Raw genomic sequence first — 72,089 nt, forward strand, 5'->3', positions numbered from 1 at the left:
TTGACAGGGATATTCGTTTTCACAAATTTCTTCGGAAATGGAACATGATTAGCACAACCAATGTCCATAACTACAAGACCAGCCACCACTGAGGCCGTCACAATGTCAAAACCATACATCGTGCGAAGCTTTAATGTTGTCTGTGTTGATGGAGCACCAATCTGACATTGGAGATCTCCAGTCATGAAACACCCTGAGCTCCCATTATCCAGGAGGGCATATGTCTTTATGTTCACACCACTGTCTTCACGATGCACTGTAACTGGAAGAATCGACTGGAGAACTGTTTCCATGGAATCTGATGTTGCTGCACTGCAGGACGAGGTTACACCATCGCGTGACCTTGATACTTGTTTGGCTTGAGTGTCTGTTCACTGTGATGTTGATTTCTCTGATGAGTCTTTTCTTCAAACATCCTTTAACAGTGTGGTTGTAAGCGAAACATTCAAAGCACATTTTCTTCTCGACCAGTAAGCTTCGTTTCTCAGTGAGTGTCTTTTTGGCAAATTCTAAACAGTCATCAATATCATGCGGCTTTGAACAGAAGTAGCATGACAGTCGTCTTCTTGGTTTATCAGTTGAGGAACTGGAATTAGCTGAAGTAGCAAATACAATTGATTTAGACGTTGATGATGGTTGTGTGCCCTCTACGCTGCATGGCTTCTTTTCTAAACACTGGTTCGTTAGTTGATATGGCAGCAAAGTCAATAAACTTGGCGAGATCTTTAAAATCCATTGACCTGAAACTGATGTATAACGATCTCTCCATCTGTTCTGAAGATGAGATGGCAATTTGCGGACAATTGCTTGAAGATCAGCTCTGACATGTGGGATATGTTCTTCAATGCATGGAGACACTTTGTCAAGAACACGAAGAACTTCTTCAGTTTCTGGCTGCGATCATGCTTGATATCAGGCCATGACAGAACCTGGTGGATGTAGGACATTGACACCTTGTATGGATCACCATTCTCCTTGTCCAACAGCTCCTTTGCTTCTGTATATCAATCAAACTGAGACATATACAGACATCCAGCGATCAAGTCTTTCGGTTCACCTTCCAGTTGCTGATCTAGGTACAACCTGTCTCTGTCACAGTTAGTATGAGGCACTATATATTCTAGCATCAAATGTCATCATGAAGGATCCATATTCAATTAGGTCGGTTACCTTTGAACTTCAGGTTGAGGGAGAAACATGGCAGTCAACATCTGTTGCTGAGCTTGGACAATACTCTCTGTTGCAGGTTGAGTAGACGTTGAGCTGAATGCAGGAGGACTTAAGAAGGGAGTCTGTTGACAAGGAGAGGTGAAGTTCTGCCTCTCAGGAGTCTGATGATATGACTCTATAGTACTCTGTTGACTGGAGGAAACAGGATATGTAATGTCTTTAGCATCATGTTGCAGTTCTGAGTTAGCATACAGATGATCACCTTGTGGCTTTGTGGCAGTTACAGGATTTGTTTAACCGTCAACTAACCAGTAATATACCAGTAGTATATAGTGTATATAATACATAGTGTAGTTAGTATTAGTATTAATGTTAGCATTAGTTATTTGTGTCAGTATTAGTATATAGTGTAAATAATAGATACTGTAGTTAGTATTAGCATTAGTATTATTATTATTAATATTAGTATTTAGTATTAGTACTTAATATTAGTATTTAGTATTAGTATTTAGTATTAGTTTGCAGTATGGGTTTTAGGGATTTTAATGAAGATTTGATACAATTCCTTTTAACTTAGTTATGCTTGGGTCAGTCACTACCCTATCAGCTCCTTTGTGTCAGTCAGGGCAAATGTTCTGGTTGAGTGGTTGACCCTATTGTTTTCCTTAGGGTCAGCTTTGCATGCTTTTTAACCCTCACTTGCACCTCAGTCACTACACTGACAAGTCACTGACAGACAACAGCAAGTGGACACATTTTAAAGATCTTGTAAAGTCAAGGTATGTTTCCAATTTAATACTCAAATATATATAAATCTCATAAATAAGATTATATAAATAGGTGTACGTTAAATAAGGTATTTGTTATGATGTGTGTGACATTTAGTCAATGTCTGATTCTCCTGGACAGAGTGTTGTTTGAATATGTTTATGAGGCTATTATCATATATGTGTTACATGTATTGTAAGTGTGTGGACATTTATGATAGTTTGGGATGTTTAGTAATTTATTGTGTTTTATAGTAGTGCTGTGTTCAGATCTGTAAATATGTATAAACAATAGCACTGATTTGATAATAATGTCCACACGTGCAAGAGCATTGTGTAAGGAAGCTAGTTTTATTGTACATTTAGAATAACTTCCATATTTATAGGTACTTTGATGTCACTGTAGCCCTGACCATGTAGTCGTGACAGGCTAAAGTGTAACCTACACCTAGAGGCCATACTTCTGGTATGTTTACTTATCTCCACATGTAAATATATTATTATTATTATGTTTATCTATTGATCACGTTTTACACGACCTAAGAAGTATTTTGATTTGATGTATGCATATACTATATGTATGTATAATGTAATTGTAATGATGCATCATGTTCTGACGTATACATATCCTCTATAATATGTATAAGGTAATTCTAATGATGTATCATGTCCTCATTTTAATTGTCATAATTTACAAGATTCTTATTGAGTGTTATTGTGCATTTCAGGGTGTGAAAGAAAGGGTATACCACTCGTCATCTAATAAACGAATCACACCCGTAGCTGTGTTTTTGACATCATTTATCGATGCACACACATAATTCTGCTACAGCTTTACAATTGGTGACACAGTTCTTTTAAGCGATGGAGACTCCATTTCTGCATAAACTCTCTCCCTTGCCCCAGCCTTTGCAATTTCAATATCAAGTTGTATTTCTTCTAACTTGCGAATATCTTCAAACTTGACTTTTTCCGTACACAATTCTGCAAGGCAAGCTATCTCCTTGGCTCTTGCTGATCGTGTTGAACTTGTTGACTTTAATGAAGATCTTGAAGCAGAGTCAATGTTGTCTCTAAGTTCAACTTCTGTTTTGGAGTTCCATTGGGAAACGTGATCTCTGTATTTGATGAAGTCTTGTCCCTTTTCTGTATTCGACTTGCTCTCAATACTCTGAGGTCTGCGCGCAAGTATACAGTTCACACAAAGCTTAGATCGTAACCAGATCGGTAGTTACTTGGTGGTCACAGTGAGTGATTACTGGGCTCTTTTGATCTAGTACTGACCTTCTCTGGTTGTTTTGAGCTGAACTTAGTAACTATGGTTTTCAATACTCTGCTTTTCTAGTGATCCGTGGATAACCAACATTCCTGTGATTGTCTATCTTTTGGGGAATATTGGTATTTCCTTGCTCAGTGTTTAGTTTATTAGATTAGTTTCATATTAATATGTTCCCGTCTATTTTATTGTCCAAGGGTCTCATCATAGGGATAGGTTACGTATTCGATCATTAGAATGTAGGTGTTAATTGGTCGCAAGATTTAGGCTCTATTTTTGCTAAAGGTCCTCATTTGGTGTACTATTTTAAGTAATAAGTTCAATCTATTGAACGAATTTGCTGTGTTCATGCACGTATAACTTGTCCACAGTTGTAACACGTAGTCAACATAAAATCGAGGTGATCTTCACGTGGTTTGCTGTTTATCAATCGTCATTGTTAGAGTATATGTGCACAGCTGGTACATGAGGCACAGTTAATACAAAAGTATTAAGCCGGATCATTATTTTTGACAAAAAATTAATAAAAACTATCAAGAAACGTAAAATGTATGGATCAAGAATCTGTAGGTTTATCAACACTTTGACAACATATTAACAAGATGCGTAGACAGCTAACGTAATTGACAACATATTAACAAGATGCGTAGAGAGTCAACTTAATATGTTGTCAAAGTGTTGATAAACCTACAGATTCTTGCTCCATAACATGCAGAACTTGTCTGCGAAATGACAGAACTGCGAGATGACATCACATAGCTGGACACTGTTCTTGAAAACTTGTTGAAACATATGCAGCAATAACCTGTGTTGTGTCTCCCTTGTCTTCCTTGTGTAATTGTCATCTTCCCAACCATCTGCTAAAGGGTGCTACCCTTAGAGTTGTGGACTGTGAGGCCCCATGCTAGAGTTCCTAGATACTGTTTTCTTTCAACAATGACAGAATATTGTACGGTTTTTCAGTCTGTTGCCATGGAAACTCGAAAAAAATTATTTTTTTTAAATTCCAAACTATCAAAAGTCACCAGTTCATCACTAGACCTATCTATGTGCCAAGTTTGGTGGAGAAATATTGTGCGGTTTTCAAGATCTGCTCCGGAAACGATGACTACTGCCTTTTTCAGTCTAAGTTAAAGTCGTTGCCATGGAAACTCAAAACAATTTATTTTAATCCCAAACTATCAAAAGGCGCCAGTTTACCACTAGACCTACCCATGTGTCAAGTTTGGTGAAAAAATATTGTGCGGTTTTCAAGATCTGCTACGGAAACGAGGACTACCGCCATTTTCAGTCTAAGTCAAAGTCGTTACCATAGAAACTCAAAAAAAATTTTTCTATAAATCCCAAACGACCAAAAGGCACCAGTTCACCACTAGACCTACCTATGTGCCAAGTTTGGTTAAGATATCTCATGTGTTCTCTTTGTGTTCTGCTATGGAAACGAAATGGGCGGTCGGGTAGCCTAGTGGTTAAAGCGTTGGCTCGTCACGCCGAAGACCCGGGTTCGATTCCCGACATGGGTACAATGTGTGAAGCCCATTTCTGGTGTCCCCCGCCGTGATATTGCTGGAATATTGCTAAAAGCGGCGTAAAACCATACTCACTCACTCACTCACGGAAACGAAATGTGACGGACGGAGGGACGGCATTCCCATATCCCCGTTCCACATCGTGGCGGGGGATCACAACCTGATGGCAAGAGATTTGGGCTTTCCTACTCAGCACTTTAGAAACATTTCAAAGTTCAATACATATCTCGAAACACTTGATCAGCAGTTCCACTTTGTTATGGTCTCGGAGATGTTTTACGAGTCACTGGTGCTCTTGCTAAAGTGGTCCATGGAAGATGTGATATTTCTAAAAATGAATGCGTATGAACAAAAAGTTGTCGCAATGAATGCTGTTATTCGGGGCAAATGACTGGCATGGTGATTTTACCATCACGCTGTATGATTGTGACTTGCTTGGTAAACAGATCAAGTTTTTCATTTAGTCCGGCGTGAACAAATTGAACGCGTAAACATATATGTAGCTAATAAAAGTTAGTTCCAATAACAGTTATCTTTTTTGTCTGGTAATTAATTATTAATTTTTAGTATGTGTAAAAATGGTTTATTTCTTGAACAACAGTACCGTTAGTTATTTGCAAGTCAGGGAATAAATAGCTTTTGAAGCCTTGCTGAGGCATCATTGTGTTTATTTAGTTATTTGGTTGGTGTGGTGTTCATATTGAAATGAAACTTAAATTGATATCAAAATTTGATCAACCTACCCAAGTGGAGTGGTTGAATAGCGAAAAGAAAATTGAATACAAGCCTAAACTATCTAATCACCACAGACTGGTTTGAGAAACCTAATCACCGAAAACAATTTATGGACGATTGTGCTTTTGTTTCCATTTATTGTTACCCGTGGATATCCTGGGATAGGATAGGCCCCAGAAACTTATGCTTGTCATACGAAGTGACATACAGGATCGGGTGGTCAAGCTGGGATGGTTGCGTGTTATCGCGCCCAAACGACGTGGGGCATTGCTAAATGGCTGGATTGTCTGTTAATTGACTACATTTATTATGACAGATATTTCTTTACACTAAATTTACATACATTGCTTATCATTGAGGTGAAATGGGGTTTAACGTCGTGTCCCAGATTATTGCACTGAAATAGCAAGGTGCATGCACGTGTGTGTGTGTAGCTGCTTGTACTAGTCCGGACATATGCCGATTAATAGGGCCAGCATAATGAGATACCATGCCGCAGGTTAACATGAATACCCCTGAATCACTATACTGACACCGAGTCCTTGTTTTCGCCCCTTAATGCCGAGCGCCAGATAGGGTAACAACAAGTACCATCTTTGTTTTGTCTTTTGGTATGATGCGGCAAGGGATCGAACCCCGGACTTTCTGCTCTCCGGGAGGACGTCCCGGAGAGCAGAAAGTCCGGGGTTCGTCCCTTTCCGCATCACACCAAAAGACCACGGAAGCGGTCCTTCCTCAGACTAAATATTGTTAATGCCATGATAGGATCAGCCCTCATAGAATTAAACTGTTTAGCATATTGATTGATGCAATGAAACTTGGTTGATGCATGCCATCGTAACCCATTTGCGTAGATCGGTGCTCATGATGTCAATCACGTGACTGTCTAGTCTATATTTTATTTTAGTGCGGCGTTAAGCACCAAACAAACTATGAAAACGAATTTCATGTCCTACTTATTTGCATCCTGTATAGAGATATTAGGCATAAAAATATTGGTAAATATATCTTCAGTGGCATTCAACAACGTCATCTTGTCTAGGGGCGGTCGGGTAGCCTAGTGGTTAAAGCGTTCGCTCGTCACGCCGAAGACCCGGGTTCGATTCCCGACATGGGTACAATGTGTGAAGCCCATTTCTGGTGACCCCCGCCGTGATATTGCTGGAATATTGCTAAAAGCGGCGTAAAACCTCACTCACTCACTCACTCACTCACTCACTCACTCACTCACTCATCTTGTCTAATTTGGAAAGTGTGGCCGAAGTTACAGATTTTACGTTAGCCTCAGCTTGTTTCTTGTCCTGTGCAACCAAATTCTGTTTGTTTGTTACTTCATTCTGCAGTATTCCAGCTGTATGGAGGCAGCCTTAAAATTATTGAGTCTGGACCAGACAAACCAGTGATTGATATTGTGAGCAACGTCCAACGCCGTTAGCTGGAATTCACCATAACACCGAGTCTGTTCAACCCACCAATTAAGTCGCCACGTTCGGCAAGGTTGCTGGTAATCTCTTCTCTTTCGGAATACCATCGGGAGAACCCTACATTAATTAGTATTGTTTTACGCCGCTTTTAGCAATATTCCAGCAATATCACAGCAGGGGTTCACCGGGAATAGGCTTCATGGGCTTTACTCATTGTACCCATGTGGGGAAATCGAACCCGGGCCTTCGGCGTGACCAGCGAACACTTCAACCACTAGGCTTCCCCACCGCCCCGAACCCTACATGTGACTAGTAGACAAGCTCCATTCGGAACTGATTGTCTCATTTATCTGCCAATTACCACAACCGTAACAAATCATCATGGGCATATGTTTCCGAAAATAATGTACCTACTACAAGGGTTGACTGATAATTTCGCAGCCTCACAAAGAAGGAATTGCGTAATAGTGAAAGCTCCTGTTGTGTACCTTACATGATGTCTAGCCACAAAATCTTGCTGTGACAAGTCAGAAAGATCAGCACGGATCTGTGACCTTTGGACAGTGAACAAACTTGAGGAACATGCAGTGATACAATACTTGCAGAAAAAAGGGCTTAACACTAAAAGCCATCAATGAAGATGTGGACCCGTGAAGATCTGGGGTAGAATAGGTCTTCAGCAACCCATGCTTGCCGTAAAAGGCGACTATGCTTGTCGTAAAAAGCGACTAACGGGATCGGGTGGTCAAGCTCGCTGACTTGGTTGATGCATGTCATCGGTGCCAATTGCGTAGATCGATGCTCATGATGTAAATCACTGAATTGTCTGGTCCAGACTAGATTATTTACAGGCCGCCGTCATATAGCTGGAATATTGCTGAGTGCGGCGTTAAACAACAAATAAACAAACAAACAAACAATGAAGATGTGAGTACAACACAAGGGCAGGATGCCCCTTCTGATGCGACCATAAAGAAGAAGGCAGGTGTTGGTTGTAGTACTTTTCACCCACTGTAAGTGCATTCAGTTAAATTTTGCATCCCCTGTGTAATATATTCCGTGTTTTCAAGGGTGTAAGTAAATACATGTTAAGTGTCTTGTCCACGGTCTAAGGGAAATCACTCTGTCAGTCCTCTGAAAGTTGTGCCGCTTAGTGCACTGTCAAATTGAATGCGCTTACGTCATTGGCTGATGTATCTTCGTCAGCCACGTTTTATGAAACATAAACTGACGTGAACCAATTCTTTGTCGTTTTCAGGTATGTATGATAATTAACGGTCGAGATAAGACCACAACATATGTAATTATGTAGATAAGAACATGTAGAGTTGAAATAACCATATTTGGCTATGTAGGTAATGTTGTAATTAGATAATTACTTGCTTAAAGATAACGCTGCGCCCAGTAAGTTTTCACGGACGACATGGTCGCGAAGGACACTCAAGGACATTTGTCGTTTTAGTACTCACACATATATATATATGATGTGTATCGCTGTCAAACATGTACACACACTCCTCAGGCAATGTTTTCAAGCAAAAGTTAGGATAAAAAGCTATATTTGTCCACACCTCGCTGATCGTTCATATTTGAGGTCACGTGACCTCCCACATTTTCATGTACATCGTTTATCATACTTTCGTTGTATATTTTGTAATAACACACTTCAAGCATATAACATAATCATTGTAAATATAACTTTTCGGCGTTAAAACATCATAATTGAGCTGAACCAATATAAGTTACAGCACATCCCATTTCATGGCAAGGCATGTCTCAGTTAAAGGGAGGTAATTCTTGTTGTCTTATTTACACACTGATTTTACGACACTTCACAATGTAATGCGGTTTGACTCAATACTCATTTATAATATAATCTGTGTAATTTCTTAGTTTTCATTTGTAATAACAAACTAATGGGAGTATAATTCATTAAGGTATTATTTTCACACAGAACATGTGCCGAATATATAATAAGTTCACTTTTATAGAGTATTTGATCTTTTATGCAATGTTGTACTACAGTATGGAAATTTAGCATCTTATTGGTGTTATGGTTACCATTAATGCATGGATTTATCTTTTATAGTTTCTTGAAAGTTGATATTAATATCAACTAGTTCCATTGCAAGTCGTGTTGATGGATCTTGTCATCTAATGTTGACACTGAAGATATAAGTAACCAAGAACTAGTTGGGTATTATAATACTTTATTGTATGCCTAGTATAGTTAATGAGTGTTGATATTTTATCCGTTGCGCCACACCAAGTTGAAAACTTGAAGCATAAACATGATGTATCTTGGTCAGCCATGTGTTATGAAACATAAACTGATGTGACCCAAATTCTTTGTTGTTTTCAGTTGTCAATCTGAGCGATTGTGACCTGGGTAACATTTGGCGAGCGTGCCAGGATCAGAAGATTCTACCCAGCACTGAACAACATGGCGGAATGGGAAATCAAGTCCATCATATATGGGTTGAGTCCAACCCGACTGGGTGAGATCCCCGATCGACTAGGAGTAACAGTCAAGTGAAGAACAGTTGTTGACAACATTAGAGAGAGCCTAAAAGAGGAACCCCGTCGTGGAAGGACTGTCCCGCCAGCAACCACCAGAAATGATCCCCATAATCCACGACGTGGTGTTAACCGACTGGCGAATGACTGTGCATGATATTGCTAGTTCAGTCGGCATTGCCAAGGAGAGAGTTCAATCCCTAATTACAGAAGCTTTGACAATGAAGAAAGTATCAGATATTTGTGTTCCAAACGTATTGACATCTGATCAAACACGCACCATATACAACAATGTTATGGCCGTGGGATGCAGAGGGTATCATCATGGAGCTGTGTGGCTTCGAACTCTTTCAGCACCCACCTGGCTCCGTCTGACTTAAATCTGTTCCCAATCATTTAGAAAGCAATATGATTGCGAAAATTATCTGATACAAGAAATTAAACAACGGCGTGTTTCTGAATGGCCAATTACACGGTTCATAAGATTAAAGAAACAAGTAAAACAACAGTTATTAACACCTCACTTACCTAAACTGGATTGACAATTCCATCGACTCAAACTGTCCCATGACCCATGGAGATTCCGGGGTAGAATAGGTCTTCAGTAACCCATGCTTGTCGTAGAAAACGCCTAACGGGATCGGGTGGTCAGGCTCACTGACTTGGTCGATTAATGTCATCGATCCAAATTGCGTGGATCGATGCTCATGATATTAATCACTGGATTGTCTGGTCCAGACTCGATTATTTACAGACCGCCCCCATATAGCTGGAATATTGCTGAGTGCGGCGTTAAACAACAAACCAACCAACCAACCAAACTGTCCCATAAGGATAACAATGGACCAAGAGTATTTGTTACAAATACAAAGATGAAATATTTATTCAATAAAGCATGTTTGTTGTATTTCAGACGTTTCCTTGTGTTGCAGATGCAGTATGTACGAAGTTTGGATTTGAGGTCTTCATTGTAACACCCGTGTTTGGTAGAAAATAATATGTGTGAATTTGGAGCTTTCGAGTGATGGATGTCTTCTTTCGTCTTCGTAGGAGTGACAGATTAACCGTTTCAGCTTGCTTTTGAAGGAGTACTCTTCCACAGTAGGAAGATCTCATCCAGTCGGAACACTTCATTTTTCAGGGGGTTAAAGATGATATGCCCACAAAGTCAAGCATGTTCATAGATATTACTATGTGCCACCTATTGGTCTTGCTTGTAACAGTTTGAATTATGAGACATCTGTTCCGTTCCCCTACTTGTCTTAATGTAGTACAGTACAATTTAAAGCTTTCTCCTCTGAGAATCAATAGTGTTACAGTAAAGTACGGTTATAACGAACTCAAAGGGACTACTAATTTTCGTTTGTTATAACCGTAGTTCGTTATAAGCATATATACAGCATAACTACAGCAAATAGTCGAGACCAAAAAAGTAGTTCGTTATATCCGTCAGTTCGTTATAAGCGTGTTCGTTTAACCGTAGTTTATTGTATATTGGTGCTGGGAAAGAGTTTGAATATACATATATGTTTGTTTGTTTGTTGTTTGTGGCTTGTAAATAATCAAGTTTGGACTAGACAACTCAGTGGTCGATATTGTGTGAGACGATCCACTCCGTCGTCGTACTATGACAACAATCAAGCAAGTCACCGTGCCTGCCCACCCGATCAATTTAGTCGCCTCAGCATATATCTCTGGGGTCATATTCTAACCCTTAATCCCCACTAGGCTTGCCTCATGTACAGTGTGATCTTCACGAATGACTTTTTGATTTGGTTTGGTTTGGTTTGTTGTTTAACGCCGCACTCAGCAATATTCCAGCTATATGACGGCGGTCTGTAAATAATCGAGTCTGGCCCAGACAATCCAGTGATTGATATCATGAGCATGACTGTTTGAAGAAGACCATACATGATATGACGTTCAGGTATACGGGGCATGGTGGCGATGTCATCTATCTATTACCGTTCCTTCCAGTATAAACTGCACGTCCATCACGATCAGAATGTACTTCGACATCTCCAGTATTCATTGATAAATACCGATTGTTCTCAGACTTCGGGTGGTGCAAACTCGCCGCCTGAACCATGAGCTTCAATTAACAGTGGACCGTTGCTGTCACTGTCAACATTAGGTAAATCCTATAGTAACCGAATTGTATTTCTTCTGGTACAAAAAACAAACAATTCAAGAAATGGGTATATTTGGCATCATTTTGTAGAAAAATATGTCCTGAATCAATTACGCAATGAAAAAAACCACGGCATTTTTTCAATAAATGGCGCCATCTAGAGGCACCGGATGATAAAATCATTTTGCCAATAAAATGGTCATTTTTTTAATAACTCTATAAATGAGTGTTTTTAAATAGACATGTTACAGTATTGATATGACACAAAACAGAAAAAATAAAATTCAAGTCAAAACACTTTTAATTTCACACATCATTTGACTTTAAAAAAGCACATTTTCCAAAAAAAATGATTTATCAGTCAAAAATGCATTTTACAAAATCTAGATATTTTTCAAACTGGCTTATTTCTAATGTTTATTCTTTGTAAAATATAATTATAAAAGAAAAACAACATTTAACCAGAGGATATTCAAATTATTTTCAATCAACACAGCATACCCCTAAAATAATGAATCAGGGGAGGTAACCCAAATTTACATTTCTATGAGTTCATTTTGGCAGAAGTACAATTAGCCGCGAGTCAAAGGGACGTAACCGCATTACAAATACTCCCCGTTACATGCGCGTCCGGTATGCCCATGAACAATGGTATCCAACGTCTTTAATATTTGGTTGTGAAATCAAAGGTTTGAGGATTTGGCGTGTTTTGAGTTATTTTAGGAATGCATAGAAATAGTATTCTTTAGATTCAATATTCTCACTTCTCCAGAATTTCGAAAGCCTACCAGACCCCAAAGGGAAGACTGCACAGGGTATATTCATATACTTTAAAAGCCTCCAGTGACGTGATTCTATTGTTCTCTGGTCGGGTTAAATCTCATAAACAGGGACGCTGTAATGTCCCCGGGATTTTATAGGATAATCAAGTCATATTTACTGTATAATGTGTTATAATATCCGATGGATTTTATATAATGTCCTGGGTATTTTATTTATACAACTTCGGCTCAGATTGTAACATGTAATGAAATTTAAAATCAAATGACAAATATTTTCTTTATATTCCCGAGGATCGAACACGCAACCTTCGCATCTGTAGCCCAGTGAGTGTACCACAATGCTATAGAGGCGCTGTGTTTTTAGGATGTTTTTAGGATGTCCTTTTCAAGATCCGTATGCCAGCAACAGATAAAAATCAGAGGATCACTACTTTTACAGAAAGTGTATTTACAATTGTTTCGTTTACACCAAAAGACAGCACTTTAGCACTTACTCGAGGTTTGTGCCAAGTTTCACATGTAATAATAAACAAAATATGTGTTACGCTCAGGAAATTGAACCTTAATCTCATTTGAACATATGCCCGATGTGTTGTCTTAAGCCCCATTCACAGGAACACTTTTACTTAAGTGAGTATATATACTTCCATAAGTAAATTTACTTATGGTGGCATGTGAACACATTTGCTTACGTGAGTAAATATACTCCAGGAGTAAAGAGACATGAGTAAAAGTATATTTGATACACCTGATGAGGTCTAGTAAAAGTATATTTACTCATAAGTATAAATGCTCCTGGAGTATTTCTGGTCATGTGAACAGATTCTCTATTTGCTTACGTAAGCATATTAAATCCAAGATACTGATAATCAGGAAAATACGTCTGTAGTTCCTTGCAAAGAACATAATATGTTCATAAAATGTTTCTCGTGTCATGCGAAAGTTATCGATCGACAGTTTATCATCAAATATTTTTTTAATTTGAAGTTTACACGATATACGGCTTTTCCATTGGACAAGAGGTCGGTCACATGACCGTGCAATTGACGTTCATAAGTGTATGAACGACACAATTTGACGTTCATACGTTTTTCACAAGACCGTGTTCTTTAAATGACGTAAACACTGACGGACTACTTCCACATTCCTGGGGAAACCCCTGGGAATTCCCTAGTACGAAAACACACATAAGCGTTCTTTCTGATCATTTAGAACCTTTATTCTTGGTCTCAGCGTTTCAGTATACATTGAGAAATGTAAGAGAACGTGACTGCATAATTGTTCACGAATATCCTCGCTGCGGCCTATCCTAATGAACAAACGATGAATTGCACATCTAAACTATCGTAGTATCCGTGCCTAGGCTAACATTGACCGTCTCCAGCAATCTATGAATTTACCTTAGTGTCTGTTTGACGCATCTTTATTCACCTTTCAATGATCGGCCAGTTGATCTGGACCAGACAATCCAGTGATGGATATAAATGAGCATCGATCCACGCAATTGGGATCGATGACATGCAACAACCGAGTCAGAGCCTGACCACCCACTCCCGTTAGTCGCCTTTGACGACAAGCATGGTCGCCTTTTAGGGCAAGTATGGCTTGCTGAAGACCTACTCTACCCCGGAATCTTCACGGGTCATCTTTCTATTAATCCCTTAGGCAACGTCAGCTTGACAATAACATTCTAGCATCTCAGTGACTATGCTTGTCGTAAGAGGCAACTAACGGGATCGGGTGGTCAGGCACGCTGACTTGGTTCATGCATGTCATCGTATCCCAATTGCGTGTATCGATGCGCATGATGTTAATCACTGGATTGTCTGGTCCAGACTCGATTATTTCACAGACCGCCGTCATATAGCTGGAATATTGCTGAGTGCGGCGTTAAACAACAAACAAACAAATATTTTACGGACAAGTCAAATATTTTACTGGGTCGTATCTGTATGCATCGGCAGGAACGAAAGTAGACAAATATGCCTAGTGAATCATGAATTTATGCGCCTGAACACCACCAGTGTATACAATATGCGATTGTTTCGGGCAGCTGTTGCGGACACAATGTCATAAATCATGCATCTTTATCAGCCAATGGCCGGTGCTGCTGAAGATGGGAGGAAAACGAGGCGTAAGTATAAAACACTGATGTAACTCCCGACGAAGACATTCAATGGATGATACACAGCAATTGACTGCCATATCAAGAAGTCTCCACTCCTCGGCTGGAAACAGTACGGTATTCAATATATTTCCTTTTCTTTTTGATATGTGTTAAAGCACTATGCCATTGGCTACGATTCATCATATGTAACACAAGAACTTCAAATAAACTTTTCAATTGAAATTTTATTTCAAAATAATAACATGAACTATGAAGCAAATCTAAGATAGTTAACAATTTCCACACGCACATGTAAGTCTATTCGAAAAAGTAAATTTCCATGGCTAGTGATTTAAGCGTTCACTCGTCACGGGGTTCGATTTCCGACATGGGTACAATGGGTGAAGCCAATTTCTGGTGTCCCCCGCCGTGATATTGCTGGAATATTGCTAAAAGCGGTGTAAACTCAAACTCACTCACTCTTCAGACATACATATAATATACATTTCCAATCGCTCGGACAGAAGATGTTATATTATTGTGCTGCCTGGCCACGTCTGATATGGTTGTTCATTTGTAAAGCTATATCATTAAGAAATGTCTTACGTGTACATTAGCAATGGCTATGATAAAATTGGTCCATCATCGAAGTGGATGACGAGCGCTTTATTTGAGTTCTTTATGTTTATTAAAATATGAATAAGATCTTGTGTGCTAACAGATCATTTTACACTACGCGTGGCTGACATGATGTCACAGTATGTGACATAGTAGGACCCGTGAAGATCCGGGGTAGAATAGGTCTTCAGCAACCCATTTTTGCCGTAAAAGGTAACTATGCTTGTCGTTAAAGGCGACTACCGGGATCGGGTGGTCAGGCTCGCTGACTTGGTTGATGCATGTCATCGACCCCAATTGCGCGGATCGATGCTCATGATGTCAATCACTGGATTGTCTGGTCCAGACTCGATTTTTTTTAAAGACCGCCGTAATAAAGCTGGCGTTAAACAACAAACAAACAAACAAACATAGTAGCCGTGTTGAGGTTACTAAATGTTACAATACAGTGTTTCTATACTTACGGGAAAAAATAACCGTGCTTCATGTAAAATGGTGTAAATTCTATGTTGTTAAAATATCACCATGAAATTTGGGCATTTGTCTGATTAATATTTTATCATAACATAACTTAATTATTCACAAAACCCATACCTGGTGATAGGAGACACAGCGACATGCCCTAAAAGAGACACGATGTAATAACAATATCAATATCGGGTGTGACCACCATCTGCGTTCATACAGGGGGACACGGGTGGCCCAGTCGTCTAAGGCGCCGCGATTCGCAGTGCAGAGTTGCGTCCCTTGGGCACGCCAGAAACCTATGATTGTGGGTTCGAATCCCGGTTCGCCCCAATTATCTTTCTAGGTTTGTCAGCACCATACCTCGTGGGTTTCACCGAAGTGGTAAACGTCTGAGACCTGTATCACTTCGGGCTTTCCTCCCACATTAAGCTGACGCGCCGTGATATAACTGGAATACTGTTAACAGTGGCATTAAACCCAATTGACTCACTCACTCATACAGGCGAGGCAGCGGCGGCGCATTGAAATCCCCAGATTAGAAACCGACTGGTGAATGTTGTTCGAAATGTCAACCAAAGATTGGAGCAACTGAGCTGCCATTACCGTCTGGTTCTGGTTCTGTCCTTGGCGTTGTCCCAGACATGTTCTATGGATGCGAGATCTGGGGAAACAGCCGTACATGGCCGTACAGCAATGTTATGCCGTGATATTGCTGGAATATTGCTAAAAGCGGCGTAAAAACTTACTCACTCAGTCACTCGAACGTACATTCGACACCTATGGCGGATCAATCAGAATGCAGAAATCTAAAGTGTCATGGCAGAACATAGCGTGACCGGAGAACACGACTGTGGTCCAGAGAAGGGACACTACAGTTGTCTCAGAGTGCAGAGTGTAGTACATCGATACAGTTTTGGAGAAGTTTTGACATTTCTGCAGCATCGTATGCAACAGCCAAAGTTGATTGTCGACCGTATATCTGTTTATTTTAGAAGTCCTGCCTACCTGGGGTGAAACAGTGACGCATGATTTGGGAGCACTCAATAATCCATTTTCTGCATAAGGTTTCGGGCAGCAAAGCAAGTGATATCGCTTGATGATACTGTAAACAGCATGGCCACCGATCCTTCCACACATAATTATGAATAATAATTTATTTATTTTTTAGAAAAGTAACTAGATTTCACACAACATTCATAAGGGTCAAGACTGCCGCTAAATTATGTTGTGTAATGTGATACGTAAGGTGAATTTGGGAACAAAATTAATCCAGTTCCAATGTGGTTTGGTGCCAATGCTGACTGGCCAATGTGACGTTGACGATTGAGGTGAGACAATTCTCCATGAAAATGATTCGGCTTTCTGTTTTGGCCTGCTGTTGCCCAAGACACCACTAAGGAACCAACTGTTTGATATTCTGGAGGTGAGGTGTGGTGGTGCACTGGGATTTTATCGAAAAAAATAATTGTCCCAGAAAATACATGCTTCAGACCGGTGGAAAAAAGGAAATTGCCTGCCAAACAAAATAGTTTCAGGCTCATAATTATGATTTAAAAAGTAGCTTTTTTTGCAGCTGTCTCCAAACAAAATCCCATGAACGATTTCACAGAGAGACTTACTCTGGGGATTAACCAGCGTGAGCTGTATTTAAGTTCACATATTTGTTTTAATACTATCACATCCAACAGCAGTTTTCTCTTGAAGTGGAGACATCAGTGGGGAGTATTTTCCGAATACCTTCTTGAGTCCAATACAAGCAAACTTGCAAAAGCACGGTCGATTCACCTGTATGCGACACAAGATCTCATGTTTGCTAAGGGTCAAAGGTTTCTCAAACGTCGCCTGTTCAAGATTCGTGTTGAAAAGTTTTGTCACAGTGGAATGTAGTTAAATGGTTGTAGCTCAGTGTGTTTCAGAATATGTATTTGGAATGATGGAGATAACCATGACAACAGGTGAGAAAGAATCGCGTATCTTAATCGACATAGATGTTATTGGAGACTGGAGAATGGACAAAATCCACTCAAATCAGTCAACCCTGTCTTCGGTGATACAACAGGTTCTAAATGCCACTTGGTAATAACACGTCCTAATCGACAATTTATAGATCCATTTTGTGTTTCTTTCAGATCGCGAGATGAATCCTTTCCGTCGCTGTGTATTGCATGTTAACCGAAAGATGATTGTCAGGTAGGACTACAATTTATGTTTTCTCTTTTTGACTTGGGAGAAAATGGGTGAATTAATAGGTATTGACACCGTTTTTATTACTAGTTAAGATATACTATGAGTGTTAACGTGATTTGGGACAACATCCCAGAGTTACACGTGATCTGGTGAAACCAGCGAGCATGGGTATGGATTATGGAAATCAAGGGATTCTGTTCGAAGCACATTGTATTCTTGAACGACAGGGACGGAACTCCCCACAACGAATTGTGGCGCTGGACAAAATGAAATTACTTAGAATTTGAATCTGTTGACAAGTTTCTAGTTTCGCCACATAAAATATTAAATAACAAATGATTGTCACTTTGCTCGTGTTGGAATAACATGTGTAAAATTTCATTATCAATTAATATTCTACATGTACACAAAAAACTTAACCTGATTAATTGCTTAATATTTTATATGAAATTAAGATTGGTTGGTTGTTTTGTTCTTTAATGGCGCACTCAGCAATATTCCTTGCTAAATGACAGCGGTCTGTAAATAATCACGTCTGGACCATACAATCCAGTGATTGATATCACGAGAATCGATCTGCGCAATTGAGACCGATGACCTGCATCAACCAAGTTAGCGAGCCTGACCACCCAATCCCGTTAGTCGCCTTTTACGACAAGCATAGGTACCTTTTACGACAAGCATAGGTTGCTGAAGACCTATTCTACCCCGGAATCTTCACGGATTTAAAGATAAATTGTAACATAATGATGTTATTTTTGCAATAAATGGTGTTTTGAAAAACATGAATGATGGGTGATTGAATACTTTTCCTAAACATAAGTATTTTCTGATCGTGTTATGGTAATTTATTGAATATAGTCCCACTATCACGTGACGTATTGTCTATAATATTGAATATGTATTTACCTTTAACCCCAGCATCTGCCGTTTGACGTTGACAGATGGCCACAGTCATATCTTTAATCACAATTCTATAAATATTATTGCCTTAGCAGGAATTAAATCAATAATAGGGCATAATGCCACATATTAAACGTTCATATTTTCATGATTTCTTGAATGATTAGAGAGCCTGCTTTGTATATCAATATAACACGCAGTCTGTGAAAGGTATAGATTCTGTATTTCTTATCATGAAATCCATTTTCCAAAACAATTTACATAATGCTATATGAACAGATGTGAAAAACAATCATAATTCATATTGATTACAAGTCATTATGACCGCTCAGTTATTTCAGTTACGTTTTGGCTGGATATGGGGGAAAATCTCGAAGTAGTGCAGGTCTTGGACAGAGTTACCTATGGTGGCTGATGAATGCCATTGCGAAGGTGAAGATACGATGCAAAGTCGCAAAATGCGATGCAAAGATGCGATACGAACACCCGGTGTCATTGCTATGCAATGGCGGTTCCATGCTCATGATATGGCCGGAATTGTACAGAACTGGCAAAGATTTCTTATAAATATGGAAAGGGTCGTGTCGCTTCCATTTCAAACTGCAACTTGGTATCACTGCATCGCCTCTTCAGTAGTCAGTCATTGTGATCTTTCCTGTTTTCCTTTTCTCCCCTATACTGGTTTTCGTAAATAGTTAACTCTTCCATCGTTCTGTTTTGTCTACTCTTATTCCTCACAGAGAGGTATATAGTCTTCATTTGTATTCCATATTGATCAGTCAGTTCGTAACACACACTCTGTTGACTGTTTCGTTCTTTTTATGAAGATACATGTAACATTTAATAGTGTGAAACATGAGTAATCAAAGGTAATCTTCAAACCGAAGAGCTAGTTTACGTATAAGTACTACTATGTTCAAGGACGAGAAACAGGTATACGAGGGCTGGCTGAAAAGTTCTAAGCCAAAGTGGGATATCTCAATCGGATTGAAACAAACTTTTGCCACCAACATGTACAATCATTTAATGAATCACAGATATAAGAACTGCAACTGTAGTGTTATTGTTGTCTTTGTACCAGACCATCTTGTGAACCTACCCATTGAAATCACCAGAAATGGACAAAACTGGCTATAGGGCAGTCATCAAGTACCTGCAACTGAAAGGGCTAACTCCAACACAGATACATGCCGACATGGTCCCCACTTTAGGGCATGATGCCCCTTCCCTTTCCACTGTAAAGAAGTGGGATGCGGAATTCAAGCGTGGCAGAGAGAGTCTTGATGATGACCCGCGTCCAGGAAGGCCTTTAACAGCAACCATACCGGAAAAAAATACCCGGGTGCATGACATGGGGATGGCTGATCGACGATTGACCACTCGACATATTGCCAGTGTTGTGGGCACCTCTCATTATCACCAACGAGTTGGGAATGACAAAGGTTTCTGCAAGATGGGTGCCAAAGCTCTTGGCAGCGGATCAGATACGTGTCAGATTCCTGACGTCCCGTGACAATTTATGCCGTTTTGAAGCAGATCCCGATGATTTTTTGGCCCGATTTGTAATCATGGATGCGACCTGGATTCATCACTTTCAATAGAAGCAGCCGGAATCACCAGACCACCCCCCCCCCCCCCCCCCCCCCCCAAAAAAAAAAAAGAAAAGCCAAGTCGGTTCCTTCTGCTGGAAAGGGGATGGTTTCAGTCTTTTGGGATTCCAAGGGTATTCTGCTGATTGACTATCTTGAAAAAGGCCAGACTATCAATGGAAGATATTATGCTGACCTACTGAGACAGTTGCGTGAAGCTATCAAAGCTAAGCGACGGGGAATGCTCACTAAAGGAGTCATGTTCCACCAAGACAATGCTCCTGTTCACAAATCGGTGGTTGCCATGTCAGCGATCCATGATTGTGGCTACGAACTCATTGACCATCCCCCTTATTCACCCGATTTGGCCCCGTCAGAATTCCACCTGTTTCCCCAAATGAAAAAGGAACTAGCCGGTCGCCATTTTCCTAGTAATGATGATGTCATTTCAGCTGTGAATGACTTTCTTAGGGTGGCTGAAGAAATTTTCTTCTTGACCGGCATCCAGGCCTTGCAGCATCGCTGGCAAAAGTGTGTAAGAAAGTGTGTGGAGAAATAAATGAAAACCATCGACTTTGTACGGGTCTTTCACAGTTAGGCTTAGAACTTTTCAGCCAGCCCTCGTACCTAATCTACTGAATATGTTTGTTTCTTTTAAAATATTGAATACATCAGCTTGCAATTCAATGGAATGTATACAATGTAATCCGACAATGTTTTGAGTAGTACAGTATTCCCCGGATTTAACTGGAATAGAACTGAAAGAGACCAGCGATACAACCCCATCTGTTTATATTTAGACATATTCATGAAGCTTCAGACTGACACAAACAATCAATACGATGGTATGACAAAAGGGATTATTTCAACTTTCCAAATGTCAACTCTCCATTTATGCTAAGCAATATTCCAGAAGCTCAAGCTTTTTAAGGTACGACCGAGCATGCTCTTCCCAATAAGATATCAAACAGCGTCATTCGACTCTTACTCAAATGTTGTTTTAACATCATTCATGGCCTCAGTAAAGCTTTTAAAAACTGGACAAGAGAAGGTTCATCTTTATGTTACAATTTATCTTTATTTCCGTGAAGATTCCGGGGTAGAATAGGTCTTCAGCAACCCATGCTTGCCGTAAAAGGTGACTATGCTTGTTGTATAAGGCGACAAACGGGATCGGGTAGTCAGTCTCGCTGACTTGGTTGATACATGTCATCGATCCCAATTGCGTGGATCGATGCTCATGATGTCAATCACTGGATTGTCTGGTCCAGACTCGATTATTTTACAGACCGCCGTCATATAGCTGAAATATTGCTGAGTGCGGCGATAAACAACAAACAAACATAACAAAACTTTTATGGTAGACATGACAAGGTATTGATGCAACAGAGACAAACAATATTTCCGATGCAACTGCCTTCCCTTGGTTATTTTCAAGTTAACCATTGACGTGCCTTTGCATGTCTTTGTGACGGAAGCCACCGATTGGGCCGGATACGCACACCTTTTCGCGAAAACCTGTTATCATCACCAGAGATTATAGAAAGGGTTTTGTCGCTTTTATCTACAGTTTCATAACTTTTTATACTGATGGGTATTTAGTGTATCCATCATTCAGACGTGAGAAAGGCACTCGTACCTACCCTAATTTAGGTAGACCTTTGCTATTGGTCTTCAACTAATGTCACCTACCAGCAGCTATTGAAGGCTGAAAATTATTAGGCCTTGATACTTGTTTCCAAACTTGACTTTCACGTAATTGGTTATGTACAATATAATCCTTATATCCATTGTGGTTTCCGAGAAAAACCTGTCCCCATTTAGGGATCTGTGCACCATGTCCAATAGATCAACCAAGGCCCATATCACTGTTTGTGATCTAGATAAACATGTTTATCCCCTATAATGTACTCCACCATAATAAGGTAATTTGGTTTTCCGTGCCGGGTTTCGAACATGAAATTGACTTAATTTTCAGCCATTGTTTCAGCCATTGTTTCAGCCATTGTTTCAGCCATTGGCGGGTGCTACCGGTAGGGGAGGACATGTTTACCATTTTCGTGAACACCTTGTGACATCACTGATAGTCAGTAATCCATCCATATAATTTTCACCGCTATTTTGCCTTTTACGCCCAATGAAATCTGTTTGGTGGGATAATCGAAACTGGTTATTCTCTGTCATTGATGTTTTATATTTACTGTAAGATAATACGACATTATTAATGTTTCAGGCTGTTCCTCCATGTTTCGTTCGTTGCTGTCGTCGTTGTCCTAGTTACAACTTACAGTAATTTCGGAGGAATCAATGGGAGTATAAACCTCTCAAAGATTCATGACAACCCATGTCGCTGTGACGAAGGATTCTTTAACGTCATACCCAGGGCATCCTCCATCGAAGCCAAACCGAAAAAACTGGTATCTGATTATCTTCAGGCTCATGGTCGATATTCGTCAGAAGTTCGCCATATTGCTTTCTTGAAGGTCCACAAATGTGCCAGTTCCACCATGCTGAATATATTTTATAGGTTCGGTTATAAAAGGGGACTTAACTTTGTACTACCCACTAAAAGTAACTACATATCTATGATTCAACAAAAAGGAGTTATATCACTTGTCCCTCCACCCGCCATGTCCGGGTATGATATTCTTTGCAACCATGTTCGTAGATTCAACAAAGAACAATTCTCTCGTTTCCTTCCACCAGACACCAAGTATATAGCCATAGTTCGAGAACCTTTCCAAAGAATGTACTCGGCGTTTAACTATTATCGGAACCTAGCACGCTTTCCATTCTTGACGATAATTGGGGGTTTGGACCCTTTCAAAACCTACCTCAATAATATCGCATCCTTGGAAACCAAGTGGGGAGATTACTCTGTTACTAACAACAGGATCGCAAGGGATTTCGGTTTTCCTATTGCGGACTACAGAAACATTTCAAAGTTCAAAACATATCTGGAAACACTTGATAAGCAGTTCCACTTTGTTATGGTCTCCGAGATGTTTTACGAATCACTGGTGCTCTTGCGGAGATTGCTAAAATGGTCAGTGGAAGATGTGATATTTCAACCAATAAATGTGCATGAACACGAGACTGTCACAATGAATGGTAGCGCGGAGAATATCGAACCTTTTCTAGCTCTTGATCGTATTCTGTATGACCATTATGTCGAAAGACTTAAAGAACAGATTACTTCAGAAGGGCCAGATTTTCACAAGGAGCTTCAATACTTCAAAGATATAAACTCCAAAGTCACAGAGTTTTGTACTGCAAAGAATACTACGAACAAACCACTGTTATTCCGGGCAAATGATTGGCATGGTGATTTTAACTTCAAGCTTCATGACTGTGACTTGATCGGTAAAGCTGAGATTAGGTTTCTGAATTTAGTACGGGACGAACAAACATATCGTGTTAAGACATATGGAGCTAATATAAGTTACTTCCAATAAAGTCTATCTATTTGTACGGTACAATGATAACTTTACCATGACAGTGGAGAATGACTGCTTTTGATTGGTCCAAATAAGATGAAAATCGGATATCTCATTCCATTCGATACCTCTAAGTTGAAATGCCTTTTCAAACAGAAAACTTCCATATGAATCTATCGATAACGTACGTATTGATTCATAGAACAATAGCCAACGCAAACACATAAGAAATGTATACGTTCTGAATCATGTATAATTTCAGAACACACAATTATGTAAAACACTAACTAACCACTGTGCAAGCTCCAGACATTCATCGGTAATGAAAATGAGCAGTGCCTCAGACTAAAAACGGCGGTATTCAAGGATACTCCAGTGTGGTTCCTTTGGCACACTGTGTTGATGATCACGTTCGGGATGAACATAATAAAAGATCGGCGTTGTCCTTTGGGTTCATACAATTTGTAAATAACACTGGCATCGTGAACAACAATTTTGGCAGCCATGGAGTGAAAAGTAACTGAAGAAGCTAAAGTTGAGCCATGTGGAGTTTCGGGGTGGAGAGACAGTCATTCTGAATATGTCTTGCTGTTACTGTGGATTTATTTCAAGCCAACTGCTACATAAGTACAACTTCAATATCATAAAGCCCAATGATTTAATAAACTTATTGAGAAATACATTAGCTCAGTGGTGTTTTCTGAGACTATTTCTGTAACCTGTCATCCTACACTGGGAGCTTTCATGTTGAATCCAAGCAGTGCAAATATGCAACATGAATACATCTTTGAAGACTGCATAAAACGTTTACTTTTCACTGTAAAGTATCTATAAAGTTGATTCCCCGACAGATTGTTGTCAAAATAAAAGCGATTTCCAGACTATCATGATATAAATGCGACAAAACCATTTCAATCATACGAAATAAGAATTCATTGTACGATTCAGATTATATCACAGACTTGTGGGACCCGTGAAGATCCGGGGTAGAATAGATCTTCATCAACCCATGCTTGCCGTAAAAGGCGACTATGCTTGTCGCCAGTCTCGCTGACTTGGTTGATGCATGTCATCGTGTCCCGATTCCGTGGATCGATGCTCATGATGTCTATCACTGGACTGTCTGGTCCAGACTCGGTTATTTACAGACCGCCGTCATATAGCTTAAATATTGCAGAGTGCGGCGTTAAACAACTTACAAACAAACCATACGTCTCTGTGTAATAGGGTTTACGGGTGGCCAATGAGTTAGAGATGCGTCCTTTAGTCGAGCCAGCACCCTATGAACGTGAATCGAATTTCCGATGCGCTCTTATTATGTTCTTCTTGGTTCGTCAACAGCATACCCATGCTCGCGGCTTCTCCAACCCATATGGAATGCTTGTGCGAAGCGACTTAACAGATTGGTGACCTCGACGATGTTTTGTTTGTGTGTGTTTGTTGTTTAACGCAGCAAACAGCAATATTTCAATTATATGACTGAGTCCCCCGGAAAACCCTGAGGGTTTACCATTATGTCTATGTATGTATGTCATTGGTGTTATTTAAAGGTATGCATAGTTATGTAGAACGGCATTATTAGGTATGTCCGTTTGTGATGCAACGTGTAAGTGTACGCATGTCTCATTGGTTTGCATGTAGACATGGAGACCCGTGACGATCCGGGGTAGAATAGGTCTTCAGCAACCCATGCTTGCCCTAAAAGGCGACTATGCTTGTCGTATGAGGCGACTAACGGGAACGGGTGGTCAGGCTCGCTGACTTGGTTGATGCATATCATCGATCCCAATTGCATGGATCGATGCTCATGTCGTTAGTCACTGGATTGTCCAGACTCGATTATTTACAGACCGCCGCCATAAAGCTGGAATATTGCTGAGTGCGACGTCAAACAACAAACCAACAGCATGTGGACATGGAAGCATGAGTTCTTCCCTCAGCCATGTCAGGATCTGCAGACTGAATGATTCGTCTGATAAAACGTGTAGAGCATGTATGTGTGTCAAACGCGAATATTTACAGAACCCCGTGATATTGGTGGAAAATTAATGCCTGCGGTGTTAAACAACATTCACTCCCTCGTATGTCATACCCCATGTAAATTCATTTATGTGTCGGTGTGCAAGAAAAACTTCAGTTGAATGTATTAACTATACATTCACCCATTTTACATACCTGTATGCAAACACATCTTGTTTTTCCCACGGTTTGTTCCGATGCATCTTGCCCCTTGTAGTAAATTTGCACGGTTGCACGGAGTGCACGGGTGGTCCTGATGTCTAAGGCACTGTAGAGTTGCATCCCATGGGCAAGCCAGAATCCTATGATAACGAGTTTGAATCCCAGGTTCGCCCTGATTATTTATCTTGGTTTGCCAGCACCCGTGCAAATGACATTCACCATGGTTGCAAACGTTTAAGACCATTAGTCTTGCATCTCTTCACGCTTTCCTCACTACAAATCGACGCGCTATAATACAACTGAAATAATGTTCAATGCGGCGTAAAACACAACATATTCATTAACATGACAATGGTCATATATGTGACTGACTACGGATAAGTAATGTCCAATACCCAAGAACACCACACACTTCACTGACAACCAAATGATATAGGTAAGTGAGTGAGTTGAGTTTAACGCCGCTTTTAACATTATTCCAGTTATATCGCGGTGTGTCAGCTTAATGTGGGAGCAAAGCCCAAAGTGATGCAGGTCTCAGACGTTTACCACTTCGGTTAAACCAAAGAGCACGGGGATGGTGCTGACAGAGCTAGAAACACAATCGGGGCGAACCGGGATTCGAACCCGAAATCATAAATTTCTGTCGTGCCCAAGGGACGCAACTCTGCGAATCGCGGCGCCATAGCCCCCCCATTCAAGACGTTTGCTTAACTGCGTGAAAATTGTGCGAGTCGCCATTGCGTGGTGCAGGTGAAATATGTACGCGCGTGCTCCTTGCTGTTTGACTTTGGGTACGAATTTGTTCCATGTTCCGGTGGCATTAGTCTCCATCAGGAAGCTTGCGGTGTGGACTTTGTGGATTCGAATTACACTAGCGTCATACTGTTTTCCTCAAATCATATAATACACATTTGTAAAGTAAGTAACTTTAACTATTCCCTATCGCCAGAGCTGAATTAGCCACATGCAATGACGTAACATATATAGTTTGAGGTGAGGTGAAATGGGGTTTAACGTCGCGTCCAAGATTATTACACTTATATAGCGACGTGCATGTACGTGTGTGTGTGTGTGTGTGTGTGTGTGGCTGCTTGTACTAGTCCGGACTGATGCCGATTTATAGTGCTAGCTCACTGAGATATCATGCCGCAGTTTAACATGAATATCCCACTCAGACACAGTATACTGACTCCGAGCCGACCAGTCCTTGTTTTAGCCCCTTAATGCCGAGCGCCAGACAGGGTAACAACAAGTACCATCTTTTAACGTCTTTTGGTATGACGTGGCCGGGGATCGAACCCCGAACCTTCCGCTCTCCGGGCGGACGCTCTACCACTAGACAACGGAGACGGTCTATATAGTTTGAAGGCAACTAAGGAACATTGTTGGAATGAACTTAAAGAAAGGTTGTTTGAAGTAAAGTAGTCAAAGATAGAATCTCTGGGGTAAGATTTGTACACTGATGAACCAGTCTAACTCTTATGTTAATCGTCCAATTAATTGTCAGGAAAGCTAACAGGTAACAAAACAAAATCCAGGGGAAAATATATCTCCAACTAGAAATATGAAAAAATACCCTATGAAAGTCAGTATTGGTTAATATACAAAGGTATTATTAAAGCTACTTATATATTTGTGTATATATAAATATATATTTACATACATATACATGCAATATTTTAAGTTAGAATACGCTGTGTCAGAAGTAAACGTAGTGTGATAATAAGTGTGACATACACATCGAAATGTAAACAGCAAATGTCAGTCTCAACGTTGTACCGATATGTTTCAATGACAATAAAATACCTTCGCGAACTTCGTCTCACATGAAAGGTTGTTAAAACAAATACACCTGCCCTGTGAATGCCCCCAGACCTGCCCCGAGCGTGTACGGATATCCCTGAGCCACGACCGGTACGGCGTAGTTTAATTATAAGGCTTGAAGTGGTTCAGTGTCACCTCGTCATCTCCTCCATTTAACTTGAAATAGCAAATACTTATGTGTAGGTAGGCACCTTTCTAGTGTGTGTAAGAAAACGAACACGAAGAAATCTTTAACCTTTAAGCAATTTGCCTGAGCGATAAAGTTTTAATGGTGATCACCTGGGACATGGCCAGTTAACTTATTCTAGAGAAAAGAAATAATTGTCCCTTTTCACATACACTCTTCAAAAAGAGAAACGCTTAGATAGATTTTTATTAAATTCATTGTACCTAAAGTCGATATATTTAATTTCATATCATAGATACAAATATGAAATTTTGGAGCTCGATTGTCACATGCTGTCGGTGTACAAAGTCATAGAAAACTGTTCATTGTCATGTCACAAAAAGGCAACAAGGTTGCGCTGAACTCAGTATCTCGTGTAACCGCCCCGGGCAGAAATCACGGCTCTGCATCTCCTCGGCACTGGCTGGATAAGTGTGAGAATTCTGTCCTGCGGAATTCTGCGCCATTCTGCTTGTAGCGCGTTGGACAGTTGTGGGGGGTGTCTGACGTTGACGTACACGTCCATTGAGTTCATCCCAGAGGTGTTCGATTGGGTTGATATCTGGAGACCTCGACGGCCAGGGCAAGACGTTGTTGTTGGCACCGAATTTGTCGACTTCACGTACACAATGTGGGGCAAAACGCTCATTTCGACGACGATAAACACGTTGTCTTCCATCTCGCCGGTGAAGAAGAAATCGTGATTCATCGTTAAACCACATTCGTCTCCAGTTTCTCAAATTCCAAGGCTGTAAGGTATGGCACCAACGCAAGCGTCGCTGTCGATGGATCTGTTGCAAAACAGGGACGATAACTGGTCTTCTGGGTCGGATTCCAGCCTCGCGAGGATGGTTCTGGACTGTCTGGTCCGATATCCTCCTCAAACCAAGGATGCGTCCTGCAGTCTCCGTAGCTGTGGCATTCCGGTGATGTAGATGGAACAGTCGAATGTAGCGATCCTGTGCAAGGGTGGTAACTCTTGGTCGGCCACTTCTCGAACGGTCTGCAGTGGAATTGAACTGTGTGTATCGGTCACAAAGGCGACAAATAGTGCTGTGGTGGACGTTGAAGTGGCGTGCAACAAAAGACTGCGATTCCCCTCTTTGGATACGTCCTATGGCGATGTTCCGATCGGCAGCGCTGAGTCTCGGCAGTTTCGACATTTGACATATGAATGACAAATTATTGGCTTATGCTTGCCTTTCTGTAGCCACTACCACGAGTTACGAATGCCATAACTTGCCCGTGCATTTTGCTTTACAGTTTTCCTCCATGCCATTTTTGAACAAGTGTGAAAACAATGCCGTTTAAGACATTGCAAATCGACAATGGCTGCGTTTTGATGCACCGTTTGTCGAATATTAGGCCACCAACTTTTTGCAATAAAACATATCCTATTTATATACCGGATTTGTTGTGTAGTCAGGTTCAATGAACAACATAGTACCTGTGCGTTTCTATTTTCGAAGAGTGTATATTGTAACCATGCTTCTTTTTGTGGCCATTTTGGGGGCACGGGTATCCCTGTCGTCTAATTAAGCAGCTGCAATTCACTTTGCAGAGTTTCGTCCCTTGAGCAAATCAGAAACCTATGACTGTGAGTTCGAATCCCGGTTCGCCTGATTATGTTTTTAGGTTTCTCAGCACAATACCCGTGCTCATGGGTTTCACCAAAGTGGTGAACGTCAGAGACCAGCATCACTTCGGGCTTTCCCCCACATTATGCCTTGATATAACTGGCATACTTTTCAAAGCGGCGTGTAGCCCAATTCACTTACTCACTCACTAAATCTTGGTCGTTTAATGTAGTCCGGGGGCGGTCGGGTAGCCTCGTAGTTAAAGCGTTCGGTCGTAATGCCGAAGACCCGGGTTCGATTCCCGACATGGGTACACTGTGTGAAGCCCATTTCTGGTGTCCCCCGCGGTGATATTGCTGGAATATTGCTAAAAGCGGCGTAAAACCATACTCACTCATTCACTCACTAATGTAGTCCGCTTTCATAAAGAAAACAATGTGAGAATATTCCTACTTTACCGTGAATTTCGGAAATAGTTCATCGTTGAAGCTAGTATTTATAGAAATTTACCTTCCTATAGCAGTGACGATTCTTTGAAATAATCATGTGTACAATTCACACGAAGACAGACACGTTTATTCCGAATCCAAGGTCCACAGTGCATTTAAGAGATCATATCATTTGTGCACATGCATATATTAATACACTGTATCAGGTAAATTCCTTTTTGATAACATAATTATTTTCAAGACAGAATATAAGACTGAATAACCTTACACTACGAATGATAATACGTGAGAATGTGTTGCTGGCTACTGTCCGTATAATTATATACAAAGTGGTATTCGTCTTCTGTTCACAACGTTTCACGACGGTCAACATCATGTCCGGATTCTGTCACCGACATGGGTACAATTTGTGAAGCCCATTTCTGGTGTTCCCAGCCGTGATATTGCTGGAATATTGCTAAAAGCGGCGTTAAACCATACTCACTAAACTCAGTCTATAACATTCTTATAAGATGTCAATCAGCCTAATCATTCACCTACCTGGTTATAATGCAACATTTTCCACTGGAAACAACGTGGCATTATAAACAGGTTGTATTGTACATATTCCGCCCCCAAAACCCGACAAGGTTATATTGATTTGGGGTGACAATTACGCGCATTAAAAAATTGCAATAATAAAAAAGCACTATCGCGAATCGATTGCATACTACTTATCTTAACCATCAATCAAAACGGTAAAGAGTATACAGATGACTAAGGCTTTACAATTCTTGAAGGGGGCACGGGTGGCCCAGTCGTCTAAGGCGCCGCGATTCGCTGTGCAGAGTTGCGTCCCTTGGGCACGCCAGAAACCTATGATTGTGGGTTCGAATCCCGGTTCGCCCCGATTATGTTTCTAGGTTTGTCAGCACCATACCCGTGCTCGTGGGTTTCACCGAAGTGGTAAACGTCTGAGACCTGCATCACTTCGGGCTTTCCTCCCACATTAAGCTGACACGCCGCGATATAACTGGAATATTGTTAAAAGCGGCGTTAAAACCAACTCACTCACTCACTCACTACAATTCTTGAAGCACGACGGCAGATGGACAGACAGGCATACGCGGCACCTGCCGCAGACATGCTGCAGAATCATCCTTGTATTGATATTTCTAACGATTGTCATGCAACAGCAAGCAAGGTTCAAGTCTGAAGGTGGAGGAAACAATGGGCCTTTTTGCTCTGGATAGTTTCGTTTTACTTAAGAGTGATGCGGTAGCCTGATGGTTATAACTTCGCTCATCACACCAAAGACCCTGGTTTGAGTCCTGATATAAGTGAGGTGAGGTGAAATGGGGTTTAACGTCGCGTCCAAGATTACTGCACTTATAGATATAGCGATGTGCATGCACGTGTGTGTGTGTGTGGCTGCTTGTACTAGTCCGGACTGATGCCGATTTATAGTGCTAGTTCACTGAGATACCACGCGGCAGTTTAACATGAATATTCCACTCAGACACAGTAAACTGACTCCGAGCCGACCAGTCCTTGTATTAGCCCCTTAATGCCGAGCGCCAGACATGGTAGCAACAAGTACCATCTTTTAACGTCTTTTGGTATGACGCGGCCGGAGATCGAACCCCGAACCTTCCGCTCTCCCGGGCGGACGCTCTACCACTAGACCACTAGACCTGATAGAGATACTTTGTGATATGGATGGAAATGTTCTGAAAGTGATAGTAAGCCATACTCACGCACTAATTTGAATTTCATTAATATTTTTATATTAATTGTTTGGGTTCATTAACCTTGCAATTTAAAACAAAATCACACTCGACGTACATGTATACTTCAACTGTATATTATTTTGGTGGTTGAAAGACACATATTACATATTTTCATTAATAAGTCAGATTTCATTTTGTTAAAAGATACGTAAAGATAAAAAAATGTTAATATTAGAAAGAAGCCATTGTTGACAGGAAGCTGCGCTTAGTCAGTTTAAATGTTCAAACTACACTGATCAGAAAAGTGAGTGAGTGAGTTGGGTTTAACGCCGCTTTTAACATTATTCCAGTTATATCACGGCGTTGATCAGAAAAGAAAAGTATTTAGTTACGCATAATATTTGTTAACAGGCAACTGTAGTCGAGCTTGAAGAGCATCAGTTCATCTATATAAAGTACAATCGAGGTTTCAAATAGATGTCAAATAATTAACCGAATCGAATTTATATCACGGCGCATCATATGGTAGGAAAGTCCGAAGTCATGGATGGCTTCGATGTTTTCTACTTTGATGAATCCCATGAGAACGGGTATGGTGCTGACAAAGTTAGAAACATAATATAAGGGTAACGCTATTTCAAGGCATTATCATTTGCAGAAGCCTGAGGTTTTCCATTAGACCGAAGCTTCTGCAAATGATAATGCCCTGAAAAAAGCGTTACCGTCATTATAGCTAAAATGGATGGAATTTATTATCAAATAAAAAGCATTATAGCTAAAATGGATAGAATTATCAGTAAACCGCCCGCATGTTATCAAGAATCTGCGGGCCACTGTAACTTGATAATGCCCTCATATGGCTTGACGACGGGCCATAATCACGCTCGTTGTTAGGTGACGTCATAGGGTAGGCATAGGTGACGTCACGTTAAATAGTGACGTCATTTGCAGAAGCCCTCGGTCTTTTCAACTGCCCTCCTTCGTCGGGCAGTTAATGGAAGACCTCGGGCTTCTGCAAATGATAATGCCCTGAAAAATATCGGTTTTGAAACATTTACTGCAATCAATACGAATGTCACTGACCCACTTTTACAAATACAGAAACGTCATAGAACAAACCAGATAACGTCACTATTGAACGTGACGTCACCTATCCCTATCCTATGACGTCATCTAATGGCCCGTCGTCAAGCAATATGAGGGCATTATCAAGTTACAGTGGCCCGCTCATTTCTGATAACATGCGGCCGGTTTAGTGATAATTCTATCCATTTTAGCTATAATGTGGGTCTACAATGTGGCCTTCGTCGGGCAGTTAATGGAAGACCTCGGGCTTCTGCAAATGATAATGCCCTGAAAAATAGCGTTACCCTTATATTCGAACCCACGATCAGATCGGATAGATTATTGCAATAGTAATGTGTTTGTTGTCTTCAGCAACCCATGCTTGTCGTAAGACGCGATTAACGGGATCGGGTGATCAGGCTAGCTGACTTGGTTGATGCATGCCATCGTGTGCAGTAGATCGATGCGCCTCGTCCAAACTCGAGTTTTTACAGACGGCCCTCATTTAACTCGAATATTGCTGAATGTGTCGTTAAACATAACTATAACTCACTCACTCACTTTATGCAAATATGAAACTGAATGGATATTGTTTTGTTTTAGTAGATTTAATTTTGTTTCACAAACTAATTTCTACATTTACTTCAGGAAGTAACTCAAATTTAAGAAATATTCCTTTAAGACACGACTTTGTGTTATTTTTATTTTCACTGTCAACTCCAATGGGTCAAATTCATTGTGCATAAAGTTCATTATTAAACAGGACCCGGTTGTATCAAACTTTAATGATGCATTAACGTGGCATAAACCTTCATTAACTAATGTATCATTAATCCAGTTGTACTAACGTTTTAATGACGTCGTGGTGTCGTCACTAGAAACTCAGCTAGTTTGAAATAAACATAATTATAGCGCCAAATTTACAGCGGGCAAATTTATAGCGGCAATCTTTACAATGAATGAAACGCACTTCTACGTGCTGGTCTGTGTTGGTAAAGTCATATATGAAGCCTAATGATACCAACCTTGTAAATATATTTCACAATTGAAAGTAATGTAAATTCATGGATGCCTTTCACTTCACTCCAGAAAGGTACGTTTTCAACTTGGCGTTGTCAGCCATGATCAATTTCATAAGGGGGAGTTACTCTAATGACTTAAACTAAATGTGTCGAGCACACTGAAGAGAACAGTTTTGCGTGTTCGATTCCGGCCAAAAGAACCTTTTAATTAATTAAAGCATGCACATCTTATTTCAATCATTGAACCTTTACTTACTGAGACATAATGAAAACGCAGCCAAATAAATAACAAAGTAGATATAAGTATTATGGAAAATTTGAAAATTTGTCAAACCTATCATTAGCCTCTTTATAATCATTTTATCAGGTTCTGGTAGACCTACGTTTCTTTGCAAGTGGATGTTTCCTGCAAATCACACAGGGCGACACAATAGGGATAGACAAATCAACAGCCTCACGAGTTGTGAGGAAAGTTTCCCTTGTCAATGCGTCTCTTGTGCCCAAGTTTGATACCTGGTCGTCCGAGAGGGATTTAGGTGACATTAGAAAGGAATTCTACAATATATCTCGATTTCCTGGAGTCATCGGATGTATCGATGGGACACATGTACGGATACAGGCACCATCAGACAGCGAACCTGCCTTTGTCAATAGGAAAGGCTACCATTCGATCAACGTTCAAGCAGTGTGTGACAGCCAAGGTATGTTTAATAAATTTTTATAATAACAAATCAAATGTCACTGTTTAACCTGTGCATGGAGCATACACGTCCTCCCTTCAAAGTCACAAGGACAATATGTTTACGACCCTGACACCATTCACGTTGTTAAACGAAATAGCTATCAGACAAATCTTTATACTAGTATGATATGATTTCAGCATTTGTTGTTTAACATCGCGATCAGCAATGTTTCAGCTATATGGCAGTGGCTGCTATATGAACCAAGTTCGATGGTAATATTGACTTATATTAACATTGACCCCATTTGTCTCGTTCTGTAGGTAAATTTACTAACTTAGTGGCGAGATAGCCAGGCAGTACGCATGACAGCCACGTGTTCAAGATGAGTAACGTGCGGCAACACCTGGAAACACACCATACGACTCTACAAGACGGCGTTATTCTCGGTGACAGTGGATACGCATGTCGTCCGTATTTGATGACTCCGTATCTAAAGCCATCTAGCCCCGAGCAAGAGCGATTCAACTCTTCCCATAAAAGAACAAGGTCAACCATAGAAAGATCATTTGGGTGGCTCAAACGGCGTTTCCATGTTCTGCACGGTGAAATCAGGATGAGCCCAGAGAGAGTTTGCACCATCATTGGTTAGCTTTCTAAGATAATAATATACATTGTAACTATGAAATAAATTTGAAGCTAACCAATATATAAAATCGCATATATATATAGCTGGAACAGTGCCAACACCAGTGGGAAACACTCCTTCATATAACATAAGAATCGAATGATAACAATACTGTAAACACTTTAAACAATCATACTATATTTCACAAGTGCTTGTGCTGTGTTGCATAATCTGGCGATAATTCTTCGTGAACCCATGCTGGATGTTGATGGAGAGGACGACAGTAACATTGAGGGGCAATATACAGGTCCCGAAGATGGACGGGGCATCCGTGATTATCTCACAAGGCACTATTTCACTAACTGAAATGGTCAAACTGTCTCTGCTTTAATATAACTATACAGAAGAATGCAGCGATACCATCTGTTGTCACTGAAGAAAATAGTTGACAGTGTTCGCTGTATGTATTTGTCAATGCGTGCACTTTTTACCTTTTCGTGTTGAATCAAAGGGATATGGTTTCCCAGCTTTGTTTAACTTTAATTTAGATTACTGCGTAAATATTGTCAAGTGTACAGTGCACATTTCTCTTCAGAAAAAATACAGCTAAACGCTACACGCATACAATGAGTTTGAATTTGTTGCACAACGCCAAGACTTCACGATGAGCATGTAAGGTTCTTTGTGTATCTTTAGCAATGAGTCTATCACGTTAATTTTATTGAATATGGTTTACATGAATTTCGTCGAAATCGTGTATTAACTGATCGGCTTATCTCATCAACTCATCGTTATTGACAGCTACATACGTAAAGAGCACCCAGCAATCTACCGAAGTGATACGTGTTTGGTTACTTGTATATAGTATAAAGTATATAGTAAAAGATTGATAACAATTTATTAGAATTGACATTGATAGTTATCCCCCGTTCGTTCAATTGAAGCTATACAATATAAAACACAACACTGTGTAGCACACTATCAAACTAATTGTATTTTTAATGAACTCTTAGTAACATTTCAAACATGAGGATGTCATTTTCATTCATGGTGCATCAAGCTATCCAACTCCAATCGGAGCTTCTTGTTCATGAGTTCAAAGTAAATAGTTTGCTGAATGACTTTCTTTTTCTGCTCAAGCAAAACCTCATACTGCAGTCGAGTGATGTCATCCTGTCTGATCTTTCTCTTGGTGACACAATTTGATTTCCACACAGTCTGGACCAAAGGCCTGAAAAAATACATTGTTTTGATCTTGATGGTCATGCGAGTCTCCGTATGTATATACAATTAATTCTACGTTGTATGCGCGTATGTTAAAGGCCAAAATTAGTTTGAGTGTTACAATCTAATGGGTGGGCGAGTGCAGATAAGGACTTGGCATTACATGCATGTTAGCACTGCTGCAAGAAGATAGACCCCAGTATTAATTAATACGACATACTCTTCCATGGTATTTGTTGTGTATGTATTATGTTATTTGTCCGACCCGCACATTGGAGGAACATCAAATCTTCAGTACATAACAAAATCGCAGTTGGCTCAATCACTGTTTAATGTGGAACTGGCACTGCCTCACACAGCTGCCCAGGTTACAACAACATAATGACGTCACACCTAAAGTGACGTCACTGCACGTGCGCATTGGCGCACTTACAATGTAAACATACCTAACATGCACAACATTTCTCCCCCTTAAAAGAAATTACTTTCTACTTCTCTAACCAATACATTTACAATATTCAGAACACAGTACTATGAGCTATTTTCTAAAGTTATAATTTAACAATGTTACAACTTTCAACCATAAATGATAAACTCATATATATATATATATATAATATCTGCTACACATTGCTGAATACTTTATTCTACATTGTGTTCTCACAGGGTTAGTCTATCGGGAGGTTTTCTCACTCTTTCTGAACGTCTCACGGTTTGTTTTGCCGGTACATTTGCAATTGTCACCTCACTGTCTTCACACTGGCGTTCATCACATTGCTGTGATGCACTAGGTATTACGATAGGGTCGCCTTTGTTGACCCTGATACTTTCTACAGTCCCTGCACTACAGTCACTTTGAACAATCATGTTCTCGTTACCATGGTTACTAGTTGCATCTCTACACCTCAATTGATCAATATGACGCTTGACAGTTCTATTGCCAATGTCAACATCATAATGTCTTTCACCACATTTTGTCATCACCTTGCCAGCCGTCCATTTGTCTTCTTTGTTGTACTCACGCACCCACACCTTATCATTGTCATTTAGCTGTCTTGTGTCGCCAGGTTGACACAATGAAGAAGACTGTTTTGTAGCAACAACATCAGCATGATTAGGCTTGATTAAGTCAAGTCTACATCTTAGTTCTCTTCCAAGAAAAAGTTTTGCTGGAGTTTCTTGAGTTGTGCAATGGGGACTAGAACGATAGGCTAGCAGAAACCTATCAATCTTCTTCTGTAATGTTGCATCATCCCCTCTAGTTGATTTCATAGCTTGTTTGAAGGATTGAACAGCTCTCTCAGCCAGTCCGTTAGTAGCAGGATGATATGGAGCAGATAAAATGTGTTTTACACCATTACTTCTCAAGAATGTTTCAAACTCATTTGACACAAATTGTGGACCATTATCTGTAACAACTTGCAGTGGTAATCCATATTTCGCGAACAAACCTCTCATCACTTTCACTGTCGCATCAGCAGTAGTTGAATTCATAACAATCACCTCTAACCATTTGGAATGAGAATCTACAACAATCAGGTACATGTGACCCATGAAAGGACCAGCAAAGTCCAAATGAATGCGACACCATGGTTTTGATGGCCATGACCAATGATGAACATGAGCTTTTGTTGGATCATTTTGAACATTCTGGCATGTAATACACATTCTTGCAGTACTTTCAATATCAGCATCTACTCCAGGCCACCACACATAACTTCTAGCAACTGATTTCATTTTCACCATTCCAAAATGACCACCATGTAACTCATTTAGAACACCGTTTCTGAGTTTAGAAGGAATCACTACTCTCATTCCCCATACAATGCATCCTAATTGAATGGAAAGCTCATATTTTCTTGAGTGAAATGGTTTCATTATTTTGTTCTCACTGTGATCTTTATCCCAACCATTCATCACTGCCATGTACACTTGTGAAAGAACAGGATCTCGCCTTGTCTCATTTCTCACATCACCTGCTGTAATAGGCAGATGTTCAAACTGACTTGCATAGAACAATTCTACATCATCACTCACACATTTCGTAGTATCAGGTAGAGGTAAACGAGACAACACATCAGCATTTGCATTGGCAGAGGAAGATTTGTACAGAATTTTGTAATCATATGCACTGAGAATCAATGCCAATCTCTGTAGACGAGCAGCAACTAATGATGGTACTGACCGTCCCTCACCAAACAGGGGAGTGAGAGGTCGATGATCTGTCACGAGAGTGAAATGCCTACCATACACATACTGATGAAATCTTTTCACACCAAATATAATCGCTAGGGCTTCTCTGTCAATTTGTGAATATCCCTTTTCAGCCTTGTTCAGTGTTCTTGAAGCAAATGCAATCGGTCGTTCAGTACCATCAATCATCACATGAGACAACACAGCACCCACGCCATAGGAGGATGCATCACATGCCAATGTTATTGGCAACAATGGATCATAATGACACAACACATCGGAACTTGCAATTTTTGCTTTAGACATTTTGAAAGATTTCTCACATTCAATTGACCATAGCCATTTCTTGTCTTTCTGCAACAGTTCGTTTAACGGGTGAACGATTGTAGAAAGGTTCTGGATGAATCTGCCATAGTAGTTGACTCCACCAAGAAAGGAACGTAGTTGTGTCACATTTTCAGGTCTTGGAGCACTGATGATAGCTTTCACCTTATCTTCTGAAGTATGAAGTCCTTCTTTGTCAATAACATGACCGAGATACTTGACTGAGTCTACAAAGAATTTACACTTACTTTGTTTTACTCTCAAGCCAAATTGTTGTAATCTTGACAAAACTGCATCTAAGTTCTGTAAGTGTTCTTCATCATTTGAACCGGTCACTAGAATATCATCTTGATGACATAATACTTTCTGCAAACCTTGAAGAATTTGGTCCATTGTAGCTTGAAAAATTGCAGGAGCTGAAGCAATGCCGAAAGCAAGTCTTGTGTACCTGTAGAGTCCTTTTGGAGTATTGATGGTGAGTAATTTCTGTGAGTCTTCATCCACCTCCATTTGTTGATAAGCATGAGCAAGATCAATCTTTGAGAATTTCTGACCTCCGGCAAGTTGAGCGAACATGTCTTCAATCTTGTTTTGTGGATACTGGTTCACATTTAAAGCTGGGTTTACAGTAGATTTGAAATCGCCACAAATTCTGACAGATTTGTCAGGTTTGACCACTGGAACTATTGGTGTAGCCCACTCAGAATGTTCTACTTTGATAATCACGCCATTTTTCTCCATTCTTGAAATTTCTTCACTCACTCTATCATGAAGTGCATAAGGAACAGGCCTAGCTTTCATGTATTTAGGAGACATGCCATCTTTCACTTCTAAATGGGCTTTGAATCCATTAATTGTACCCAGTCCATCAGAAAATACATCACAGTATTTCACAAACATTTCACTGAGTTGATCTTCATTTGACATTTTGTGACACGTGTTGACATTATTTCCTAATGATTTCCAGTCAATATTTACGTATGGTAACCACGCCCTTCCCAGTAACGGAGGACCTTTTCCCTGCACGACATGTAGTGGTAACTGGTTGACTCTTTCACCATCACGAACGTCAACATGTATGATACCAAGATTTGTGACAAGCTCACCTGTGTATGTTTTCATTGGGATTGGCGATTCTTGTAAGCTGCATTCTGAAAAGTTCTGACTGTAAACGCCTTCAGTAATGATAGAACTTCTTGAGCCAGTATCTAACTCCATCTTAAGATCACGTCCATTTACATTCACTGTCACCCATATGACATCTGCAGCACCGTGAATAGCGAGCAAATGATTTAGACAGTCACCTAAATCATCTAGAATGTCATCTTCATATTCATGGGTTGAACAAAGTTCTTCATTGATAGCATTTACACGAAAAGTTTGACGCCTACCGTTTCTGTTTACATTGAAGGAGCTAGCACTTCCTGTTTGACGAAACCCGGATGTTGAACTTTGACCTGACCTTTGACTCCATTTCTTCGCTTTGCAAACCTCCTGAATATGGCCTTTCTTTTGACAGAATGAGCAAACTGTATCTTTGAAATTACAAGTATCAGCTAAATGCGAAGGCTTTCCACATCTATAGCAATAACGTTCATACCTTGCATTAGATCTTCTGTTGTTGAAAGAAAACACCTCTGACTGTGATTGTTCCTTCGGTAATCCGTTGCGGCACAATTCTTCTGAATCTTTCGCAGCTAATTCCATTGAATTTGCAATTGAAACTGCACGTTCTAGTGTCAATTCTAATTCTGCAAGCAATTTCCTTTGAACATTTACACTTTTCAGTCCAAGAACTAGTTGATCTCTTAAACGTTCATTCAGTGTAGCGCCGAAGTCACAAAATCTAGCCAGTCCTTTCAAAACAACAACATATTGTGAAACAGTTTCGTTTTCGGTCTGCATTCTCTTGTGAAATCTGTATCTTTCAGCAATAACACTTGGTCTAGGCATAAAATGATCACGTAAAACAGTGAATAATTGTTCCAAAGTACGTGTACGAGGCAAATCAGGAGAAACCAACGATTTGAGAACATTGTAAGTTTTTGCACCAATCATGGAAAGAAACCCGGAAACTCTTCGTTCATTTGGAATGTCATTAGCATCGAAATATAAACTCACTCTTTCAGAATATGACATCCAATCTTCTAAACTTTCATCGAACTGTCCAACATCTCCAATGACGCCTGCCATTATGGAAAAGCACTGACTGTATTCACGTATAGAAAGTTTTATCCTCGTCGCCACTGTTGTGTATGTATTATGTTATTTGTCCGACCCGCACATTGGAGGAACATCAAATCTTCAGTACATAACAAAATCGCAGTTGGCTCAATCACTGTTTAATGTGGAACTGGCACTGCCTCACACAGCTGCCCAGGTTACAACAACATAATGACGTCACACCTAAAGTGACGTCACTGCACGTGCGCATTGGCGCACTTACAATGTAAACATACCTAACATGCAATGCATGTAATGCAGATGGGTCGACAGACAATTCTCCTTCTAGGTAGATCTGTGGTTTAGGTGGATACGATGCCATTTTGACAGACGACCGGAAGTAACGCGTACGTGTTTACGTCAAGGAATTGTGGGAAATATTTAGAGGAAACACCGAATTTAATGACAGGTTACTGAAGACACTTACATTAAGGCATCATTAGATAATGATATGCTAATAAACATTTGATACAACCGATTTTAATGATGCCATTAACTAATGGTGCATTAAGCATTTAATGTATCATTAGGGTATAATGTAGCCATTAGTTAATGAGGCTTTGATACAACCAGGTTCTGAACATAAAAAATTATGTTTTCGTCAGAACTTTGTACCAGCGCTTTAATATAGGAAATATAAATTTATTTTTGTTAAACATATATGTATGTTGAAATTCAATGTAGCTATTAATCTATAATCTCTTTTCTAAAATGTATTTTGTTATAAATGCCCTGGCATTGTGATGTAACGGAAATGATTGAAACGGCTGGGACATGCATCACAATGTATATTCAACAATATGATAAAGTGATAACTATTTACTACATGCCGAAAGTCCTCGTTAGAGAGCGAATGTCTTGATTCTGTGCGTTACAGGTAATGATCTGTGTGGAACAGTCCATATTGATAGGTAGAAGGCAGGGGATTAGTGGTGCAGTCATGTATATCCTTTGTTGTTATAAGCCGTATGACAAATGGCCTGTATGACTCATGGTTATCTCCCAAAACCCCTACATCCCATTTCCCCTACAACCCAGTTCCCCTACAATTAGTTAAAACAACACGCGGCATTTACCTGTCTGGAATTATGAACTCACCTAAAGGAGAGATTAAGGTCTGGAGTAGAGGTAGTAGAAATGAAAGCGGTAGAGCTTTAGGGGATTAAGGGAACTTAAAGGAAAGTTTAAAAAAAAAAAAATTACTGTAAGTGTAATGAAAGATGCCTGTATGATGAGAAGACAATTTTCAGAAATTACAATGTCGTTTGGCAGTCCTTGCAGTCATCTGAGATTCTATACATGGATGGAACGTTCACTGCCTCCCCTGGACTGTGGAATCAAGTGTACATCAACCATACAAGACTCGGAGCCACGACGTATCCCCTCATCTTCGCCTTACTCTCCGACCGTCAGACAGACACCTACTCAAGACTCTTCAGGCTACTCAAGGATGAAGTTCAACAGAGGCTAAACAGACCACTTGCCCCGTCATGCATCCAGACAGACTTTGAGATTGATGCTATTCGTGCCGTCCAAGTCGTGTTTCCTACTGCCGATGTGAAGGGATGTTTCTTCCATTACTGCCAGGCGATATGGAGGAAGGTCCAGGATCTGGGACTAGCTATCAAGAAGATCCTGAACAGCTGAAAACTTCCTAAATAACAACTTGCAAACAAATTTCATCCTTTCGAAATTTAATATCTTTTTTTGGTATTTCCACTCAAAACCATGTAGCAAATCATAATATTATACTAGCAAAGAGATTCATCCAGTAGAGGGTATCCAGGGTATCAAGATTGAGAAATAAACATAGAGGCCTATCCCTGTGCTCCGTGATAAATTGATAAACCTACATATTCTTGATCCATACATTTTACGTTTCTAGATACTTTCAATTGAGTTTTTGTCAAAAATAATGATCCTGCTTAATACTTTGGTATTAACTTTGCCCCATGTGCCAGCTGTGCACATGTACTCTAACAATGACGATTGCTCAACAGCAAACCACGTGAAGATCACCTCGATTTTATGTTGACTGTGTGTTACAGCTGTGGACAAGTTATACGTGCACGAACACAGCACATTCGTTCAAAAGACTGTACTTATTACTTAAAGTAGTACACCAAATAAGGACCCTCAGCAGAAATAGAGCCAAAATGTTCTGTAGCTCACCTGACTTTTGAAGTAACAGTTTGGTGACACTTCAACCTTATTTCGGTACAAATATCTAGTGAATTGAAGAAAGATTGATGCAAATGATTCTGTGAAAAAGAAACAATAAGTAGTTTTGCAGCATCAATGATGTTGAGTGCTAATAGTGTAATTAACACCGTTATGGAAATGGATTGGATTGCCTAAAAGTCGTTAATACTAAAATGGATTGCAGAATATTAAAACGAACGTGCATATCTGAGTAAATGTATCTCAAGTGTCTACAAATGTATAGTTTTGCTCAAAGAATTGAGTTTGAATCACAATGTATATTCAACATTATAATAAAATTATAACTATTACTACATGCGACCCGTGAAGAGAACCCGGGGTAGAATAGGTCTTCAGCAACCCATGCTTGCCGTAAAAGGTGACTATGCTTGTCGTAAAAGGCGTCTAACGGGATCGGGTGGTCAGGCTCGCTGACTTGGTTGATGCATGTCATCGATCCCAACTGCGTGGATCGATGCTCATGACATTAATCACAGGATTGTCTGATCCAGACGTGATCATTTACAGACCACCGTCATATAGCTGGAATATTGCTGAGTGCGGCGTAAAACAACCAACAACTACATGCCGATAGTCCTCGTGATAGAGCTAGTGTATTGTCTTGATTCTATGTGTTTTCTTTGATATGCGCTTGTGAGGAGGATCCCCGCTGGCCTTAGCATATGAGGTGTGATGTCCTGGGCAGGATGTGACAGTGTTTTCACTACTTTTCTTTCATTAATTAAAGTGTTGGGCCTCCCTAAGTAACCTTTACTCATTCATGTTACACAAACGCAGAATAGTTTTTTCTGGAAGTGGATATTCGCGAATGTGAAAGGGACCGACACGACACGCGTCCAATCCGAGAGATGGTTTCTCTTTTTTTACGCATTTTCCTTATTTCCTATAGAGTATGTAAGTGAGTTCTTTAACTGCATCATCTACGCAAATGCTCTTAATTTACTCGTTATCATTGAGATCTGTTGATATCCCATCAACATTTGCAAAACACTCCAAACGACGCCTACATTTCTTTCCATGACAAATCTTGTTGGTCAGTGTGCGGATATACCCTTAAACTATCAATAAAAACGACAAATATGGGGGGGTGGGGGGGGGGGGTGGGGGGGGGGGGGGGGGGTGCTGAATTGTAAGGGATCAGAGCCCCTAGAATTTCACATCTATCATCAGTCGAATATATTTCAGGAGCCAACTAGCGTTGAATATAATTTCAAAAAACAGTTTGAATAAAAGGAATTATAAGAAACTACTTATTTAATAAGGTCTTACGTAGCCCTTACAGACTTATGTAAAAACGCATTTAGATACGGGGAACGCAGGCATATCAAAGAAAACACATAGAATCAAGACAATACACTAGCTCTATCACGAGGACTATCGGCATGTAGTTGTTGGTTGTTTTACGCCGCACTCAGCAATATTCCAGCTATATGACGGTGGTCTGTAAATGATCGAGTCTGGATCAGACAATCCTGTGATTAATGTCATGAGCATCGATCCACGCAGTTGGGATCGTTGACATGCATCAACCAAGTCAGCGAGCCTGACCACCCGATCCCGTTAGACGCCTTTTACGACAAGCATAGTCACCTTTTACGGCAAGCATGGGTTGCTGAAGACCTATTCTACCCCGGGTTCTCTTCACGGGTCGCATGTAGTAATAGTTATAATTTTATTATAATGTTGAAACTCAATTCTTTGAGCAGAACTATACATTTGTAGACACTTGAGATACATTTACTCAGATATGCACGTTCGTTTTAATATTCTGCAATCCATTTTAGTATTAACGACTTTTAGGCAATCCAATCCATTTCCATAACGGTGTTAATTACACTATTAGCACTCAACATCATTGATGCTGCAAAACTACTTATTGTTTCTTTTTCACAGAATCATTTGCATCAATCTTTCTTCAATTCACTAGATATTTGTACCGAAATAAGGTTGAAGTGTCACCAAACTGTTACTTCAAAAGTCAGGTGAGCTACAGAACATTTTGGCTCTATTTCTGCTGAGGGTCCTTATTTGGTGTACTACTTTAAGTAATAAGTACAGTCTTTTGAACGAATGTGCTGTGTTCGTGCACGTATAACTTGTCCACAGCTGTAACACACAGTCAACATAAAATCGAGGTGATCTTCACGTGGTTTGCTGTTTAGCAATCGTCATTGTTAGAGTACATGTGCACAGCTGGCATCTAGTATCTAGAAACGTAAAATGTATGGATCAAGAATATGTAGGTTTATCATTTTATCACGGAGCACAGGGATAGGCCTCTATGTTTATTTCTCAATCTTGATACCCTGGATACCCTTTACTGTACTCTCCACCTCTCTGTACACTCTCTTCCTGCCTCTTGGAGCTGCTCCAAAGTACATCTGGTGTGTTGTCCATTGCGTCAACCCACGTGTCCTGGATCTTGTTCTGGGGGAGTAGGGGTAGGCCAGCTGCTCTTCTTATCCACTTTACATATATCAAATTAAAACATCAGGATGTTACAAAAACTAATATGGAATGACGAATTTTCGAACACTTTTCTGAGCAAGCTAAAAGAAAGTATAACATAATTCTAAACAGTTATTTTTCGATAAATTTGATAATTATATTGAGGGGGGCAATTGGTGGCTTTGTTTGAATTATGTTTACTTCCGCATCTTGTATGAGAAAAGAATTGAACATGGACAAAAATCAAACTTTTAATACTGGATGTAGAATTGCAAGACGTAACGCCCGCAAAGCTCTACGAAGATTTAGAACTACTCTTACTGGTCTTCTCAGAAATAAATATTGAGAAAGTAGAAAGAAATATAAAAATTGCTGTCGGAAAGTCAAATTTGATATGCATAGACATAGACACGACAAACTAAAAAGGTCTATAAACAACCCTTCTGCACTCTGCAAACAAAAAAGATCTCTCAAGAATAGATCTTCTGCTACAGATACCATAACAAAATCGCAGTGGCTTAGTTATTTAAAGAAGGTTTTATTCAGATGATGCAATATTCACTACGGCGATTTATGATACGCAAAATTATTTTAGTGAATGCTACAAGGATGTTGATGAAGTTATGCTAGATTCATCCATTGTTACAAATAAAATAATAGATGCGATAAATCGCCTCGAAAAGGGAAAAGCAGCTGGTCCTGATGACGTAGTTATCGAAATGTTGAAGTGTTCTAAATGTAAAGTGAGGCCTTTTCTTTGCAAATGTTTCAATAAGATATTTAAAGATGGAGTTATCCTCAGCTATGGTCATGTTCTATAATAGTCCCCTGCATACAAAAGGAGACAGGAGAGACCAGATAACTATAGAGGTATTTCATCAATGAGCATTTTAGGATAAGCATTTACTACATTATTAAATAATAGAATTTCTAAATGGGCGAACATGCGTGATAAGATTCCTGAATTTCGAGCTGGCTTAAGAAAAAGTTATTCTACCCCAGGTCGTATATTTACACTGTATGCACGTATTCCTAAAAACCTTGTCACGGCGTAAGCATAAATTGTATGTAGCATTTGTAGATTTCAAAAAGACTTTTGATTCTGTTAATTGCTTTAAGCTATGGACATGTCTACAAAAAGCTGGTTTACGTTGGACTATGTTTACTATTCTAAAATCAATGTCTTCTTATGTGAGATCTTGTGTTCGTTTTGGGGTGGTGTAACTGCATCTTTGATAGTCCTTTTGGGCCTGAGACAAGTCTGTATTTTGAGTGCGATTTTATTTTCAATTTTCATTAATGAATTATATAACGAAATAGCTGCCAATGGTAAATATGGTGTCCATATGTTTCCTGGTTTGATATTATTGCTACTTTTCGCAGACGATGTCATTTTATTGTCAGATACTGTTGTTGGTCTACAAAGGCAATTAAATATTTTAATTACATACACGAATGAATGGAAATTATCAATAAATTTGGAAAAAAACTAAAATTGTGACCTTTAGAAAAGATGGTTCAATAGTGTCAAAAGAAAGATGGCCATTCGATGGACAGTTAGTCATAATAGCAGATCACTATTCAGTTTTTGGAATCTGGTTCTCACACACAATGAATTGGAAAAAAATGTGCCCTTGACTTGTCCGTGCGTGCAAAGAAAGCTTTAATAAGAGTAATGTCTATTGCTCATAAAGTTGGAACGATGTCACCTAGTATCTTCTTAAAGCTTTTTGATACACAGATACAACTAATTTTTTTGGTATGGTTCTGAAGTATGGGATTTCATCATTATGACTGTTTAGAGAAGGCTCATTCATTAGCATGTAAAAAGTTTCTTTGTGTCGTATCTTCCAAACCAAACGGTATGGTTTGTGGTGAATGTGGTAGATACCCATTATATATTAACTCTCAAAAGAAGTGTTTAAAATACTGGTTAAAATCCTTCAAATACACGAACGTCTCCCTAAATTAGCTTATAACAAACATGCTTCTACATTTAGATAACGTGGGAAAGAATTCTTGGACATGGCATATAAGAAATATTAATATATTTTCTCATGGTTTTGGTTTTACATGGCAATGTCAGTCAGTTGGAAATGTAAATATGATTCTTAATGAATGTCGAAATCCGTCTATCAATTTGTTCTACCAAGAATGGCATCATTCCACTTAAAAGGATAATTCACGTTTGAATATCACAAAACTTTTAAGATTTTACTTCAACGAGAAATATATAAAAGTTCTTGTGACATTGAATAAGATTTAATGCAAAGTTATGTTTTTTACTAAATCTGAAACAATTTCGATTTGCAACAGATAAAAGACTCCTGTAAGTGTTCAAATGGTTTAATTTGCCATACTGACTTCAGTAAAAGCGTGATTTCAGGAAAAAAACCCTGAACATGCCAAAAAGTCAATTTAAAAATCAATAGCGTGTTTGTCCACCTCTGGTTGCGATGCAAGCAACACGTCTTCGTCTCATGGAATGGACCAGGCGTCGCACAAATGTCTTTGGGATATCTGTCCATATCTGCTGGAGCATGATTCGAGGTTCCTGGAGTATCTGTTGAACACGTGGTTGACATCGAAGGCGCCGATCCATCTCATCCCACATGTGCTCGATTGGTGAGAGGTCAGGGGAGCGAAACGGCCAGGGGATGACATTCACATTGTTTTGTTGAAGAGAACCCTGAACAGGTCGATCAATATGAGGCCGGGCGTTGTCGTGTTGAAAGGTAATGCCTGGGCCATGACGACGCAAAAACGGAAGAACAACAGGGCCGATGATCTCGTCGCGGTGGCGCTGTCCATTGAGATTTCCCTCTACCACTATCAAACGGGTCCTCTATCTTGCTGTAATCCCACCCCATACCATAACGCTGCCGCCCCCGAACCGATCTTCTTCCATGACACAATGATTGACATAACGCTTACCTCGACGTCGGTACACACGAATCCGTCCATTGCTGTGGCTGAGGTGAAAACGAGACTCGTCAGTGAATAGAACTTGTCCCCACCACATGGCCGTCCAGCGTAAACGCTGTCTGCACCACTGTAGACGTGCTTGACGGTGGTTTCCTGTCAAAATGGGACGTCTGGCGGGACTTCTGGCGACAATCCCCGCACATCTGAGGCGACGACGTACGGTTTGTGAAGATATTCGCCGAAGGCCAAGGATGCTTCTAGCAGTCACTGTTGCTGGCTGGAACCGATTTCGTAGGTGTGTTGTTCGAATTCAGTTGTCTTGTCGATTATTGGTTACGCGTGGCCTGCCACTCCGAGGATGGTCTCTGACTGCATTCGTCTGTTGCCAACGTTGCCATAAACACCAAATGGTCTTTCTGTGGACGTTAAATTCTCTTGCAACATCACGTTGACTCGATCCTGCTTCGAGCACACCAATGGCTCGCAGACGCTCATTTTCGGACAGGCATGACATTTCGTACTGTTGGATAATTGCGTAATTTTGTTGATTTTCTGAGTGGTTGTTGTCAGCACGATGCTACACAATGCAATGGAATCCCGTTAACGCACATGTTTTTCTGTAGCAGTTGCGTTTTTGTGACCTGATTCCATACATGTACTACAATATTGAAAACCAAACTTTACTTGTTTGAAGAATACACTAAAATATTGGTGTCACAGGAACTTTTGTTGAGTATATATTGATCAGTACTCACTATGGAAAACTTAAGAAAACATTTCATTAAATATCGACTTGGTTTACTAGACCTATTTGTAAATGAAGGAAGAAAACTGTTCATTGGAAAACTGAAGACTTTGTCCATGATGTAAACAAGAGATAGAAAATTAAATTCATTTTGTGTTTGTCTGTCCATTTAACAATGATCTTCGAAAGAAATATATAAAAGATTATTTGATATCAATGTAACCGATAAACGCCTTTGTAGTTATTCTGAAGGCAAATATCAATTCTCATATATTAAATCTTTCTCAGATATTAAGCACACATTAGCCAAAAGAAATGAATTAATCAAACAACGTATATGTCCCAATGTGTAACATTTATAATTGTATCTACATGCGTAACTCTCTCTTGTAGATGGGCCGGAGGCCTTTTGTACAATAAACTTCTTTTGTCTTTGACTTTGTTCAGGAGTACTCACGTCTTAATTGTCGTTATCAGCGATAAGTCGATGTTGCGATTCGACACATTTTCATTTTGATATGATTTTATCCTCTATCACATCTTCCAGAGAGTTTGGTTGGGCATCAAAAGCAATTATCTGGCCAATGGGAAATGATTTCGACAATATTCTAGTTGGTACCTAGGCTGTAAAGTCTGTGTGAAACAAATCCACGTGTTTAATATGTAGTAAGAAAGTATATAATGTATCGAACAACACAGCATCCAGCTGGAGCAAGCACATGCAATGTACACACACTATCGTGAATACATTTACAATCCTGTATGAACCATATTTCGATCTATATGTAACGCAAATATACACTCCTACATGTATGTTGTATGTGTATCAAGGTTTATTTGATTAACCTCTTTTGTTTCTGTTTTACGGTTGTCTGGATTTCTCTTCTAATCCTTGATATCATTTTTTCATGTTAAATATTTATTAATTTGTTTAAATGCTGTGATAACCCCCAACTGAATATATGATGCACCGTGAGAATATGAAATGAACAGTATTACAGCTATATATATCTGCATGAATGGGATTGATTTGTGTGTAAATTGCAAAAACACAACCGCGCGAGAGTCTGGCGCCGAGATACACCATTACGACATGTACATGCAACATCGTTGAGCTATAAAACTTTGGGTTTCCTTTTGCATGCCAGCATAATGTTACATCAAGTTAACAGCGAAAAAAATGCCATGACTGACATAAGCCCAACGCAACAACGTCATCGGGCGGCTGCAAACAGGAGAATCATTTTCAGCTACAGTTGATATGGGATGACAATGAAACAGGTCGAATATGTTTGAAAAGGACCTGTCATACCGAGATTCACAGTTGGAGCTAATCTTGGATTCGAACCCGTGATCAGCGTATCCTGGCGGTAGTATTCTTTCAGCTATTGGCTTACCTTATAACCTACATGTTTTAATCAAAACATGGTCAATATAATTTTTTACAGTTAGTGCATTTAAAAGTTCTGATATGTATTTTATGTGTTATATAATCTGCAAAAAAGAACTGCAAAAGTGATTTTAGATGTATATTTTATATAGCATATAAATAATCAACAGATAGTAATCTATTGGCAAACGTCAATGTCATTGACCCAGGGGATCCATGTGGCACCCATGGAACAATAGATTGTAAAGATTAAGTTCATCTGTTTTATAAATCTTGTATGGCCACCATTTTTGAGTCCATAACTGACTGGCATCGTCATAAGCAATGAATGAATGTGGGTTCGAATCCCGATAGAACTGCACATAAAAAGTACTAGAATGTGTACTTTACTAAGAAAATGTAATCCCAATTGTATGTATAACTGTTACATGTATACAATGTACACGCTTCTTGAAGAAACAGAAGTGTTCGATAAAACTGCTGACGAATAACGATTAGGACAGTGAATTCAACATCTGTTAGCCACATGTCTTCGTGCTACAACCTCAGGCAGATAAATAGACACTGTTGCTCCACATCATGTCCAATTGGGCTACAGCAGCAACGCAATGTTTTGATATTAGTAACGATTGTGATGCAAACAAAAACGGCAAGGTTCAAGTTGCAAGGTAGGTTGGTCCTTCTGTGCGTTCTTGTTATTTTCCTTTTATGTGAGGGTGATGGCCCGCATGTAATAACCTTTCTTCGTCAAATTGAAGACCCGGGTGTCATTTCCCGTATCGGAGAGGTATCCAGCGTATTGTAGTATAGAGGAGAAACACACCCGTACAGCAAGTAAACACGCGGGGGAACACTCAAGAGGGAACACTTGAGTACTTACAGAGAATACAACTGTAGCACGGAGAGGGAACACTACAGTACAAGGGACACGGCTGCAGTGTAGAGAGAAAACACTTCAGTACGAGGGAACACGAGTGTTGTGAAAAGAGGGAACACTTCGGTACAAGGGTACACAACTGTAGTGTAGGGAGTGAACAATTCAGTACAACCACAGAACACGAGTGTAGCACGGAAAGAGAACACTACAGTACAAGGGAACACGACTGTAGTGTAGAGAGAGAACAATTCAGTACGAGGGAACACGAGTGTAGTGTAGAGAGGGAACACGACTAGTGTAGAGAGGGAACACGACAGTAGTGTAGAGAGAGAACACTTCAGCACAAGGGTAAACGAGTGTTGTGAAGAGAGTGAACACTTCAGTACAACCACAGAACACGACTGTTGTGTAGAGAGGGAACACGACTGTAGTGTAGAGAGAGAACACTTCAGTACAAGGGAACAAGACTGTAGTGTAGAGAGGGAACACTTCAGCACAACCACAGAACACGACTGTAGCACAGAGAGAGAACACTTCAGTACAAGGGAACAAGACTGTAGTGTAGGGAGTGAACACTTCAGTACAACCACAGAACACGAATGTAGTGTAGAGAGGGAACACGACTGTAGTGTAGAGATGGAACACGACTGTAGTGTAGAGAGAGAACACTTCAGTACAAGGGTACACGACTGTAGTGTAGAGAGAGAACACGACTGTAGTGTAGAGAGGGAACACTTCAGGACAACCACAGAACACGACTGTAGCACAGAGAGGGAACACCTCAGTACCAGGGTACACGACTGTAGTGTAGAGAGAGAACACGACTGTAGTGTAGAGAGAGAACACTTCAGTACGAGGGAACGAGACTGTAGTGTAGACAGGGAACACTTCAGTACAAGGGAACAAGACTGTAGTGTAGAGAGGGAACACTTCAGGACAACCACAGAACACGACTGTAGTACAGAGAGGGAACACCTCAGTACCAGGGTACACGACTGTAGTGTAGAGAGAGAACACGACTGTAGTGTAGAGAGAGAACACTTCAGTACGAGGGAACGAGACTGTAGTGTAGAGAGGGAACACTTCAGTACAAAGGAACAAGACTGTAGTGTAGAGAGGGAACACTTCAATACAACCACAGAACACGACTGTAGCACAGAGAGAGAACACTTCAGTACAAGGGTACACGACTGTAGTGTAGGGAGTGAACACTTCAGTACAACAACAGAAAACGACTGTAGTGTAGAGAGAGAACACTTCAGTACGAGGGAACGAGACTGTAGTGTAGGGAGTGAACACTTCAGTACAACCACAGAACACGACTGTAGTACAGAGAGAGAACACCTCAGTACAAGGGTACACGACTGTAGTGTAGGGAGTGAACACTTCAGTACAACCACAGAACACGACTGTAGTACAGAGAGAGAACACTTCAGTACAAGGGTACACGACTGTAGTGTAGGGAGTGAACACTTCAGTACAACCACAGAACACGACTGTAGCACAGAGAGGGAACACCTCAGTACAAGGGTACACGACTGTAGGGTAGAGAGGGAACACGACTGTAGTATAGGGAGGGAATACTTCAGTACAACCACAGAACACGACTGTAGCATAGAGAGTGAACACTTCAGTACAAGGGTACACGACTGTAGGGTAGAGAGGGAACACTTCAGTACAAGGGTACACGACTGTAGTGCAGAGAGCGAACACGACTCTAGTATAGGGAGGGAACACTTCAGTACAACCACAGAACACGAATGTAGTGTAGAGAGGGAACACGACTGTAGTGTAGAGATGGAACACGACTGTAGTGTAGAGAGAGAACACTTCAGTACAAGGGTACACGACTGTAGTGTAGAGAGAGAACACGACTGTAGTGTAGAGAGGGAACACTTCAGGACAACCACAGAACACGACTGTAGCACAGAGAGGGAACACCTCAGTACCAGGGTACACGACTGTAGTGTAGAGAGAGAACACGACTGTAGTGTAGAGAGAGAACACTTCAGTACGAGGGAACGAGACTGTAGTGTAGACAGGGAACACTTCAGTACAAGGGAACAAGACTGTAGTGTAGAGAGGGAACACTTCAGGACAACCACAGAACACGACTGTAGTACAGAGAGGGAACACCTCAGTACCAGGGTACACGACTGTAGTGTAGAGAGAGAACACGACTGTAGTGTAGAGAGAGAACACTTCAGTACGAGGGAACGAGACTGTAGTGTAGAGAGGGAACACTTCAGTACAAAGGAACAAGACTGTAGTGTAGAGAGGGAACACTTCAATACAACCACAGAACACGACTGTAGCACAGAGAGAGAACACTTCAGTACAAGGGTACACGACTGTAGTGTAGAGAGGGAACACTTCAGTACAACAACAGAACACGACTGTAGTGTAGAGAGAGAACACTTCAGTACGAGGGAACGAGACTGTAGTGTAGGGAGTGAACACTTCAGTACAACCACAGAACACGACTGTAGTACAGAGAGAGAACACCTCAGTACAAGGGTACACGACTGTAGTGTAGGGAGTGAACACTTCAGTACAACCACAGAACACGACTGTAGTACAGAGAGAGAACACTTCAGTACAAGGGTACACGACTGTAGTGTAGGGAGTGAACACTTCAGTACAACCACAGAACACGACTGTAGCACAGAGAGGGAACACCTCAGTACAAGGGTACACGACTGTAGGGTAGAGAGGGAACACGACTGTAGTATAGGGAGGGAATACTTCAGTACAACCACAGAACACGACTGTAGCATAGAGAGTGAACACTTCAGTACAAGGGTACACGACTGTAGGGTAGAGAGGGAACACTTCAGTACAAGGGTACACGACTGTAGTGCAGAGAGCGAACACGACTCTAGTATAGGGAGGGAATACTTCAGTACAACCACAGAACACGACTGTAGCACAGAGAGTGAACACTTCAGTACAAGGGTACATGACAGTAGGGTAGAGAGGGAACACTTCAGTACAAGGGTACACGAATGTAGTGTAGAGAAGGAACACTTCAGTACAACCATAGAGCACGACTGTAGCACAGAGAGGGAACACTTCAGTACAAGGGTACACGACTGTAGGGTAGAGAGGGTACACGACTGTAGTGCAGAGAGGGTACAAGACTGTAGTGCAGCGAGGGAACACTTCAGTACAACCACAGAACACGACTGTAGCACCGAGAGTGAACACAGAGTGTGAAGACTCTTTCGATTGCGAGACTGAGTTGGTCAACGTTCGAAAAAATGCACATTTGAGTATTCTAGAGGATCGCGGGTTGGTTAGGTGTTGTGAAAAGGGTTTTAACGTCGAGTTCAACATAAGTGAACTTCTATAGCGACGTGCATGCACACTTGTTTTATGTCTGCAATGCATGTACTGGTCCGGGCTTATGTCGGTTTTACAGTACACGCCCACTGAGATACCACGCCACAGTTTAACATGAATACCCAACTCACACAGTATACTGACTCCGAGCCGACCAGTCCTTGTTTTAGGCAGGGAAACAACATGATCGGACCTCTGCCCTTTCTCTCTCCTTGCAGGCGCTCTATCCAGTAAACTGGGGAGGCGGCCTTTTACACTTAAAATATCATTAGTTAATGACATTTTCATCACGACTTAGTAATGCCGACATCACATTATGAAATAATAAGATTTTAATGAAAGATAACGTTTAAAGAACCCGTTAGTTTAATCAATATTACGGAAATTTGCTATTTCGGACATCTCTCTCCTTGCAGGCGCTCTATCCAGTAAACTGGGGAGGCGGCCTTTTACACTTAAAATATCATTAGTTAATGACATTTTCATCACGACTTAGTAATGCCGACATCACATTATGAAATAATAAGATTTTAATGAAAGATAACGTTTAAAGAACCCGTTAGTTTAATCAATATTACGGAAATTTGCTATTTCGGACATCTCTCTCCGTGCAGGCGCTCTATCCAGTAAACTAGGGAGGCGGCCTTTTACACTTAAAATATCATTAGTTAATGACATTTTCATCACGACTTAGTAATGCCGACATCACATTATGAAATAATAAGATTTTAATGAAAGATAACGTTTAAAGAACCCGTTAGTTTAATCAATATTACGGAAATTTGCTATTTCGGACATCTCTCTCCGTGCAGGCGCTCTATCCAGTAAACTGGGGAGGCGGCCTTTTACACGTAAAATATCATTAGTTAATGACATTTTCATCACGACTTAGTAATGCCGACATCACATTATGAAATAATAAGATTTTAATGAAAGATAACGTTTAATGAACCAGTTAGTTTAATCAATATTCCGGAAATTTGCTATTTCGGACATCTCACAGAGAGCGTCACATTCCGGATTAACTGTTGCTCACTGTATGTAGTTTCATACATGTGTTTAAATATATTCAACAACAAAAGTTCCTGTGACACCAATATTTTAGTGTATTTTTCAAACAAGTAAAGCTTGGTTTTCAATATCATAGTACACGTATGGAATCAAGTCACAAAAACGCAGCTACTACAGAAAAGCATGCATTCCATGCAAAAGTTGACTTTTATGAAAGCCCCTTGCATTTCACTACCCACGAATGGATGTAAAAACATGTGCGTTAACGGGATTTCATTGCATTGTTTAGCATCGTGCTGACAACAACCACTAAGAAAAACAACAAAATTACTAAATTATTCAACATTACGAAATGCCGCGCCTGTCCGAAAATGAGCGTCTGCCAGCCATTGGTATGCTTGAAGCAGGATCGAGTCAACGTGATGTTGCAAGACAATTTAACGTCTACAGAAACACCATTTGGTGTTTATGGCAACGTTGGCATCGTATTCACCTCAGCCACAGCGATGGACGGATTCGAGTGTAACGACGTCGAGGTGAACGTTACGTCAATCATTGTGTCATGGAAGAAGATCGGTTCGGGGGCGGCAGCGTTATGGTATAGGGTGGGATTACAGCAAGACAGAGGACCCGTTTGATAGTGGCAGAGGGAAATCTCAATGGACAGCGCCACCGCGACGAGATCATCGGCCCTGCTGTTCTACCGTTTTTGCGTCGTCATGATCCAGGCATTACCTCAACACGACAACGCCCGGCCTCATATTGCTCGACTTGTTCGGAGTTCTCTTCAACAAAACAACGTGAATGTCATCCCCTGGCCGTCTCGCTCCCCTGATCTCTCACCAATCGAGCACACGTGGGATGAGATGGATCGGCGCCTTCGACGTCAACCACGTGTTCAACAGACACTCCAGGACCTTGAAATATGCTGCAGCAGATATGGACAGATATCATAAAGGACTTTGTGAGACGCCTGGTCCATTCCATGAGACGAAGATGTGATGCTTGCATCGCAACCAGAGTTGGACACACACGCTTTTGATTTGTAAATTGACATTTTGGCATGTTAATGTTTTTTTAATGAAATTACGCATTTTCTGAAGTCAGTATGGCTAATAAAACCATTTGAATACTTAAAGGAGTCTTTTATCTGTTGCAAACCGAAATTGTTTCAGATTTGGTGAAAAAACATAACTTTGCATTAAATCTTATTCAATGTCACCGGAACTTTTGTTGTTCAGTATACTTTCAGATCTAACAACAGATTTTCTACTGAAATGAAGATATCCACGAGGAGTATTTAAGAAAAAATCTTCCCAACTCAACTATACTAAAAAGCAAAAGAAAGGTTACCATAGATTGATATATGAGAAACCTTATATGTTCAAACACTGGAAGCATACTTTGAGACATATTAAAAAGATGAAACTTGGCAAAACTGGTCACCAAGGTCGAAATTAAAGTGTCAAATGTTCTTAAAGTGAAACACAACACAAGTCTGAGAAAATGGCATCACAAGTCAGTATCTCGTGTGTCCGCCATGTGCATTTGTGACTGACGTGCAACGTCGATACATGAAATGGATGAGGCGGTTGATGAAGGCCATAGGCACTTGAGCCCACACTCTGATGCAGTTCAGCTGCAGTTGTCGGCCTTTATCGGATGTCATTCAGCCGTCTTTGAATCTCGTCCCACAGTTGCTCAATGGGATTTAAATCGGGACTGTTGTTAAGTCTCTTGTTGCTCTCGCAGTGTGGGGCTCGGGCGTTATCATGCTGAAACTCGTGGTTGCGGGGACGTGCCAAATAAGGCATGGCGTGTGGTCTCAAGAGTTGATCAATGTACCGAGCTGCTGTGACACCATTGCCTCTCCCTGGACCAATGACCACAGAGTCGACCCTTTGTGCAAGACCAATTCCATCCCACACCATGATGCTCGGACCATCCCACGAGTCTCTCTCAACAACACAAGCATCCGAATAACGTTCTCCACGGCGCCACCAGACTCTCTCTGCCATCTGGGGCCAATGCTGGTGTTGTGTTGCCCTCTGAAGACGGTCCCGGCGATGACATGGTGTCAGAATGGGTCCTCGGTGTGGCCTGTGACAGTGGAGGTGTCTGCTCGCCAATCGTCGACGCACGGTGTCCGCACTAATGTGTCGCTGGTGTGTCCCAGTGGTCTGTCGAGCGCTGTTTCAGTAGCAGTAACAAAGCGATCTTGAAGATACTGTCGTACAATCTGACGATCCTGGCGTCCGGTGGTGACCCTTGGTCTTCCACTACGTGGTCAGTCATCTGTAGTGTTAGTGGTGTGGTACCGTTGCTGGAGCCTGTATATGATCCTTACGTGGACTTGAAATGCATTGGCTACTTGCCGGGCGGTTTTTCCAGCTTGCAATCGTCCAAGGGATTGGTGTCGCTGATTTCTTGTCAATCTTGGCATGTGGTAGCAATTCAATAACGAATGAATGTTATCCGATCTGGGTGGATTTTCATATGGCAAGAAATGGGGGAACGCATGTGAATTTCAATTTGCACGGAACTCACGTGAATCGGGTTACCATGGCCATGGCGTTTGGGCGATCGGTTTTATTGTCATCTGCTTTGGGGTTTTTTATCACCAAATTTCATTTTTCCGGACAAATTTTAGAAACTTTGACAAAAATTACCCAGATATTTAATGACAGCTTTACATGCAATGTTACGTGGGGTGACTTTTTTGCGGTTCAGTATATAAACGAACAAAAGCAAGGACGAACCACTCATACGTGACACGCAATCTGACCTTTGCTTTAATTGCCAAGGTCAATCAAACGTTTTGTCGGCGTATAATGTTGTTAATGGTACCTCACAACGTTTCAAAATATACATTTGTAATGATGACGCGATACTCATGATACGAGTGAGGTAAAGCGATATAAACTGAGTAATATATTATAAATGAAGACGGTATAAACTTAGCGATTCCAACTTCTTTCATTATTTTAAGTCGACCCTGTCCCTGCAAATCGATGATGTCGTAATCTATCATTAAGAAATGAATGTATTTTTCGTTATTTTAGATCGTGAGGTTAACCCTCCCAGCCACAGTATGCGGTGCTCTAAACGGAAAATGGTTGTCTTCAGGTAGGATCAGAATTTTCTTTGGGATAGTGAGTGAGTGAGTGAGATGGGTTTAATGCCGCTTTTAACAGTATTACAGTTATATCACAGCGTGTCAGCTTAATGTGGGATGAAAGCCCGAAGTGATGCAGGTCTCAGACATTAACCACTTCGGTGAAACCCACGAGCACGGGTATTAGTCTGGTCATTTTGGTCGAAAAAAAGGGCCAACCTCAAGAAAATTGCAACAGAATTAATTCATACTTTATGTTATTTGGTAGCATGTCAGCTTTCAGGAAAAAAAAGTCTACCAAAATCAACTCATGGGAATGACCTTTCTCAAGGTCACAAGACGTAGGCCTATATAATTCGTATTTTCGTATTCTTGGATATTTGTAGGAAGGAAGAGATTGAAATTTATCATAGTTTTCTTTCTAATATAACTAAATTAAAGAACAATCTGGATATACAACTTTTATTTACTTCATAAAAAATATCACAGGGACAATGTTATTCATTATAATAGTTCAAGGTCAAGTTAAGTTAAATGTTGCCATAGATTTTCAAATATTGGAATGAAGTCATACACATTATATTCAAATGTAAGATAATATATCATTTTAAGAACTTAATGTACTAATTGTGGAAGAAATCACCTAATTGTGTGTGTGTGTGTGTGTGGGGGGGGGGGGGGGGGGGGGGGGGGGCGCATTCATACAAAGCCATTAATAATTGTAGCCAGTGACAGTCTGAGGTAACAATGAGCAAGCCTCCAAGCCTCCAACTGAAATATTTGCTACTTTATGTTATTTGGATGCAAGTTTTGACGTTTATATAATTCAAAAGACAATGGATGATTTTGATAAGTCAAGAGTCCTTCAATACAAGTTTTACAATTTCGTACAAGAAATACTATTTTGTCCGTAGAAACGGGGCGTGGCAGAATGTTCCTTAGATTGAGACTCGCGTACGTGGGGAGATGAATATCATATGTTCCAGTATACATGTTTAAGATTTGAAAGAAAATTATTACCAAACTATTGTCGTATAAATCCCAACTTTTATAAACTCCGATTCTCATTTTCAACTACTGATAGTTGAACACTCATTCGTTAAGTAAGTATATTGGTTGCATATTTCAGAAGTTAAATTTTTTGTTGTTGTATAATGCCGCGCTCAGCAATATTGCAGCTATATGACGGCGGCCAGTAAATAATCGAGTCTGGGACAGACAATCCAATGATTGACATCATGAGCATCGATCCACGCAGTGCGGATCGATGACATGCATCAACCAAGTCAGCGATACTGACCACCCGATCCCGTTAGTAGTCGCCTTTTACGGCAAGTATATATGATACTGTGATGTTGTTGTGCTAGATGTAAATAATATAACGTAGCTGTAGTTTCAAAAGATAATCCAGTAATAAAACACTTACAGAACAATAATCATCTTTAATGTCAATTATATCATGTATGCTATTTCTCATATCACTTTAATACATTGTAATTTGTATGTGTATCATGTTTGGGAGAGGCATTCAGATAAGCAAAATTTGTTTGTTTGCAAACCCCTCCACTTTATGGAAATAAATCTGTTAATATCATAAAGAACTGGAACTTGGTAACGCATGGGTAGTTGGCCGACTATAGTCAATTTTGGTGAAAGGGGCCCCGGCGAAACTCATGTCAGCCGGTTATCTATTTCTGTCGCTGATACGCTGAGTGAACACAGGCTAAACTGACTATAGATTCGTTTATTTTAGTGAGCGAATCTATTCAATTTGAGTATCAGTACAAGATAATCATAGACTATTGCATAGCATAGCAATATGGCAAACGCTCAAGTGAGTGAGTGAGTATGGTTTTACGCCGCTTTTAGCAATATTCCAGTTATATCAAGGCGGGGGACACCTGAGTGAGTGAGTGAGTTGGGTTTGTCGCCGCTTTTGACATTATTCCAGTTATATCACGATGTGTCAGCTTAATGTGGAAGGAAAACCCGAAGTGATGCAGGTCTAAGACGTTTACCTCTTCGGTGAAACCCACGAGCACGGGTATGGTGTTGACACACCTAGAAACGTAATCGGGGCGAACCGGGATTCGAACCCACAATCATAGGTTTCTGGGGTTTCAGCAAATCGCGGCGCCTTAGACGATTTGGCCACCCATGCCCCCAAGAGCAATCTCATTAAAATCAGATCTTAGTTCTCGCTACCGCTATACAAAGGACTGACGACATCCCATTACGGGTCACGTGAGAGCGACCTTTCTCGAATTTTGACCGACCAATGAAATGACTGACAAGAAAACGACATTAGCCGATCAGAAGGCAGCTTTGTCGAGCTTAACGACACTAGTTTCAAACTGGCGACTACGCTTCGAAACATATTTTGACGTATTCTCGATTTTAAAAAAAACTGATCAGAATATTTCGTGGTTGCATGATTAGAAAACACTTTCCGACTGTCCCTTTCCTGATCTATGAAGCGACGCTCTGATTGGTCGGATGAAAGGTCGTTCTGACGCGACTCCTAATGGGATGTCCTCAGATCTTTGTTTGGCGGTAGCGAGTACAAAGATTTCATTTTAATGAGATTGCCCCGAGGGACACCAGAAATGGGCTTCACGCTTTGCACCCATGTGGGGAATCGAACCTGCGCCTTCGGCGAATAAACACACAAGTGCCTCGCTGTATTACAAACAATCTTTGGGGACAGAATTTGGTCTACTCCTGCTACAAATTTAGTTTCAAGTCAAGAAACGGAGTACAGAATCCACTGGCGCTGTTGTCTGAGATCATGCCGTTCCAGTATGGTAGCCGTAATTCTGAAAGAAGAAAAATGTCTTAGAGTAAAGTTGTTTAAATTCTTATATATTTCAAGTAATTACATCTGCATTTGCTGAATTTTCCTGGTTCCGTTTTTCACCAATTTCCTAGACAAAAAAAAGTTACAAGCCGGTTGAAAGAGTTAATTTTGTGACTTTAAACAATAAAACAAATGCACTCAAGACGAGAAATGTCAATATCGGGTGTTTTAGAAATAGGCAACTTGTTCCGATATCAATATTGTCAAGATTGGTTGTAAAACGTAATGAATCTAATGAATTGCAAATTACGTACGCATTACGCAAATGATTATACATCATGTCACTCATTGGCTTCCATACATTTTTTATTTTATCAAGGAAGGTCCACTTTTCGATTTAATTTTTCACATAATTATGTTTCTAATAATTGTAACAAGATTGGTTGAATTTATAAAAGACAGGAATATGGTTATCGGTCGTGTTTAACACACATGTTCTCTGCTGGTGCGGCCGTAGTTATATAGCAGACGACGTTACACAATTTATGGTTGATGGGCATGTTAGAAGTATATTGGAAGCCAACTGCTATTATTTTCATCATTATTAATTTCATTTTTAAATAAATGTGTATTTGTCAACTTACCATGAAATAATACGGCTCCGTTATCGTTGTTTTTTTCTGAATATTTTCCAAGGCATTAGCAGGATCACTACGAATTATCTCCCTTTGAGAGCTCTTCTTGATGTACGGTGAACCGTAGATGCCATATTCTCCTCGTTGGTTTTGATCTTTTCTGATGCGGGAATTAACCATTTTCCCGAAGGTTGATTTTGGTAGACTTTTTTATACAAACTCAAATACATTCAATAAAAAGGAAACAGTCGTAAAATATTCTGTTGCAATTTTCTTGAGGTTAAATTACAAAATGACCAGACTATATGGTGCTGACAAAGCTAGAAACACAATTTGGGCGAACGGGGATTCGAACCCATAGTCATAGGTTTCTGGCGTATACAAGGGACGCAACTCTGCACAGCGAATCACGGCGCCTAAGACGAATGGGCCACCCGTGCCCACTTTTTTTAATGTAAGAGACGGTTGGTGAAAAAGAGAAATTTCATCCACAATAATCATTTAATTTTGCATTACATAATTCAGTTTTTAACAAACAAGAAATAATGAGAATAATTGACGTGCTGAGTTGGGCTGTTTTTTAAAATATCAGTATTCGTGACATTCGGAATGTGTTTTCTTAACATGCAACTTCACAAAGGTGAACACAGGTATTCCGACCGAGGGTATTCCGTTATGAGTTCCGTCGAAATCACACTCGGTTCAATGGGGTAAACATTTGAACAGAAGTGACTTTCCATAGCCCATATTGTCAGACAATCACGGTCATCCAGTTTTAAAATTTTGAATGGAGAACTGTGTGAAATATTTTCCAAAGCGTAGTCTGGAATGGAAGTCGCCAGTTTGAATCTAGTGCCGTATAGCACGAGAAAGCTGCTTTCCGATTGTCAAATTTCTTTTGTAGACTTCTTGTTATATAGTCATGTCATTGGTCGGTCAAGTTCGCGAAAGGTTGTTCTGACATGGCCTGAAATGTGATTAGATCTATGCATAACAACCACCCTTCAACAGAATAAACAGTCGTGATCTTGGAACTATAGTCGAAATCTTTGTTTCTGCCTGGATTAAGTACGTCCCCAGCACTTACTTCCATGAAAGTAAGGAGTAAATTGGGTCGGGATGTTGACGGTTATGCCATACCCTGATGGCACGTGAGGTTGCTCATATCCACCTCTGGCTTCTGTGGCCCAGTATCGATAACTAAGATTGTATCACTGGAACATTTGCTAAATACAGCGTGAAACAACATTCACTCAACTCGCTATATCATACATTGTATTTGTCAAACTCGTTCTCGTAGTCTCAACTGATAATGTCCTGTTGTCAGTGCGATGTTTACCCCATTTTCGTTTGACAATGACCTGGAACCTGTAAGACAGCGACCTGAAGTGCATCAGAGAGTGACCTATTGTCTCATCAGACAATGGTCTGGTGTCAGTCAGACAATGACCTAATGTTCACCAGAGACTGACCTGGTGTCAGTCAGACAATGACCTCATGTTCGCTAGAGACTGATCTGGTGTCAGTCAGAAAATGACCTAATGTTCACCAGACTGACCTGGTGTCAGTCAGACAATGCCCTCATGTTCACCAGAGACTGATCTGGTGTCAGTCAGACTATGACCTCATGTTCACCAGAGACTGACCTGGTGTCAGTCAGACAATGACCACATGTTCACCAGAGACTGACCTGGTGTCAGTCAGACAATGACCACATGTTCACCAGAGACTGACCTGGTGTCAGTCAGACAATGACCTCATGTTCACCAGAGACTGACCTGATGTCAGTCAGACAATGACCTCATGTTCACCTGAGACTGACCTAGTGTCAGTCAGACAATGACATCATGTTCACCAGAGACTGACCTGGTGTCAGTCAGACAATGACCTCATGTTCACCAGACTGACCTAGTATCAGTCAGACAATGACCTCATGTTCACCAGAGACTGACCTGGTGTCAGTCATACAATGACCTCATGTTCGCTAGAGACTGATCTGGTGTCAGTCAGAAAATGACCTAATGTTCACCAGACTGACCTGGTGTCAGTCAGACAATGCCCTCATGTTCACCAGAGACTGATCTGGTGTCAGTCAGACTATGACCTCATGTTCACCAGAGACTGACCTGGTGTCAGTCAGACAATGACCACATGTTCACCAGAGACTGACCTGGTGTCAGTCAGACAATGACCACATGTTCACCAGAGACTGACCTGGTGTAAGTCAGACAATGACCTCATGTTCACCAGAGACTGACCTGATGTCAGTCAGACAATGACCTCATGTTCACCTGAGACTGTCCTAGTGTCAGTCAGACAATGACATCATGTTCACCAGAGACTGACCTGGTGTCAGTCAGACAATGACCTCATGTTCACCAGACTGACCTAGTATCAGTCAGACAATGACCTCATGTTCACCAGAGACTGACCTGGTGTCAGTCAGACAATGACCTCATGTTCGCTAGAGACTGATCTGGTGTCAGTCAGAAAATGACCTCATGTTCACCAGACTGACCTGGTGTCAGTCAGACAATGCCCTCATGTTCACCAGAGACTGATCTGGTGTCAGTCAGACTATGACCTCATGTTCACCAGAGACTGACCTGGTGTCAGTCAGACAATGACCACATGTTCACCAGACACTGACCTGGTGTCAGTCAGACAATGACCTCATGTTCACCAGAGACTGACCTGGTGTCAGTCAGACAATGACCTCATGTTCACCAGACTGACCTAGTATCAGTCAGACAATGACCTCATGTTCACCAGAGACTGACCTGGTGTCAGTGAGAGTGATGTTGAGCCGATGTTGAGCCGATGTTCGTGAGACTATGACCCGGACCTGTAAGACACCTGAAATGCATCACACAGTGACTTATTGTCTCATTGACCAAATGACTGCCCCAACACGCCCGAAACATTTCGTGTGAACCATGCAATTCCTCCGTGCACGTGGGTAGGGGCAATTTAAAACTTCAGTGAAAGGTTGTCAAACCGCTCTTATCCATTAGTATTGTTGATTTTCATTATCCATAGTAACACGTGTACTCTTTCTACTGTTGCTTCAATGCAGTATCAGATTGAGAATGCGTCTTCTACAGCGTGATGAACGCCTTAGGGCTACTGGCATGCTTCAAACTGATCTGGTGGCATTCAGCGAGAGGTTGCCAATATGTTCAATGTGTTTCCGTCAGTTATATGCAGACTTTAGAACAGGTTTCTGCAAACGCAAAATGTTACAGATCGGCTCCGTACAGGCGCCCTTGGTAAAGAACAAAACCCCAGGATAGGGTAATCAGAAACCAGGCTTTGAGAAACAGAGCCCCCAACACAGCCAATCAAATCGCTGTAAACTTGCGTCAGGCCCCCGGAGGGAAGGTTACTGAAAATACGATTAGAAATCGTCTGCATGCTCGGCGACCGCGTGCCGACGCCAATGTTGTTTAGAACGTAGAATCTAAGGGAATCACCGATGGTCGCGTGAAATGTTTCAGATCAGACTATATTCACCCTGGACCTTCTGGATAGGCGTGGATAGGTCAGGAGGCGTCCAAACGAATGTGATGCGAATGTCAACGTGAGGCGACATGACAGCTTTGGGGACAGGTCTATAATGACATGGGCGGGATCACTACGAACAACAGAACACCACTGCATATTGTCTATGGATTTGGTTGGTTTGTTGTTAAACGCCACACTCAGCAATATTCCAGCTATATGACGGCGGTCTGTAAATTATCGAGTCTAGACCAGACAATTCAGTGATTGATATCATGAGCATCGATCCACGCAAATGGGATCGATGACATGCATCAACCAAGTCAGCGAGCCTGATCCCGTTAGTCGCTCTTACGACAAGCATAGTAACCTTTTACGGCAAGCATGGGTTGCTCAAAACCTATTCTGCACCCGATCCTCACGGGTCTATTGTCAATGGAAGGGTCACTGGACAGTACTACCAAAAGCTGTCAATAGCGGTGCCCTTTAGGCGCCATGCTAGTCCATGCTGACGCCTGAAAACGCTCGTATCTACCGTGCACATATCGTAACTCCAGCAGCAAAACATCACCAGAATGCAATGGCCAGCTATGAGTCCTGACCATTCCCGCATAGATCACGTCTTGGACGTGATCGGGAGACGTGTATGCCAAAGTCAAAGGCCACACGCTACGTTAGCCGAAGTTGGCCAGGCGTTGCGAGAGGAATGGTCAAAACTGGAAAAACTGGAAAATTGATTCGGACCATGCCACGCCGTATAAACGAATGTTTGACTAATCGTGGGGTATGGCCTATTATTGAACAAGTCATCGCAAAGAACACCCCCTTCTTTTCACCCAATACACCGCCAACATGTTCTGTCATTGGCCATGTTACACCAAGGCCTTCCATTTTCTTGTCCATCCATTACCAAAACCTCTTTGTATTTATGAAATCATTCGCTTTTTTTCTCCGCTTTGGAGAGTATAGTTATCCCATACTACTATGTCATCCTTGTATTCCTTGCAGATTCTGAAACCAATGTACCTATAGCTAATCCCATTCGGATAACCAGTAAATGCACCATGTCCAAAAGCATCAGGCAATTCTGGAACTTTGTGAAATGTATCAATCTGAAAGCTAGCTTCGGGACTTCAGCTACATTTCTATACATTAAGGATGTATGCAAAATATCATCCATGTATCGATGTTTTCAAACTGTTTCCGAAAAATAATGAAGCCCAAACCTATATCCAATATCCCACATCCCGAGACAGGAGTATAATAGATCTCTCTGTCTCGTCACCACTTTGTCCTCATAAAGACATGACATAACATGACTGTAAGATGATACGACGTTATCAATGTTTCAGGATGTTTCTCCGAGCTTCCATTGTTGCCGTCATCGTTGTCGTCAGTGTAACCTACGGTAATTTCGGAGAAGCATTTAAAAGGAATATCAACATTCCAACGTCTGACACCAACTGTTATATCCGGAACCAAGGAACCAGTACTATTACACACGGTGCAGCAGCCAGTGAAATTGAAGCCAAACCGAAGAAGATAGCAGAAGATGCCCACCAAGACCATCGTCGATATTCGTCAGAGGTTCGCCATATTGCTTTCTTGAAGGTCCACAAATGTGCCAGTTCCACCATGCTTAATATCTTTTATAGGTTCGGTTATAAAAGGGAACTTAATTTTGTTCTCCCCACTAAAAGTAACTACATTCATATGATTCAACGAAAAGGAGTTATATCACTTGTCCCTCCACCCGCCATGTCCGGGTATGATATTCTTTGCAACCATGTTCGTAGATTCAACAAAAAACAATTCTCTCGTTTCCTTCCACCAGACACAAAGTATATCGCCATAGTTCGAGAACCTTTTAAAAGAATGTACTCGGCGTTTAATTTTTACCGGAACCTTTTACACTATCCGATCTTGAGGCAGGTTGGAGGTTTGGACCCGTTCCAAACCTACCTCGATGATATCGCAGCCTTTGAATCAAAGTGGGGACATAGATCCTTTACTAATAACGCGATGGCAAGGGATTTTGGCTTTCCTACCAAGGACTATAGAAACATTTCAAAGTTCGAAACGTATCTAGAAAAACTTGATCAGCAGTTCCACTTAGTTATGGTGTCGGAGATGTTTTACGAGTCACTGGTGCTCTTGCGTAGGTTACTAAAGTGGTCCATGGAAGATGTGATATTTCTGACAATAAATGCGCATGAACACAAAGCTGTCGCAATGAATGCTAGCTCCGAGGATATCAAACCTTTTCTCGCTCTTGATCGTATTCTGTATGATCATTATCTTACAAGACTTGAGGAACAGATTGTGTCAGAAGGGCCAGATTTTCACAACGAGCTTCAATACTTCAAAGGTTTAAACTCGAAAGTCACGGAGCTTTGTAATGCAAGGAATACCACGACAAAACTGCTGTCATTCGGGGCAAATGACTGGCATGGTGACTTTAACATCACGCTGTATGATTGTGACTTGCTTGGTAAACAGGAGATCATGTTTTTGAATTTAGTACGGCGTGAACAAATTGAACGCGTAAACAAATATGGAGCTAATAAAAGTTACTTCCAATAACAGTTGTCTGGTAATCATTATTTTTTAGTATGTGTAAATATGGTATATTTCTTGAACAGCAGTTCCGAGCTTTTGAAGCCTTGTTGAGGCAGCATTGTGTTTATTTAGTTATTTGATTGGAGGGGTGTTGATATTGAAATGAAACCTAAATTAATATCAAAATTTGATCTACCTACCCAAATGAAGTGGTTGAATAGCGAAAAGAAAATTGAATACAAGTCTAAACTATCTACACACCACAGACTGGATGGCTGTAGTTGGGGTAAGCGGTTTGAGAGTGATTGGAAGTTACTGTGCCAGCGTTTCACAGAAACCTAATCACCGAAAACAATTTATGGACGATTATGCTTCTGTTTCCATTTATTGTTACCCGTGGATATCCTGGGATAGTATAGGCCCCAGTAACTGATGCTTGTCATACGAAGTGACATACAGGATCGGGTGGTCAAGCTTGGTTGGTTGCCTGTTATCGCGCGCACAGGACGCGGAGCATTGCTCAATGGGAGTGAGTGAGTGAGTGAGTGAGTATGGTTTTACGCCGCTTTTAGCAATATTCCAGCAATATCACGGCCGGGGACACCAAAAATGGGCTTCACAATTTGTACCCATGTCGGGAATCGAGCCCGGGTCTTCGGCATGACGAGCGAACGCTTTAACCACTAGGCTTCCCGACCACCCCTCATTACTCAACGATTGGATTGTCTGATCCTGAGTCATTTATGGACAGGATGCCGTTATAGCTTGAATATTGCTGAAAGCAGTGTTAAACAAAACAAAACATTTTCATGTGTAAATTATATTTACTATTTATATTTTCGCTTTCACGGAGTTTGCGATAGTCTGTGATGAAACGTAAGGCAGTAGTTTTGAAAAAAATGTTTGCTTTCGGTTAATATTCTCCCCAGATATAGGTAAGTAAATATATATAACACGGACAGTTGGTATACAAATATTCCGTTTTTGAACAAAAAAAAAAATGCATATTCATCCAGGCAGATATGAAACATCAAGGTCTGAGGATAACCAGTATCGATTATCCGCCGAAAATATTCCATTGAGCGTCAAAGGCAAAAGAGCCGTGAAAACAACTGGCAGACGAACCAGGTGTTCGCGAAGGATATATTTACGCCCCTAAAACCCACTTGTAGGATCAATGGCATTGACCTGGACAACGGCTTGTCTGTTGGCCTCACATTCTGACATATTGTTTCCACACTTTCTACAACACACACATATGCCCAAGATGTGGTCACAGCACAAATATAACGTTTATTCAAACATATTTAAGTTGATAGCCAAATATTGACTACACGAACAGCAAATGTTTGTGCGACATAGCAAAATGTGCATGGTTTATACCCAGCATGATCGACTCAGTGATGACCCCGTAAGTAAAAGAAGACTATAAATAGTTCTGATATCCAATATACCGTCAAGGGCCAAAATGATTATAAGATTATACACATTTAATTGCAACGTATCTGTCAAGTGTGGGATTTCTGAATCAGGATGATGTCTTGACAAATATGTATCAAAAGATAAGTTTATGGTTACATGAACATCATGGAGATTGTTAAAGAAAACATAGTATGTTACACGTGTATATCTGTAGTTGCATTAAATTATGTGTTTATTGACTACATTCGTGACAAATATTTGTTTAAACTAAATTCAAATACATTTTTTATCATTAATGTTTGTGACGTCCTCAGAATAGATGAGGTGAAATGGGATTTAACGTCGCGTCCAAAATTTTTGCACTTATATAGCGACGTGCATGCACGTGTGTGTGTGTGTATGTGTGTGTGGCTGCTTGTACTAGTCCGGACTGATGCCGATTGATTGCGGTAGCACACTGAGATACCATGCCGCATTTTAACATTAATACCCCACTCAGACACTGTATACTGACTTCGATCCGACCAGTCCTTGTTTCCAGCCCCTTAACGCCGAGCGCCAGACAGGGTAAAAACATGTACCATCTTTTAACGTCTTTTGGTATTATGCGACCGGGGATCGAACCCCAGACCATCTGCTCTCCGGTCGGACGCTCTACCAATAGACCATGGAGGCGGTCAGTCCTTAGAATAAATAATGTTAATGCCATGATATGATAAGCCCTCATAGAACAAGATTGTTTAGCATAATGATTGATGCAATGAAACTTGGTTGGTTGATGCATGTCATCGTAACCCATTTGCGTAGATCGGTGCTCATGATGTCAATCACTGGACTGACTGGTCTATATTCATGTCTTACTTATTTGCATCCTGTATAGAGATATTAGAAATAATGTCATATCGAACTGTTTTATTCCTAGATTGTCTAAACAAAATTATTAAGGTAAGAAATACCTGAAATCAATTACAATATTGAATGTGATATAGATATTATATACGTGTGTGTGTGTTTTTATAAACAAACTTTTTGGTGAAAATGCGCATGCATGTCATACTGAAAATTGCCAAAGGCCTACGACTGAGTAAATATGTCTTTTTGTTGAACCTGCCATACTCTCTTCAATGGCTACTATGTCAGCCCAGGTTGCCGGCGCCATAGTCTAGAGTTTGCTATGTCTGACGCGACATAAGAAACTTCAGCACATTTTGCGTTTGTTTGTTTGTTTGTTTGTTTGTTTGCAATCTTCCAGCTACATTGGCAGCGGTCTGTAAATGCTAGTAATCGAGTCTGGACCAGACAATCCAGTTCTCATTTACGTCGATAGAACAGCTGGAGTACAGCTGGAGTCTTGGCTTAGTGAAAAGCTGAACGTTCTCTGTAACGTATCTGGTAATAACCCACGATGCGTTTTCTTTATTCTTTGTTTATTAATGCCACATTCAGTGACGTCCCGCTACGTGAAGACGGCATGAAAATGGACATCCAAACCATTGATTGATATCATCAGCAACGTCCAAGGTCGTAGGGGTGTGATGACACGCATTCAACCGCGCAACCAAGTCTGACCACCTGCCCCAGCTGGACGCCTCGTTCGACTTGCATAGGTTGCTGTGGCCTATTCACCAGCGTATTCGTCGGGAAAGCCTGTTAAGTTATATTTGTTTGTATTGCTGGAATATTGCTGAAATCTGCGTAAACCATACAAACTCACTTACATTGATAACAACATACACACCTTCACTTAACAATTACCATCTTTTATTGTCTTTTGGTATTATGCGACCGGGGATCGAACCCCAGACCATCTGCTTTCCGGTCGGACGGTCTACCAATAGACCATTGAGGCGGTCAGTCCTTAGAATAAATAATGTTAATGCCATGATATGATAAGCCCTCATAGAACAAAACTGTTTAGCATAATGATTGATGCAATGAAACTTGGTTGGTTGATGCATGTCATCGTAACCCACTTGCGTGGATCGATGCTCATGATATTAATCACTAGATTTGCTCGTCCAGACTCGATTATGTTACAGACCGCCGTCATATTGCTGGAATATAGCTGAGTGCGGAGTTAAACTACAAACCAACCAACCAACGTATTTCAGCTATGAGATGAATGACCGTGAATTAATCAGTCAGGCAGTGCCCATGTCAGGTGTCCCATCCCCGTCTTGATATTGCTGGA

At 40.7% G+C, this 72,089-nt stretch overlaps 3 protein-coding genes and 1 pseudogene across 3 annotated transcripts; all 4 read left to right on the top strand.

Moving 5' to 3' along the window:
* The first annotated feature begins 17,658 nt into the window (after nucleotides 1-17,658).
* LOC139446672 (galactose-3-O-sulfotransferase 2-like) lies at nucleotides 17,659-24,358 on the top strand. The gene is made up of 2 exons (XM_071227945.1): nucleotides 17,659-17,714; nucleotides 22,437-24,358. The coding sequence occupies exons 1-2, from the start codon at nucleotides 17,662-17,664 to the stop codon at nucleotides 23,656-23,658; spliced, it is 1,275 nt and encodes a 424-aa protein (XP_071084046.1). The 5' UTR covers nucleotides 17,659-17,661; the 3' UTR covers nucleotides 23,659-24,358.
* Nucleotides 24,359-32,092: 7,734 nt separating this feature from the next.
* Nucleotides 32,093-35,310, top strand: LOC139446267 (putative nuclease HARBI1; annotated as a pseudogene).
* Nucleotides 35,311-51,226: 15,916 nt separating this feature from the next.
* On the top strand, nucleotides 51,227-69,013 carry LOC139446671 (galactose-3-O-sulfotransferase 2-like). Its single transcript, XM_071227944.1, has 3 exons — nucleotides 51,227-51,307; nucleotides 58,932-58,995; nucleotides 67,270-69,013. The coding sequence occupies exons 1-3, from the start codon at nucleotides 51,274-51,276 to the stop codon at nucleotides 68,498-68,500; spliced, it is 1,329 nt and encodes a 442-aa protein (XP_071084045.1). The 5' UTR covers nucleotides 51,227-51,273; the 3' UTR covers nucleotides 68,501-69,013.
* On the top strand, nucleotides 52,153-54,732 carry LOC139445240 (zinc finger CCCH domain-containing protein 13-like). The gene has a single exon (XM_071226379.1). It carries the CDS (start codon nucleotides 52,153-52,155, stop codon nucleotides 54,730-54,732), a length of 2,580 nt encoding a protein of 859 aa, XP_071082480.1.
* Nucleotides 69,014-72,089: the final 3,076 nt, after the last annotated feature.

Source organism: Haliotis cracherodii, unplaced genomic scaffold, assembly GCF_022045235.1.
Source record: "Haliotis cracherodii isolate W230 unplaced genomic scaffold, xgHalCrac1.p SCAF_6, whole genome shotgun sequence".
In the NCBI taxonomy this organism is placed as follows: Eukaryota; Metazoa; Mollusca; class Gastropoda; order Lepetellida; family Haliotidae; genus Haliotis; species Haliotis cracherodii.

Coding starts and splice junctions, on each gene's coding strand:
- LOC139445240 (XM_071226379.1), top strand. CDS start 52,153: ATGGAACACGACTGTAGTGTAGAGAGAGAACACTTCAGTACAAGGGTA.
- LOC139446672 (XM_071227945.1), top strand. CDS start 17,662: ATGAATCCTTTCCGTCGCTGTGTATTGCATGTTAACCGAAAGATGATT. Junction 17,715..22,436: donor AACCGAAAGATGATTGTCAG/GTAGGACTACAA, acceptor TTAATGTTTCAG/GCTGTTCCTCCATGTTTCGT.
- LOC139446671 (XM_071227944.1), top strand. CDS start 51,274: ATGCAAACAAAAACGGCAAGGTTCAAGTTGCAAG. Junction 51,308..58,931: donor GGCAAGGTTCAAGTTGCAAG/GTAGGTTGGTCC, acceptor TCGTTATTTTAG/ATCGTGAGGTTAACCCTCCC. Junction 58,996..67,269: donor CGGAAAATGGTTGTCTTCAG/GTAGGATCAGAA, acceptor TCAATGTTTCAG/GATGTTTCTCCGAGCTTCCA.